The 60948-nt window shown below is 37.8% G+C and overlaps 1 protein-coding gene across 7 annotated transcripts; it reads left to right on the top strand.

The window, feature by feature from the left end:
• The first annotated feature begins 316 nt into the window (after positions 1-316).
• Positions 317-59153, top strand: UBE2U (ubiquitin conjugating enzyme E2 U). Of its 7 annotated transcripts, none has more exons than XR_007154831.1 (10): positions 317-765; positions 2474-2555; positions 3567-3659; positions 7818-7915; positions 13144-13264; positions 16847-16895; positions 26209-26302; positions 34002-34083; positions 45014-45108; positions 58298-58342. XR_007154831.1 is itself a non-coding variant. In XM_047871301.1 (10 exons), exons 1-10 carry the CDS (start codon positions 700-702, stop codon positions 58483-58485), a joined length of 960 nt encoding a protein of 319 aa, XP_047727257.1. In that variant the 5' UTR covers positions 317-699; the 3' UTR covers positions 58486-59153. The 7 variants fall into 7 exon arrangements, 5 of the variants coding, with proteins under 5 accessions (XP_047727257.1, XP_047727256.1, XP_047727258.1 ...); XM_047871301.1 differs by having other exon boundaries at positions 7821-7915; positions 26209-26297; positions 58298-59153; XM_047871300.1 differs by having other exon boundaries at positions 26209-26297; positions 58298-59153.
• Positions 59154-60948: the final 1795 nt, after the last annotated feature.

Raw genomic sequence — 60948 nt, 5'->3', positions numbered from 1 at the left:
GAAAGCATTTCAGAGAAGGACTGTGAGTGAAGGCTTCTGAAAGATCCTGGGACTTTACCCCACCCTCTACACTAATTGGGTACAGTCCACTTTGGTGGACTGAGTTGGCGTGGGGGGCGGGGGTTGTTGTCTTGACAACAGATCTCATTGGCCTGTCAAAGTGAAACTGTTGGACGAGTGGCTGCGAAGCTTTCCAGAGGCTTGCCCCGGTCGCTGATTGGATAAGGGGCAGCCAAACTCCCCCACTCCTTTCCCGCAGGGTTCTGTTGCTTGGCAACCGATTTGCGACCTCCTGCGAAGCGGGCACCCAGTTACACCTGTGAAACGTAAACTACCCGACTAACGAGGGCCCCACGCTGCCCTGCGCTTACACTTCTCCCGCTCGCCGCCCGCACGGACGACACGGGTTGTGCCAGGTGCTCATCCAAGTTTGCCTTGAGACCAGGCTGTGGGCTGGCACGGCGGTCACACACCGCAGTTGAGCACGTGCCCGGTTTCCTTCTTGAAGTCAGAGGAGAAAAAAAAGTCACTGTTCTATGTCCAGTTTAGAGCCACTTCTGTTGGGAGGACACAGCGTTCTGGGGCTCTAGAAAACAAGATTTATGTCGGAGTGGGACAGTGACCCGTAATCTCAGACATCTGTCTCAGAGTGCACCCTAGGAGTGTGGGGACAAGTGCCAGGCCCTTTGCTGCCTTATCATGCACCGCAGGGCTTACTTCTTGCTGGAAAGAGACTTCCAAGAGTTGAAGGAGAACAATTTTAAGGTAAGTACCGGGAACCTGGAGGGATGGGTTTCGTTGGGGTACAAATTTTTAAAAATCATTTTGATCCGTGTTTATTCTAGAAGGCATAATTTAGTTAAACCTAATTTGCCACTACAGCATTGTTATTTAATGAGTTGATTGCACTGTAACACTATAATAATAACAATTATTATTACTTCATAATAACAGTTCACAATATTGAGCATATTATGCTAAGTAATTTATGCATATTTAAGCCCTGAATAGCAAGTAGTAATTAGTAGGTGCAGGGCTGTGGCTTATTAATTACAATATCATAAAATAAGTAGTGTTGGGGTGCCTGGGTGGCTCAGTTGGTTAAGTGTCTGAGTCTTGATTTTGGCTCAGGTCATGATCTCACTGTTCCGTGGGTTCCAGCGCCATATCTAGCTCTGCTCTGGCGGTGTGGAGCCTGCTTGAGATTCTCTCTTTCTCTGCCCCGCCCCTTCTAAGATAAATAAGTAAACTTTTCAAGTAGTGTTTTGTTTTACCTACATTAAGTAGAAACCTAAGTCTTAGAAAGGTTCAGTAAATATTTGGCCCTAGGATTCTATCATAGGGTTTTCTGATTCCAAACCCCCTTGCTCTTAAGTCTTAAGTTCTACTAATCAATGTCTAGTGCACTTTTCACCAACTGCTATCATAATGCACGAGTGCCTTTCCTTTATAATTTTAACACAGAGGAAGGCTTTGCCCTGAGTGCCACCACAGTGAGGTCCATAGGTGCCACAGGCTGATGTATCACTTATGGTATGGAGAATTAAAAATGAAAGGGGGGGAGGGGGTACTTAAGAGAAAGAATGGCAAGAAAGCCACCTTAGAGGGAATGCACAGAGGGCTACCAACAGTTGCTCCAGGTGTAGTTCAGTGGTTTTTTTTCTGTTTCGACCCCTGCTATAGAAGTGTTGTCTTTGCTTGCAGATGTTAGAACAATTATTGAGTCCAACAACAAACATCCCGGATGCACAAACCTAACATTTGATGTTGTTTCTGCTCTACCTGAACTTTGTAGTTCTCTGGTAAAAGAGAATTTGATGAAGGGAGAAGTGATATGTAAATATAGATAATGGAGAAAATGGAAATATTATAATGTTTATCCAGACTAGCATTTAACATACTTAATAACGATGTGGTTGCTCAGAAATGTTTGTCAACTATATTTAAGTATTCCTCAGCATAAGTGATAAAGTTTTCCATGAAATACATTCTTGTCCATCCATTGGGACAGTACCTCAAGTATATGAAAATTTTATTTTTATATACAAGCATAATTTTGGAATTGTGTTTTTCTTAATGAAAATTTTTTACTTCATTCCTTCAATAGAGCATCCATATAGTTTTTTAAAGCTCTGAAGAAATTCCTGCTTTCCAACTCTTTCCTTCTTTTCTATTTGAAATCTTAAATTAGCTATTGATTTATATAAGCCACACATCTCAGTCTTGACTTTGTAGTCCCGCTTGCAATTTCCATGCTTATGATTTATTTTAAATTAACTATTGTGTGTATTTCTTGGAATCTACCTTAACTTCTGTGTAATAAGACAATATCTAGCATCTCCCCAAATCAACAAATAAATAAATTTATCAGGAAAAGAAAATGTGGAGTTTTTGGAATTCATTGTAATTTGACATCTGATCTTCAAAGCTGTGATATTTAATCTTCCACTTTGCTTTGTTTTTTAAATTAAAGGGTATTACTGCCTTTCCTGTAAGTGAAGATCTGATGGAATGGGGAGCTAGTATTCAAGGTCTACAGAATACAGTTTGGCAAGGTTTGTGTTTTCAAAACTAATTTGCTTTTTAAAAGTCTTTATGCCATTATCAGCCTATTTTCTTTCATGTATATAATAAGGTTATAATATATAAATTCTAAAATTTTAAAAGTATTCACGTGTTATTTTTTCATTATGTGCCTTAATTTCTTGCCATTTGTCAACATAGATGGAAATTTTAGATTTGAATTTTTCTTTATGCCAAATGTTAATGTTCTTACACTTTTAAGAAGCAGACACAGTAAAGTATATCAATTGGGAATATCATGTAAGCCTTCCATGAAATCAGAGAATAGCTATCAAAATTCCTACTTGCACAGAAATCCCACAATTATCTCTCACTTCTTTCCTCTGTGATTTTCCCCCCAAATTTTCACAAATCAAATTTTTAAGAAGACTGGGCCACTATAAACGTTAATGACCATGCACTTTTTCTTTGTGGTTTAACAAGATAGATTTGTCGAGTGAAGCAGGGGAGAGAAACATAAGTGGATAATTGTAAAAAAAATATATAATACGTGATAGTAATGGATTTTGAATGGAATGCTGAGGAGGCAGTGATTAGTTAATTTCACCTTGGAGAGTCAGGAGTGGCTTCTCAGGGAAGTGACACTTGAGTTGAATCCTTAAGAGCGGGTAAAAGTTTGTCAGGTTTAGAAGGAGAGGAAGGAAATTCAGTCTGAGTGAACAGCATGGCAAAAGCTTATCAACAAGAAATGGTTCTGGAACAGTGAGTTCAGTAAATATGAGCAATACAGTGCAGGAGGCAGGTGTTAAGGGATGGAGTCAGTGGGCAAAAAGAGTTGATGGGAAGCAGGCTGAAAACACAGTGGGATTAGATTGTGCGGAGTGTGTTATACTGTGTAGGGGAGTCTACATACCCTGTGATCCAATTTACTTATAAATAAAAATCCAGGGACCTTGAGGAGGCTAACGTGTAGAGAAACTTCAGGTTTCAGGTATTCAGTGCCACATGACACTTCTGTAAAAATGTTTGTGTCTTTATCATAGGATTATTCTTCCAACTGACAATAAATTTTACATCGGAGTACAATTTGGTGCCTCCAGTTGTGAAATTCTTAACAATTCCTTTTCATCCAAATGGTAAGGACCAAATGAGATTTCTTCATTGGGGCTCTGTCCCTATTGTCCTTGTTTCTTTTTAACAACTTTGTTATGATTATATTAGTAAGCATGCTTATTGGGTAAAATATGCAAAGGCACGATAAAATTATCAACTTGAATCCTAACTCAGAGAGCTATTGCTCTCAACACTTAAATTTATTTTCTTTTTACTATGTATGTATTTTTCTACATAGTTGAAATATTACATATGAAGTTTTTAAAATGACATGTTTATTTCTGCATTATTAAACGTTCTTCAAAGGTCATTTTTGATGACCAAATGATAAACTTAACTATTCTCGTATTGTTCAATATTCTCGTTGGGTCTAATTTTTTTATCATAAAAAATGATGCACTAACAAATTAACATTTTAGAAAGAAATTAGTTAGAATGCTGTTCAAGTTATATACAAAGTGCATTCCTGATATATCAAAAATCTAAAAGTTTTACATACTAAAAAGAAGAAAATCTAATAGAAATTTTTATCAGCTTGATGAGGAAGGCCTTTTCAAATATGATAAAACCTAGAATCCATGAAAAAAGCATGGTACATTAAACTATATAAACTTTTTAAAACTTCTCTATGTCCAACAATATTATAAACAGAGACAAAACACATGACTTTTGCAAACCAAGGGAAAATATTTGCAATGAGAACAGAATATCTACAACATATAAAGAGCACTTAAGAATCAACAAGAAAAATTAAAGCAATAGAAAAATGGGCAAAAGTTATAAACAAACACTTTATAGAAGAAACATAACAAAAATAAACACAAAAAGATGTTCAGCCACACTAGTAAGAAAGTAAATGCATATTAAAACAAAAATTATGATTCATTGCTTATGTTGACAAAATGTTAAAAATCTACACAATTTTAGTAGGGGTAGGCAAACATGGGCTCTCTGACATAATGATGACCTTAGTGTGACCTATGTGGGAAGCAGTTTGACAGTTTCTAATCAGCAATAAAGGGCAAACAGCCCTAAATCGATGTAATACCATATTTATAAATGATTCCATAGAAATAGTAGCACAAGTGTGGAAGAGTATGTTTAATATTTAAAGATGTTTGTTCCCAATAACAATGTTGGAAACAGTAAAAAGGGAGATAAACACCAGTGTCCATTGATATTGGAATTTTTAAATAAAATATCTTACAGCTATATACATAACAAGGAAGATATATAAAAGCAAGACTTTTTGGTCATTGCTATATTCCAAGAATATTCACTACTTGGCATATATCTGGTGTTCAAATATTTTTAAATAAATATGTCCAGTGACACCTGGATGGGTCAGTCGGTTAAGCATCCGACTCTTGATTTTGGCTCAAGTTATGATCTTGCACTTGTGAGATCGAACCTCACATCAGTCTCTGTGCTGACGGTGCGGAGCCTGCTTGGAAATCTGTCTCTCTCTGCCCCTCTCCTGCTCTCACCTGCAAGAGCTCTCTAAACAAACAAACATCAAATAAATAAATAAATAAATAAATAAGTCCAGAAATATGTTGATGATTCACTGTTAAATGGAAAAAAAAACACACTTCAAAGAATAACATGTAAGATATAATTCCATTTAATGAAAAAACAAAAACCATACACACACTCACATGCACACATGTGTGTGTATATTTGTATAGACCAACTAGTAATAATTCTAAAGAGTGGCATTAGTAGGCAAGGGAGTTTTCATATTTTACTTTATATACTTTCATATAATTCTTTCCAAGTACATTATTACTTTGTAATTTTAAAAAATCCCTATTTTTAAGGGATAAAATTAAATTTATGGTACAAAATTCATTGTGTATGTTTTCTATTATTTGCTTAAAATAAACACAAATGAAGTTACTGGTTAAATATGGGGGGGGCAGGTGGTCTTCTTAACTCATAGTTACAAACCTTCCATTTCCACAAAGTACAAAGAGCTTCTGTCTCAAGGAGAGAAAGTATAGAACATCTGTGATTGCTGGTCTTTCCCTCCGTCACTACTTGAGTGACTTATCTGTTGGGGAAATAGGAGGAAAAATTGAACACGTGTGCCTCAGCACTTTTTCAACACTTTATTTCCAACCAGCCTTCCCAGAGAATGGGCGCCGTCTCACTTTCTCCAGGCAAGAAACGGGAGGCCTTCAGTTTGGGTGTTAAGTCCAAATCAGGGGGGCTTTTTGTGGAGCTTGATTAAAGCCATTGATCATGCATTCTCCATATCGATCTAACCTACAGTAAAGTTGATGTTTCACAGTTAGGCCTGTTTCATTATGTATGAACTCAGGAGGAGCAGAGTATTATTTATTAGCCCCCAAACTCCAAAAGATGGCTGTATATAGTTCTAAGTGTTTAGATACATAAAGCCAAGTTGCCTTTCTGGATGCTATTTACACTTCCACCAGTAACTGTGTACAAAGTTCTCATTTTATCACTCTCCAATTCTGGGCATGGAAACTTCAGAGACTTTTTTTTTTTTTGCCAATTTTATAAAAATCTCACTTTTTTATTTTAATAAGCACTTCTTTGAATATTTGTGAGTTAAACATTTTTCATGTCTGTTGATGGTATTTCTTATTTTGCAAATTGTCAGACTTGGCAATGTTTATTACATTGTCTTAGATGTGGCAAATATTTCCCTCTGTCACTAATTTTTAAATTTTGCTTATGCTGGCTCTTTTATATCTGGGATTTAAAATTTTTTATGTAATCATATCTATTAGTCTTGTCCTTTGAGATTTTTGTAATTATCTTTAAACTTTGATGACCCTTTCCCCAAACACAATCAAATCATCATTTTAATATTCTTTTAGTTGTTCTGTAGTCTTATTTGTCATATTTAACTCTATTCTTTCTTTAAAATACCGATTTAGTTAACTGAGGTGCCTGAGTGGCTCAGTTGGTTAAGCATCTGACTTTGGCTCAGGTCATAATCTCATGGTTCACAAGTTTGAGCCCCACGTGGGGCCTGTGCTGACAGCTAGGAGCCTGGAGCCTGCTTTGGATTGTGTCTCCCTCTCTCTCTGCTTCTCTCCCCCCCCCGCCACCCCGCCTCTCTCAAAAACAAGCATTACAAAAAATTTTTTAACAAAATAAAATAAAATACTGATTTAGTTAATTAACAGTGTCAGGGGATATGCTAAGCTCTATGTATCTTTCCAATCTGTATATAACAGAACAAAGCTGGCAGAGAGGTTTTGCTGTCCTCATCATGCAGTATCATTTCTGGATGTAAGGCATTTACTCTGTGACCAGTGGGAAGGGGGGGAACCACAGAGGGCAAAACAGCTTCCTTCAGGAAATATGATGTAGAAGTTGCACACTTTCCTTCTGCTGATACCCCGCGATTACATCTTAGTTACATGGTCACATCTCGCTGGAGGAAGGCTGGGGAAAATGCGGGCAACCATGTATTTATCTAAAATCACAGAGAGGGATGGAGATGGGGGCAGGCATAGAGCTTCTTATCACAGAAGAAATGGAAGAAAGGAAGAGTAGATACCAGAGGACAATGAGTAGTCTGCACACTTGTTGATTATCTTTTCTTTTGCCGCTGACTCATAATTGCACTTTTAACATACAACAATTGTAACCCATAGTAGGATTTGTTTCTAAAGGCTCTTATCACATTGTTTAATCTCACATCCCACTCCAGGGTTATAATTATTATAGTTTTACAACACAATGTCAAATCCAACAGCTCTCTTTTCACCTTTTCACAATTTTCTTTTCACTTCTTAGCTTTTTATGGCAAGGTTTTTCTATTAGGGTACAAATGTTTCTCTTATTATTTACAAGAGTTTTTAATGTGCTAATAAAACGTATTGTACTTTATCTTTTAATTCTTTTCAGTGAAGATAGTTTCTTTCATTGTATCCCCCTTTCACACATTAGGAAAGTGAGACCTAGAGAGGTAAAGTTAAATTGCTCAAGGTCACAGAGCTGACAAAGCAGGGGAGTCAATGTTCAGATCTATGTGTATGCTTTTAACAGCTACACTATATCAACTGCCAGTCACATTCACTGAAAATACTTTTCTGCTTTCTCATTTGCTTTCTGATTTTGCCTGTGATATTTTGATGTTCATAAACTGTAAATAATAATTTTATTATATGTGTCAATATTAATGTATTATTTCAATACAGTAGACCAAAATACTGGTCGGGCCTGTATAGATTTTTTGGACGACCCTGCTAAGTGGAATACAAGCTATACATTGAGCAGCATTCTATTTACCCTCCAGGTAAGAACAGAGTAATACAGTGTTCTCTTTAAATTTGTTTACAAGTTTATTTATTTATTTTGAGAAGTGGGGAGGGTCAGAGAGAGAGAGAATCCCAAGCAGGCTTCACACTGTCAGCTCAGAGCCCAATGTGGGGTTCGATCTCATGACCATGACCACTCTCAAAATCAAGAGTCAAATGCTTAACCGACCGAGCCTCCCAGGCACCCCTAATGCTCTCTTTAATACTTTGAACTCTCCCAGTTATTCAAAATATAAGGAATAAGATGTACAATGCATATTTAAATGTTTGAAGGATTTGAGTAAGCTTATGTAAATCAATAATATTTTTACACCAAGGTTATAAAGTGGGACTTACAAAGATTATTATTTTAAAGTGAAATTGATAGGTCTCTTTACAATGAGAGAATGCATATTTTATTTAAAAAAAGAACTGGATGGTTTCAATTCTAGAAATACAGTCTTAAGTTTTCTTTTGGCTTCTAACTTCACTTCATAATATTGGATGTGATCCTTCTTCATTCATGAATCTTGCCTTGCTCAGAGAGGTGAATCAAATGGCTAGAACTTAAAATGTTCAGCTTTATCAGCTTGGCTTCTGACAGTGCTAGTGACTTGCTCTTTTATAACTTTCATATCAAACCCAGGGAACAATTAAACCAGGGATTCCCCCCCCCCCCCCGACTGATGCCTGTCTCTGGAATGCCCCCTTGCCTCTTGGATGCATCGTCCTAAGAAGCATGCCTCAGTGTTGTGTTATTTCTGTCCCTCAATGAGCCTCCTTTCTCCTCTGGTGCTAAAATAAATTATTTCAGTGGCACTTGCTTTGACCACTTATAATCCAGCTCAGCGATGTCTTTTCCATGGACCTACTTATATCATTAATAATATCTGAAGATAAACTATTAAATGTTGATTATCTGGAATACTTAAAGAATAAAGTATTCTGGCTTAATTGAATTCTCTCCATCACACAGAATTATAAGAGAAATTCTGTTTCTTATTTTTGAAAAAAAAATGTTCTGTGTAGTCATCTTAGTATATACTGAGAAAAATAATCTTTTTGAAGATTAAATGCTCAAGCTTATTCATTCATTCATTCATTCTACAAATATGTACTGAGCATCTACCTGTGTTAGGCCATGTTTGGGAAGAGATATTTGAGCAAACACTGGAAAGAAGTAAGGGAGTGTGATACGCAGGTCTCTGGGATTGATCTTCTGGATTCCTTCAGAGTGAGTCACATTCCAATCTCTTCTACCCAAATTAGGATCTGCCTGAAGAATAGTAAAACCAAATGTTCCCAAAATGTAATGAGTGAGGGCAATCCAGAATGAAATGATAGAGAATTTGAATTGCAGACTAATTTAATAAAAGGAAGATTTAGGGCTCTGAGTTCAGGGTGCTTCGTCCTGCCACTTCACACCTTTGTACCACTGGACAAATTTCTTCACTTCTAAATACCTGAAATTCTCCATCAGTAAAATGGGGCTGTTAGTAACTCCCTTGTATAACTTGTGAAGATTAAATAAATTAACACATGAACTTAGAATCGTGAGTGGTCCAAGAAAAGAACTCAATAAAAGCTAGTTAATATTATGATTGTTCTTACCTTTAACAAAGTGACAGCAAAGTACAGCCAAATATATCATGGAAAGCCAGTAGATGACACAGTTGTTTGTCTTTTTATTTTTCAGATAGATTTATAAAACAAACATGCTCACGTTACAGATCTGTAAGATAGTAGAAAGGAAAAGAAAATCACTGATAGTCATAAAGAAAACCCCTAATCCTGCTGTTATTAACATATCCCTGTAATGTTTTCTCCTCTGTTTTTTTTTTGTTTGTTTGAAATCTTTCAGTTCCACATTCACTACAGTGTCAAGCTCAGTTCTGTTGCCTGACAAACAACCCCCTTGTCCTCACACCTGGGCTTCATTCTCTCCCTGACGTACCATGCAGCCCCCTCGTATTATATCTTCATGCTTTTCTTCACTCACAGTGCGTGGTTCAGTTCAGGTTAAAAAGCATTTATAGAGCTCTCAGTTCTAAAGTTACAAACTCAAGCAAGTCTTGGACCTTGAGAAGTGCCCAGTCTGGTTTCTGCCTGACAACCCAGTCTCTCCTTTCCTCTTGCTCGGTCTGTCTGGCAAGCGGCTGCTCCCATCAGCAGAGTCAGGGCAAATGAGTCCTCCTTTGGGATACCTTTCCTGACTTTCTTTCATAGGTAGAACTGATGGGTTTGGTGTTTGAGGAATTTCTTGTGTCCCCCACCCAGTAAGTAGTACTCTAAACAGATTTCTATCAGGGCACTGTAATACTGTAAAGCACATACTGTTTTCTTATCTGTCTTCTCCTGTTGGACTAGAAGCTCCTCGAGGTCAGGGAACAGGTCCAATTCATCTCTGATTCCCCAGTACCTACCCAGGACAATGCTGACGGTAGGTACTAAGTAACACAAATGGAAGAACGAACCTGAATTGTTGCATTGTTTCATTTATGGTTTATATCTATAAATTACTGGACCTGTTTATTTTTCACTTAATATTTTATCTCAAGTAATTTTCATATTGCTGCAGTTAATATTTTAATAGCTATTTAATGGTCCTTTTGAGGTCAGCACTGCCCAGTAGAACTTTCTGCACTGACAGAAATGTCCAGTATCTGCACTGTCTTAATACGGTGGGCACTAGTCACATGGCTACTGAGAACTTGAAACATGGCTGGTGTAACTGAGGAGGACTCAGTTTTTCACTTATTTTATTTAATTTAAATTTCAATAGCCACATATGGCTAGTGCCTACTGTAATGGACAGTACATGGATAGGCCATCATTTCTGAATACTTCCCTTTAAATAACAGATGAGACCTACGTATAATTATCACATTGTTTTTCAAGGGAGTAGCATTTGAAATGTGTTTAAAATATTTTAAAGTCTAACTATACTAATCATTTCCTCCTAAAATTTTTATAATCTCATAAAATATTTTAAGAACACTTGTACTTCAATATATAGTGCAAAGGTAAATGCCAACACCTATCCATAAAAGGAATTCCAAATTCATGGGCTTTAACTAATTGAAAATTATAAATTGTACCTACTGTTACAGTTGTTTACCAATGCTTCAGGTTTGTTTTGTACTTATCCTCTGGAAATATGCTTTATGTTCTTTCATACGATCACATGGCTAATTTAAAAGTTGGACCTTTATTTTTTTTTACTATTTTAACAAGGTGTCTCATTGATACATTTGAGTATATTCCAGTTCTTAAAAATCATTAAGTACATGTAGTAGCTTGTGTACACATTATACGGAAAGGTCTTGGGCACAGTGTCAACGTGAAGACTATTGAATAAACTTTACCAGATGTGCCTCTGAGTAAGATTGCCTCTCCAGCCAAAGACCAAAAGCTTGCTCTTGAAGATAAGTTTGATCTGCTTCCTGCCCACTTTGAGAGGTATAGTGCAACCCACATTGAATCCTTATTCAAGCAAGTTACAATATTCTTGGAAACATAGCTCAAATGTGTTTTCCAAACAGAAAAACTCAAATAACAGCAGTAAGTTCTTAATGCTTTTGAGATATCAGATGTCAGATTATTGCTTTCATTGGTCATGACTGCCATCATTTCCATGACACATAAGCCACAATTATCCACTTGGATCTACATGTAGGTATTCTGGTAATTATTATTTTGGCTGTATTTTATTATCTAATTTGAATGTTGTAATAGTCACAATACTGAATTATTGAATAAATACTTGAAATTTGGGAAAATAATTAAAAATTTGAGGTGATGGATAGACAAGATTATGGTTTAGCGGAACTATCAAGTTTTGGTTACTACTGGTCACCCTATTTTGCCCAGATGCACATATACTATAGCAGGCAGAATTTTCAAGATATCCTAAGACTCCCATCCTCTGGTTATTCAGTATAATATACATACTGCTGTAAAAGGACTTTGCAGATGGAATTATGGTTACGAATCATCTGACCTTAAAATATGAAGGTAATCTTGAATTATACAGGGGGACCCAAAGTAATTATATGGCCTGTTACCAACAGAAGAGGAAGACAGAAGAGTCACTCAGAGAAATACAGTAGAAGAAGAAGAATGATTGTGGCAGGAGGGGACATCAGAGCAATTCCAAGAATGAGAAGGGTTTTTTTTATACCTTAATTTCTCTGAGATGTCCAAATGTAACCTGCAAGAGACCTCTTGTAGCTAAGGATGGCCCCCAGCTTACAGCCAGCAAAGAAACAGGGACTTCAGTCCTACAAATTCAAGGGTCTGAATTCAGCTAACAAACAACCGGAATGAGCTTGGAAACAGATTCTTTCAGAACCTCTCATAAGGGCCCCGACACTTTGATTTTAGTCTTGTTAAATCTGGAAAAGAGAAACCAGCCTAATCACCCCAGACTTCCCACCTACAGAAGTATGAGATAATAAGTTTGTATTGTTTAAGCTGCTAAAGTTGTGCTAATTTGTTACAGCAGCAGTAGAAAACTACAGATAAAAAATTAATCATTCAGGGATCTGGAGGAATATTGAAGTATACACAGCCTTAACACATATGTTTGCTTATCCATATCTAAGTATGGTCTTATGTTAAAATGTAAACCTTTGGGGTGCCTGGGTAGCTCAGTCAGTTAAGCATTCAACTCTGGATTTTGGCTCAGGTCGTGATCTTGCAGTACGTGAGCTGGAGCCCCACATCAGGCTCTGCACTGGCAGCGTAGAGCCTGCTTGGGATTCTCTCGCACCCTCTCTCTCTGCCCCTGCCCTGTGCTCAGTAGTTCTCTCTCTCTCTCTCTCTCTCTCTCTCTCTCTCTCTCTCTCTCTCTCAAAATAAATAAATAAACATTTAAAAAATAAAATGTAAACTTTTATTTTTTAATGGGAATGTCTCAGTGTTTCCTAATGTTGAGTTTAATTTATACATAAATTGAACTTAAATTCATGTGGTAGAAAGGAATAGGTCATAGGAAGGAACTTATAACTTCTTTGTTTGGCTCATGAATGTACAGTATAAAACTAAGGTAGATCAAGAGTTTCTTGAGAGTAGGGACCATGTGTCATTTGTCTTCATATCTGTCTCCAGATGGAGGCATAGTAGACATTTAATAAATGCTGTTATTCTTGTATGTGTTTGCTTGTCTTTTTGCTCTAACAAAAAAGTTTACTTTAAAAACTCTAATTTTTCTGTTTTTTTCCTGTAGGTTATGCTTTCGAATCCAGTGCTAGAAAATCCAGTGAATTTGGAAGCAGCCCAAATGCTGATTAAAGATGAATCTCTGTACAAACAAATAGTTCTAAGATTTTTCAACCAACCATCACAATGTAAGAAGTGCCTACTGTTTTTGCCAATTATTAATTATACATTTATGCAAATGAATGACCTAGCAAATAACTGTTACATGAGGGAATGTTTTTTGTGTCCATTTTCAGTAATGAAATCATACTAAGATCTCTCCTACTGTACTGCTTTGTCAAGCTACTCAGTCATCAAAAGGCCAGTCAAAAGTTGTTCTTTAAAGGTTATCAGCAATCATAAGCTTAGTATTTTTAAATGTTATGGTCATAAGGATGGATGGTACTGACTGAAAATTATTTACCCATCACAAAGACATGACATCTGATTTTAACTCTTTGATCTATAATGGATATTTCCCAGATTTCATCTGCAATACCCCAGATCTTACCGATCTGGAACTCCTTTCCTCTTGATTAGCCAGCAATATGTTTAGCTTTTTGTTCTGAAGAGTTCTTCCTCAACATATTCCTTCTAAGAGTCCATGTGGAAATGACACCTGAAGCTCTTGAATCTTTCTGCTCTATTGACCAGTGATGTGTGACCTCTTCATGACTTACCCCCATCGTCTTCACTGTTTCTGTGTTAGCAGAGTAATGCTGTTGGCTTCTTATGACCAGGGAGGTTTGCCACAAATGAGGGTTAGGCCCCTAGGGACAGTTCTTTCCTCTACGTCCTGCCCCTTCCCCTTCTAGCGGCACACGGCAGCCATGTGTCATAGCTGGTATTACCTCCCCAACAGCAAGCCTTGCTGTTCAGACTCACTCTCTCAAACTGAGCTCTCTGTACTTTTTTGTTCAGATGTCCCCTGCTTCTTTTTCCCTTCCCTTTGTAGGGCTTGCCAGTCCATTAGCTAGGTCTGTACAATTGTGACCAAGTTCAAGTGCTCCTCCATAGGACTTCTGGGTCTGGTGCAAATCAAGCAGTGATGACAGGCATCTTTTTCAGTATCTTCAAACACGTCATGATAGTCATGGAGTCTCTCAACCAATCCCTGACAGTTCTGAAACTGGTTTGTACACAGAGGAGTCTGATCGCTTCACTCTGGCCACATTTCTGGCCCACTGGAATACTATAGCCTCCACAACTGTATCCTCTACACTCAGTTACTATTTGTGGAATGAATGAATAAACAATTTATATCACTTAACCGTTCATTGAGCCCTACAGTACCATCATTATAGACAAAGATTCTATAACAAAGCTATGTCCACAGTCTAGTAAATGGAAATTTAAAAACTGGTTTTAAAGGATTTTCTATAGCAAATGATTCTGTGCAATAGATTTTGGGTTTACCCTGCAAAAAGGAAGGATGAGAAAAAAAAAACTTTAGAGTCCTTCCTTTTGTCCTTCTGTCTAGTAGATGCCATCCTTCACTCCTTTTGGTTCTCCAGCTGTGCCATAAAGTCAGACAGAAAAGCTGCCCCAGTTGCTAAATCTCCCTGCACAGGAGCAACAGAGCAAATAGAACTTTGGCAGGTTTTCACCATATTCTTTAGTTATGTTGGTGAAATATGTGGAAATCCAAGACAGTAAATAGTTGTCAGCTTGCTTGCCACCTCAGCCAGACTATGAGTGGTGGCCTAGGGTTCCATAAAGAGACTGACTTCCTGCAGCTTCCAAGGGCAAGAGTGTCCATGATACAGCAGAGACAGCTGCTAAGGGGGTGGGAGGCAGGGGAGAAGTAGCAGAAAACTTGTTCTAAATTAGAGAGTATCAAACTATGGATTTCTGTGAAAAACTTCATCCAGTGAGAATAAATTACTTGTAACACTTTAGAAAAAAAATTTTTAATGTTTATTTATTTTTGAGAGAGAGGGAGAGACAGAGCCTGATACAGGGCTCATACTCATGAGCCATGAGACCATGACCTGAGCCGAAGTCAGACACTCAACGGACTGAGCCACCCAGGTGCCACTACTTGTAACAACTTGAAAAAAATGTCTCACTAGAATACTTCAAGAGTCATCTTTCATATAGTTCAAAAGATTAATAAGGAGAGCTAGAAAATGCTTAAAAGGAATTACCATAGTTTTAGATAACCCAAAACTAGAACAGATAGTTAATTGTATAAAAGAGAAACTCAAGAGGCAGCAAATTGTATCCTCTCTGGAGGCATTGATTATAGGCTAGAACTACACCCTCAGTACCCAGTGTACTGTCTGTTGGTAGGTATTGAATAAAAACTTGTAGAATGAATGAATGAAAAACTGCATGTAAACTTAGATCCTGATTTTACTTCATAGTTTACAAAATGCTTTCACACACATTTATTCATCTGATGCTCAGCCTCTTCCTCAGTGAGGAAGCTGAGGGTCATTGGTGAAGTGGTTGGCCCTAGGCCACAGAAAGCAAGCTGCAGAGGTCAGACCTTCAACCGAGGCGTTCCCCTTCCCTTGTGCCTCCAAATTTAATAGGATGAGCATAAAGTCATTCATTTGGGATCAGAGCATTAAAACTCCCCAGGAAAGAATAAGAGAGAGCTGACTTGGCAGCAGAACTCCCTGAAAAACTTCTTGGGGAATTTATTTGATCACAAACTTAAGATATAGAAAGTGCCTTTCCATCAGGTACCTGTTGTATGAAAATCCTACCCTACTCTGGTGTGCAGGGCCACCAGAGATGACATCTGGAGTTACCAGCATGCTCAATCTGAAGCATCACATTCCCTGAGCTGAAGAAACTGTGTATGTTTAGCTAATGGAAGAAATGATAAAAGGCAGCTGTAAAAGCTGTTTTCAAATATTTGAAGGGCTTTCATAGAGAAAAGGGCAATTTCCTCTCTGTTGTTCCAAAAAACCGAAGTAGCTGCAATCAGTTCTGCCTTCCACAGGCCTACTAGGTTGTAGCCACTATGGTCCAGAATCTGAAGGCTTGGCCCTGCCTCGTGCTGGTACATACCTTAAATACATGGGGACTTCTCCCTCATAATCAGTGGTCTGGAATTAATTTCATTAGCCTAAGCCTAAGCCTAAGCCTAAGCCTGGTATTTGGTATGCAGACATGCAAATGCCTCTCATTCCCCAAACTTTCCATAACGTGATGTTTGTCTAGCCTGAACAGCTAGGTCTCAGGTCTCTGACTTGGCGTATTGACAAGAACACACTAAGCTGTGAGCTCAAACCCAGATGATGGAGGTCCCAATGACCTTGCCAAATCCTGCCATCTTCTTTGGGACTGGACCCTGTCTCTCTTACTGGTAACGAGGGTGTTCGTGTACACCAGACTGCCTGGGACAGTCCTGCTATAATTATTTCTAACACCCCCCTTTACTCTATGCTCTGGTTTGCGCAACAAATTACATAGTCAGAGGCATCTGGCATCTCCAATTCCTAAATTGTTTCCCAGGTTCTGAAGTGTAAATTCACATGCTTTTTATTGGTGTCCCCTCATCATGTCATTTGATTTCAATTTTTTGGCTAAGACAGTTACCACTTAACATCTTTCACCTTGATGATTTTCTGCCTGTTTTTCTGTTGCTCTCCTTGAGGTTTTATACTTTAGTTTTATTCTTTTATTACTATTTTATTGAGGGTTTGGAAAGAGTGTACATAAAACCATTTATTCCTTCTTCTAAGTCAACCAGATTCCTTTCATATTTTTCTTTACAGTGAGAGATGACAGGCCTGAGTCACTTAAAGATCCAGATAAATTTATCAGGTAAGTTTTTCTTTTTTAAAAAAAAAATGTTTATTTATTTTGAGAGAGCACACACGCACGTGTAAGTGGGGGGGGGGGCAGAGAGAGAGGGAGAGAGAGAATCCCAAGCAGGCTGTCAGTGCAGAGCCTGATATGGGGCTCAAACTCATGACTCTGAGATTGTGACTTGAGCCTAAATCAAGAGTTGGATGCTTAACCTACTGAACCACATATGTGCCCCAGGTAAGTTTTTCTTTATATATTCTATGTCAATTCCTTCCTTTTTTCCTTCCTTCCTTCTTTCATTATTTCCTCTCTCTTTCTCTTTAATCTCTACACCCGACATGGTGCTCGAACTCATGACCTCAATTTATTTACTAAAAGGACTATTGATTTAAACGGTTTATATTTTTTTTATCATAATTGAATTTTTACTTTATTTATTTATTTATTTATTTACTTACTTACTTACTTACTTACAGTTTATTTATTTTTGAGAGAGAGAGAAAGAGAGCACAAGCAGGGGAGGGGTAGACAGAGAGGGAGAGAGAATCCCAAGCAGGCTCTGTGCTGTCAGACACAGGACTCCATCTCACAAACCATGAGATCATATCCTGAGCTGAAATCGAGAGACAGACACTTAACTGGCTGAGTCATCCAGGTGCTCCAAATTTTCGCTTTTTAACCTAGAAAAGGAAGTAGATCTCTTTTCCTCTTACAATGCTTTTTTCTTAATGTTGTTTTTGGGAAGAATGTGGAAAAGTGATTGAATTTTTTGTAGACTATTGAATTAAAATTTAATGTAATTATATGAACTTGCCTCTTCCTTTAATTTTCATTTTTTATTGCAGATAAAGAAAAAACATGTTATCAATATAATGAGCACAAACCATTTACACATCATAAAAAGCCAAGCAATTAGGGAAATATAAGGTCCCAGAGGAAAATGGTGAGAGTTAGGGATGAATCCATTGTACCTTTTAGGAGATAACATGAAAATGTGGCAACAGTTTAGCCATGAACACCTGAACAAGGTACAGGACGATGTTCTCATTTATAGTTCTGCAGTATTTAGTTTCTTGAGCATTTCCATCAGCCTTAATTTTGTAGTCAGTCAGATATAGAAGACAGTTAACTAGTGTTGAAATGACTTGCTTCAGCTTATGCTTTCTTGACTGGCCCTATATAAAAGATGAGCAAGTTAGGTAATTCAGGTGGCTTCGGTTGGTGAAAGTCTTGGAAAGTTTCAAGAAGGCAAGTACAATCTAATAAATAGTGCACCCTGTTGGCATTCAGTAAAGGACATCACTGCCCCTTAAACTTATCAAATGGAAAGAAGCAACTTACCTTCTTGGCACAAAATGGACCTGTGGTAAATAGTTGTTGAATGTGCCAACACTGTTTTATCTCCTCTAAAACATGAATGTCCCTGGTATTTTACAAAGCTCTTTCTATTTGTGGTATAATCATTTGCAGTGCATAAAAGTACGGTGCCAGCATTTACTAATAAGGCAGCGAAATGGAGGCCAGAAGAACTTCTGTGGTCTCAGCATTGGCTGGTCCTCTGAATGAAACCCAGAATAAATGAAGCCAGAATCAGGTCTTATCTGTGGTGTTCCCATAGTGCTAGCCTGCAATCTCTAGAGAAATCTCTAGGACTCAATTGAAGCAATATAATCTATATTTCAATGATACTCTACACTCCTAGTATATAAGAGGCTGCAACTTATTATATATCTGTGGCTCCAAATGTTTACCCCTGGTACATTTGTTATGGGACAAAGCTCAGTTATGTCTAGCTTTTAATTTTTAAAATGTTTTAAATGTTTGTTTGTTTGTTTGTTTGTTTGTTTGTTTGTTTTTGAGAGAGAGAGCATGAGCATGGGAGGGACAGAGAGAGAGGGAGACACAGAATCTGAAGCAGGCTCGAGGCTCTGAGCTATCAGTGCAGAGCTCGATGCGGGGCTCAAACTCGTGAACCACGAGATCATGACCTGAGCCGATGTCGGATGCTCAACTGACTGAGCCACCCAGGTGCCCCTTGTTTTTAGTTTTTATGTAGACTTGTACAATGAGGTCTCACAGAAGTTATTCCAAAAGAGATGCTGCTCTTAGCATTGTCTGTCTAGCACCATATGCTAGGACTTTACTTTATGAGCTAAAAGTATTAAACTGACTACAGAAATGAATTCCAGAGGTCTAGCCAGACAGTTAAGACACTGTTTCCAAAAGATAAAGCAAAACATAGGTAAAGTCTAGTCAGTTGAGTAGAATATAGTCAGGAGAATCCAGTTGATGTTCCGTAATTAAAAATGGTTTAGGCTTGTGCTTATCACCTGGGAAGTTTGCACATGGGCTGTAGGATGCCACTTAACAAGATATAGGGCGGCTTCTGGGAGAACAGCTACTTACTCTTTATTTAAAATATATTCACTGAGCATTTGCTCTGTAATAGACACTGTGCTCCCATACTGGGGACACACATCTGAATAATATATAATCTTTGGTCTCACATGATTTATAGTCTAGGATTGGAAGTTCTCCTCTGAAGAGAAGATAGTGCGGGGAGTGTGCCTGACTGTCCATCCTATAGGACCATATAGGGAGCAACTTCTACCAAAAGATGTAGTTGGAAGGCCACAGGACTAATACCAGGATTGCGGCTGGGGGGAATGCTGAAGTCAGAGGGAATCATATTTAAAATGAGTCATATTGAGTAGAAAATTCTTCTCCTGTAGCTTTTTTTTAAAGCCCTCCTTTAGAGGCTTATATTTTTTTCACCAAGTCACCTCTCACTGGTGCTACCTCTGTTAAATGCAATCTAACATTCCATTGGGCCATACCTATTAATTGTTTTATTACATTAATACTTACAATATAGTAAGTCCTATTACAGAGATGAGATCTAGATGTTGGAGGAGCATAGAGGAAGAAATATCTTCCTAAAGCTTGGACTGCCAGAGTGGGAGGAGGGGCATATAAAGACCAGCTTCCAGGAGAAGATGATGCCTGAGGTGATTTCTAAAGGGAGAATAGGAATTCACCTACAGACAAGAGGAGAAGGACATTCAGGCAGAGGGAATAACGCATTCAGAAGCATGGAAGTGTGAGAGAGCATATTTCTCCACCACCCGACCCAAGGGAAAGTAATTTGACATCCAGAATAAAAAGTAAAAATGAATCCAGATGCCAGGGGCAACCAAAGTGTATCAGGACGTGAGGTACAAAACTAGAAGTTGTGAGGGAGAAGGGGATTGGTTGCTAGATATCAAGAAAATAGAAGTGTCTTTTTGGACATGATTCTGCAGACTTTTACTTACTAACATTAAAAGGATGCAAAGGATGGGTTATGAACTATCACATATGTTAGTATCTGAGCTAAACCTTCTGGAGAACTTGCTGCAGTGTGTACATCAGCACTTGCAGCTTCACCTTGCTTCTTTATGTTACAGAGACAGCTTCGTTCCTTAAACCCCTGAACCAGCCTCTGCCAACTTCAGACTTGTCTTTGGCAGCTTCTTCACCTCTCTCAGCCCTCGCGGAATGAAGAGAGTTAGCGCCGTGCTCTGGACTGGTCTTTGTCTTAAGGGAATGTTGTGGTCGGGGAGATCTTCTATCCAGACCATGCAGATTTTCTCCATATCCACATTAAGGCTGTTTTGCTTTCTATCATTCCTGTGTTCAGTGGAGTAACACTTTTAATTTCCTTCAAGAGCTTCTCCTTTGCCTTCACGACTTGGCTGTTTGGTTCAAGAAGCCTAGTTTTCAGCCTGTCTCAGCTTTCGATACGCCTTCTCCCTAAGCTTAGTCATGTCTAGCTTCTGCTTCTCTTCCTTACACTTGAACGCTGAGACCATCGTAGGGTTATTAGTTGGACTAATTCCAATATTGTTCTGTCACAGAATAGGGAGACTGGAGGAGAGGGAGAGAGAGGGGAACGACCAGTGGGTAGAGCAGCCAGAACACTCACATCTACTAATTAGGTTTGCCATACTGCACACGTGTGGTTCATGGCACCCCAAAATAATTACCATGGTAATATCAAAGATCACTGGCCACAGATCATCATAACTAATATAATAATGGAAAAGTTTGAAATATTGTGAGAATTACCAAAATGTGACAAAGAGACAGGAAGTGAAAAAAAGCTGTTGGAAAACTGGCACAGATTTGCTTGACACAACGTTAACACAAACCTTCCATTTGCAAAAACTGCAGTATCTGAAAAGCACAATATAACGAGGTATGCCTGTATTTCAAAATTAAAAAAAAAAGTTTTTGAAGAAAAGTATTCAATTTTTTTTTTTGCTGAATAGAGAAAATGGGTATAGCTCCAAACTTCCAAAGTCTGATTCTAAAATCCGAGATTATTACACGAAAGAAAAATTATAGGCCATGACCTCTCATAAACACAGAAGCATAAAGCCTAATCAAAATATTAGCAAATTGAATCCACTGATACATAAAAAGGGGTAATACATCATGACTAAGAGGGCTTCATTTCAGGAAAGCCAGGTTGGGTTAAAATTTTTAAATCAGCGTAACTCACGAAGTTAACCAAATAAAGGAAAAAAAACATAAAATAATCTCAATGAATCAGGAAAAAGTATTTGCTAAAATTTATCACCCATTCATGATAAAAATTCTCACCAAAGTAGGAATAGAGAAGAAATTCCTTATTCCAGTAAAGAAAATCTATAAAAATCCAATGGCAAACCTCATACTCAGATGTGAAATGTTGAATGATTTCCTCCTGAGTTTAATGAGACAAGTATGTCCATTATCACCACTTCTATTCAGCACTGTGCTAGAAATCCTAGCCAGTGCAATGAAGCCAGGAAGAAAAGTTCTAAAGTTTGGAAAGGAGGAAGTAAACCATCTTTATTCACAGATAATGGGATTATATAATAGTAAAATCCAAATGAATATACAAAGCTCGAAAATTAATAAGTGAATTTAGCTAGGCCCCTGGATAGAAGATGAACATTTAAAAAAGCAACTATATTTTTATATACTAGCAATCAATACATAGAAATGGAAGTGTTAGAAATACCATTACAATAGCATCAAAACATAACAAAAGACATCTATGCCAATACCCACAAAATGTATCTGGGAGAAATTTTAAAAGACCTAAAGAAATAGATATACAAAGTTTGTGAGTTGGGAGAGACTGAATATTATTGCAATGTCAGTTCTTTCCAAATTAGTCTATAGATTCAATTCAATCTCAGTCAAAATCTCAGCAGTTTTTTTCGCCTGGAAATTAACAGGATGGTTTTAAAGTATATCTAAAAATGCGAACGATTTAGGATAACAAGACAATCTTGAAGAAGAACAAAGAGGATTGACACTGCCAGTTATCAGAATTCACTGGAAAGTGAGAATAAATTTCAGTCTGACTGGATCTTTCTAGGTCGTGTTCCTGTCCCTAAACAGTTCCCATTGTCAGAAAGCCTTAAACCCATCAGGCCCTGACTTAGAGTCAGGGTGGAGGTCAGTCCTGTCAGGCTGAATGGCATGTACGTGAGGGGGAGGAATGGAATAGTTACTGTTGGAGAGGCGACCACAATGTCCACTGTGACAACCTTCATATACATGCTATTTTTATTGGACTGGAACCTTGGTAAGTAAGAGTTGGACAGGCACAGGAGACAAACGAGTCTTTAGATAGGACTGCTTGCACACATACAGAAATGTAATATGTGGCAAACTCAGGATCAGCAGGAAGTTCCATATGACGGAGCCTCTGTACGTGCAGATGATGGTGGAAGAAACGGTTGGAAATAGCCAGATGCTAACACACCTCGAGTTCTATTTGAAAGTGTTTAGACTTTATACTGTAGAATTAAGTCACCAAACATGGTTTGCAAGCAGATGCATGATAATCTGGAATAGGGAGAGACAGAAAAACAATTAGGAAGCTGTTTAGAGTTTGCAGAAGAGAAATGATGAGGTACTTATTCAGAGCAATGGAGAGAAGCAGCTGTAGCTGACACTGAGGGTTAAGGGATGCTAAACTCCCTGCCTGGCTGTTCCCATGGAAGACTTCACTGAATGCTCACCACAACCACTGGAGAAAGTTCTAAGTTAATTTTATACATGAAGAAACAGGAGTGAAATTATTGTCTGCCTGGAGTCACACAGCTAACAAGTAGCAGTACCTGAGTGTTTTAACACACGCCAGATGATTCCAGAGCCTGTACTCTTAATCATGATGCTACATAACTAAATATCCAGAGATTTGTAGGGCTTTAGTCAGTAGGCTTAGGTTATGGGTGGGTTATTGCTTCCATGAAGTAACACTACCTTGACTCTCTTCTTCCCTTTATGATCCTTTTTGTTTCCTTCACTGGCTCCTCTTACCTCTGATTTGGCTTCTGATCTTTCTTTTCTAAACACTTACTTACTCTTTCTATGTTTGTTTTCCCTAATGGCATCATTTATCAACCTTTATGTTGATTTGACCCTAATCTTTTATTTCCAGTCTCAATTTCTCAGTCACACTCCTAAGGGTCATCACCTAAAACCCATGTTTAAGTTTAAACTCATATTTTACTTCAGACTCTGTAGATGCCTTCTGTTAATAGCAAAACTAAATGGTCTTCCGGCCTTTAGAAGAATATTTGACCCCCAGATTCCTTCACCTTTCACACACCCTATCAGAAAACCAGTCCAGTCATTTCATTTATTGTGTCAGAGGTTCGTCTCCTCCCTTTCGCAGTCTCTGCTCCCACCCTCTATTGGCTCTGCGTTTCTTGCCTGAATTTCTGCATCTGTTTCCTAGCTTGTCTGCCTGCATTTGGTCTCTTATATGCTCCACCCTGCATACTAAAGCCAGAAAAAACTTACACACTCGTTCCATAATTTATTTGCCTTATTCAAGAACTTCTGATTGCTATCACCCAATAAATCAGAATACTGAATCAACTCTAACCCATTCTCTGCCTAAATCTGAAGACCCTGCATTGCCCACTTTCAACTATTTTGTCCAATTCCAATTGCTCTGAAATTGGAACTCTCCACTACGGTCGGTTCTCTTGTCATTATTGTCTCTTCCCTCAACGTGGTCTGTACACATGTGCACGTGCACACACTGTGGTCCTTCCCTTCCAAGCTATTGCTAATACTTGTCTCCTGGCCTAAAATGCTTCCATCTCTTCCAGGTTCATATCCCAGGTGACTCCTTCCCTAAAGCCTCCGAGACAAAGTCACACCTCCCTCTTCCGACCTTTTTAGCTTGCTGCCACTGCCAAAGAACTATCTGTCATTGTCATCTCCAAATGTCTCTGTTAAATGATGTAACACTTTATGTGTTAAACATAGAGCTATTCTATTTGCCAATTTGGGTATATATCTTGTTTTCCCAATAGGCTAATAGGCTCTAATGTTCAGTTTAAAATTATATCTCCTGCTTTTTCATATTCATAATGCCAATGATAATACTCAGTAAATTCCTGTCCATGTTTCAAATTATAAACACGTGTAGTTTGTATAATTCCCTGTAAACTTAGTCGCTTATCTGAATTACCATAAAAATAGTTACTGTTCTCTTATTTTAAGGGGCTGTTTCTTTTACAGACTTGGAAATGCAAATTTTCTCAAATGTTTAAGACATTCTGCTTTGTGTATTCAAACTATACTGAAGTTACACCTTTTTTTGAGGAATATTTTAAATTATTCTGGGGAAGAAAAGAAAGCCCCTGAAGGCTAACAGTTTGAAATTGAACAGGACACCACTGGGAAGGGAGAGGGTCATGGGTCATCGTCAAACAGACAAAAAAACAATGGAGACGATTGTGTCTAAAGATGGTGTATTTTTTTTTCACGAGACAGTGTGTTGACAGTTTCCTTCCTCTTGGGTCATTGTTGTCTGCTAAATGATCTGTGACAGCAAATTGATCACCAGCTTCTTCATGCAGGAGATATAATGCAGCCTTTCATTTTGTTACCTCTCTTGCCAAATGCTGAAACATTTCGTTGGCAAAATTAATGTTAGTTTAATATGTCATTTACTGGTGTAAAGCTCCGCATGCAGCTCTAGGAGCCATAATAGCGGTGATTAATTTATCTTCACCCAGTTTCAGATTTCTACTCACGTGTGATTGCAAAAGCAATAACGCATTTGAAAAATGTTACTCTTAAAATGATGTGTCTGTAATTATCACTTAAATAAATGAACGCATTAAACAATTTAGCTATTGTACCATCCATTTCAAAATTGAGTCCGATATTTACTTCAAGGTAGCTACAATTCACCTAGGAAAATTAATGCTGGTGTACTTGTTCTAACTGAAAAGTCACTTCTTCCGAAGAGCTAAGAACTTCAAAGAAAACAGACATAAGGTCTTTTATATCTGATGCAGCATCTATGTAAGCTAGTTAATTGGTGATTTCACACATCTGAAAATATCCCAAAGTCATGTTTTGTTTGTAGAGTGTTGAGGATCTCTGCAGTCAAAATGTTGGTATAAAAAAAGGTTGGAAATGTAGTCATTTAAGTGACTGCTTCACGGTTCCTGTTCAGTATTTTCTAACAATCTTTGCTCTACCATTAGGATAAAGTAATGTTAGCACAGGGAAGGAAAAGTGCAGGCAAGATTACTAGAAAAGAGTTGGGTTTTCCCCCCCTCTATGAAAATGGCCAGATTTTGTGTGAAAATTAAACTGATCTCAATTCTGGTGTTTTATTTTTCCTCATTATAAAAGGGAAATAAAGGTGATTTTTCTAAAATTTGGCGTAGATATTTAAGAAAACCGTTTATTGAAGAAAGAGAAAACATGCAAATCTGATGCTTTTCTTAAAATTCTTTTTTTGGGGCACCTGGGTGGCGCGGTCGGTTGGGGGTCCGACTTCAGCCAGGTCATGATCTCGCGGTCCGTGAGTTCGAGCCCCGCGTCAGGCTCTGGGCTGATGGCCCAGAGTCTGGAGCCTGTTTCCGATTCTGTGTCTCCCTCTTTCTCTGCCCCTCCCCCGTTCATGCTCTGTCTCTCTCTGTCCCAAAAATAAATAAATGTTGAAAAAAAATTTTTTTAATTCTTTTTTTGATGTTAGTCATGAAAGGCAGATATCTTAAACCTATATTTTCCTCTTTATAATATGCACATGGATGCACATTTTACATTTATCTTTGAAATATGTTTGGCAAGATTTTCTTTTTGTGATTTTTATGTGTTAGTGCAGAAATTAATGTTAGATCACTTATTAGAAACTGCAAATGAGTTTACTGTCTTATGGCAAGATATTGTTATCTGAAACTGTCCAATCTGATAAAATAATTTTAAAAAGCAAACTTGCAAATACTCATTGCCTGATTTTTATGTATATTTTCAGATCAACTAAGGCAGTCTCATTTAATGATTACTACAAGACATGGTCTGGAATAGCCACATCCAAAGCCACAGAGTATTATAGAAGTCCATGTAAGGTGATCTAGCCTTATCTTATGTCCTTTTGGTATATATTAATCTCTTAATTATTCTCAACTTGTCTTGCTTTCAAAGACTAATTGACATATATTTGTAATCTGAAGGTGATAAACTTCTCTGTTGCCTCTATATATGAATCATTCAACATCTATTAATTTGGTTCCTCTTTTGTACAGAGCCCTGGACTGCAGTCTTCTTAAAAGCCAGAAGGAAAGATAGACATTTGGAGGAATAAAAGATGAAGTCCTCAGTCTCATGAGGCTTACTTTACTCCCTTCACCCCAAAAAGAAGCCTTCATAGCAAGAGGAGCCTTTTTGATTCTAAACACAATTATCCTCAAAGCCAGAGAGAGTATTAAGTAGAAAGACAACAAGAAAACATATGAGCCTAGGGCTTTCAGTGATCAACCTAGGGACGAATCACCTGTTGCCATCATACATTAGGAGCCAAAAAGGCAAAAGGGGAGAGCCAGACAGCTTACTGGTCTTATTTAATTGAATCTTTTGTGTGCTGTTTAATGATTTGGATCCAAGTAGGTTATCCAGTCTGTCCTGCTGAAATGATGCATTCTGAAGTTACCCATGACATCCTAACTCCCAGGTTCAGTGATAACCTTCTTTTTTAATTTTAAGTGGGCTCCTCGCCCAGTGTGGTGCTCAAACTCACAACCCTGAGATCAAGAGTCGCAACAACCGAGCCAGCCAGGCGCCCCAACCTTTTAGTCTTTATCTTTACTTGTACTCTCATTTGCTATGCCCTCCTTGAGTTAGATGACACCATCATCCATGGTTTGTCTCCTCCCCTCCTCAGTGCTCCCCTGCCTCTTTCTTTAGCAAAAACTTTTTTTTATTAGAGAGAGAGAGAGAGAGAGAGAGAGAGAGAGACAAAGCACGTGCGAGTGGGGGAGGGGCAGAGAGGGAACAAAAGAGAAAGAGAATCCCAAGCAGGCTTTACACTCAGCTTGGAGCCCGACATGGGGCCCAATGCGGGTATGATCTCACGACCATGGGATCATGACCCAATGGGAAGTTAAGAGTCAGACACTCAACTGACTGAGCCACCCAGGCACCTCTAGCAAAATCTTCTTCATTCAGTTCTCTCTGCCCACTCTCTTTGAGAGACCTCAGCTATCACCATGGTTTTCATTAGCCTACCTGCCAATAATTCTCAAAGCCTCATTTCTAGCCAACACCTCTTCTGAATTCTGCATGCATATTTATAACTGCGCATTGGACATACCACCTACATGTGTTACAGGCATCTCCTACTTAAGATATCCCAAAGCGAATTCATTATCTTGCCCCAAAACTTAGCCTCCCTCTGGGTTAGGGGTAGATCACCATTATTGCATTTACTTGCCTAAACCAGAATCAAAGACATTTCCTAGAACTCTCTGTCTCCCAGATTAAGCCTTGTTTACTTTATCTCCTACAACATTAAGAAAGTTCCTCCTTCAGGGCACCTGGGTGGCTCAGTCGGTTGAATGACTGACTGTTGATTTCCGCTTGGGTCATGATCCCAGGATTGTGGGATCAAACCCCATGTAGGGCTCCTGCTTAAGATACTCTCTCTCTCTCCCTCTACCCTCTTCCCCCGCTCTAAAGAAAAAAAAATGTTTCCCTTTCCACTCCATCCTGATGACCACTGCCTTAATTGTGGTCTCATCGACTTGCATCTCACCATTGTGATAGGCTCATATTTGGTTTCAATAGAACAAAATATCACCAAAAAAAAAGTGTGTAGTTTTAAGACACAAATTAGAGAACAAAACAATACTAAGCTTAACAAATATTAAAAAGATAAATTAGATCAATAACTTCTAAGAAATTACATGTTCTTTCACGATGTTAGTTATTATTTTGTGATCACATATTACCTTCCTCACTTATCCTAGATTTGTGGTTAAGAAAAATGATTAAAGGTGCTTTTTTTTTTTTTTTTTTTTTTAAATTTTTTTTTTTTTTTTCAACGTTTATTTATTTTTGGGACAGAGAGAGACAGAGCATGAACGGGGGAGGGGCAGAGAGAGAGGGAGACACAGAATCAGAAACAGGCTCCAGGCTCTGAGCCATCAGCCCAGAGCCCGACGCGGGGCTCGAACTCCCGGACCGCGAGATCGTGACCTGGCTGAAGTCGGACGCTTAACCGACTGCGCCACCCAGGCGCCCCTAAAGGTGCTTTAAGAAACACAATCTTTAGCAACTCTAGCACTATAAAGAATTTTATTACTTTTGATACCAGAGTACATGAATATTTACTTCATTTCAAAGATATGTGTTTGGGTCCTGCTTAGTCAACTCGGCAAACACATCTTGAGTACCTCCTATGTGGAGGCCCCGAGGAACTCAGATAGGTTCCAGGAGGCAGGAACCCTTAACAAACAAGGGGTAGAGAGGCAATTGGCACATTCTAGGGAACAACTCAACATCCAACTCCTTCAACCATAAAACAAACGAACTGATTTAGAATGGTGCTTTATGGAAGAGGCACCTGGGTGGCCCAGTTTGCTGAGCAACTGACTCTTGGTTTCAGCTCAGGTAATGATCCCAGGTTCTTCACTGAGTGTGGAACGTGCTTAAGATTCTCTTTCTCTCTGCCCCTTTCCCCCACTCACATGCTCTCTTTTTCTCTAAAAAAAAAAAAAAAAAAAAAAAAAAAAAAAAAAAGGAGGAGGAGGAGAAGAAGAAGAAGAAGAAGAATGGTGCTTTTTGGAATAACATGTAAATATACAGAAACATTTGGAAACTCCAAACTGCTAAGAAAAAAAAAAAAATAGGGGCACCTGGGTGGCTCAGTCGGTTGAGTGTCTGACTCTTGATCTTGGCTCAGGTCATGATCTCACATGATTGTGGGTTTGAGCCCCACCTTGGGTTCTTCACTGGGCATGAAGCCTACTACTACTACTAATAATAATAGTGGCACATGCCAGAACTTAAAGAAATTTGGAAATAATTGTGTTGCAATAAACAACAACTAAAAATGAAAGAAATTAATTAAGCACCACTGACTACAGTTTCTTCTTTAAAAGACTTGCCACCAAAATGTTTAACTTGGTTCTCCTTTCTACATCTATCACTAACTTAGTATGTAAATCAACCCTTTTTGTGAGCTTTAGTGGCTACCTCTAGCTCAGAAGAATTTCAGAGACTTTGATTCTAACTTTTGGAACAAGATTTCACAATCACCCTACCTATTCTTCTTCTAGGGATTTGTTATAAGAATGTTTCAGGAGGTTTCCTTCAGTAATAATAAGCATTTTATTTTTACAAATTAAACTTAGGGGTGCCTGGGTGGCTCAGTCGGTCAAGCATCCAACTCTTGATTTTGGCTCAGGTCATGATCTCATGATTGGTAAGATCGAGCCCGGTGTAAGTATCAAGCTCTGTACTTACAGTGCAGAGCCTGCTTGGGATAGTCTCTCTCCCTGTCTGTTTTCCCCTCCCCCTGCTTGCATGCTTACACACTCTCTCTCAAAATAAATAAACATTTTTTTTAATTGAATTTAAATTTAAACCTTACATATGCTGCTGGCCATTTTGTCTTTGGATAATTCAGCTAGATGAGATCCAATACTCTTTTTTAATGGCCTAATTTTGTGTGTAATAAAGATTAAGCTTTCATATAGAATGCTTCTTCAAGCACTGAGAAATCAAAGGGAAACTTCTAATAACTTCAGCTTCTACAGTTACATCCTTATCACTGGAAAGATTATGAAATTCTTGTGCATATTTTTGAAAACTTTTTTATGAATATTGATGAGTGGTTGTATTTTGATTTGGGGTATTAACTCTTTTCCATATCTTTGTGCAACAAATCTACCCATAGTTATGTGTGCCAAAATAATGGTAAGTGTATACATGCACAATACACTTTACAAAGTATACTCTCCATTATTTTTTGATCATCCCAATCTTATTCTTTTATTCATTTGTCAACCAATATATGTCATGTATAGTAGTATGTCAACACTATGAACCAGGAATTATTACTGTCATCACTCTGTTTTACAGATGAAAAAACCAAGACCAAGAGCAGCTAAAAAATTTACCTAAGGTCACACAGGTAAGAGGGAATATTATACATTGATAAAGAGTGTAAATTCTGGAACCAAATTGCTGATATTTAATCCTGGTTCTTCCATTTAGTAGCTGTGTGACCTTGGGTAAGTTTCTTATCCTCTCTGTCAGTTCCCTCGTCTGTAAAATGAGAATAATTATAGCACGTACCTCATAGCACTGAAGTACTTACAACAGTGCCTAGCACATAGTGAGTGCTCAGTAAGTGTGCTTATTATTAGTACAAGTAGGTTCTGACTCTTGAACCAATTCCTCTGACTCTACATTTATTGCTCTTTTTCACATACTAAAACTGCCTCCATAATATTATATAAAAATGCTATCTCTCTATAGCCTGAGATGTAAATTCAAACTCTGCAGTATATGCAGTACATTTTTCAATAATTATGATTATTAGTTTATAATCATAGGCAATCATATGGGGAAATGCACTGATGATCCTCTGTTCTCTATCCATCAGTATAGAATGGCAAATAAAAGTTTGGCAGAGAACAAACGAATACATATGGTTGTGGGTAACAGCACCTTTAATGACAGAATATGATTCCCATAAGGAAATGTTTATGTTAAAGGAAAAAAATCCCTTCAGACCAGTGTACCCTGTAATACTGAGTGGAGGCTTCCTGGTGTTTGTTTGCTGTCATCAGACAGACCAGACACCCTGAAGCATCATGGGGATGTTTGCTTTCACCCTAGAAGACTTCCATTCTTTGAGTCTTTGAGCCAGCAATCAGGGCAAGTGTCTCCAGAAGGCATTTAGATGCAAGAGGCAGCATTATCTAATTCTAATGCAGTGCTTCTCAGTCTTGACTACTCATTAGAACCACCAGAGGAACTTGTAAAAATTCCCATGTAAAAGGCACACCCCCAGACTAATTACATCAGGATCTCCGGGAGCAGGACCTGGCAGTAGTAGTTTTTAAAGCTCCCCAGGTGATTACAATGTGCAACCAAGGTTGGAAAGGCTGCAGTGGGAAGAGTATGATGTTGGAAGTTGCCCTGTACTAGTTCTGCCACTTACAGTTAAGTGAATTTAGGTTAGTCACTTAAATCTTTGTACCTCATTTTTAAATTTCTATTCATTGAAAGAAACATTCCAATCTATTTTAAGTTGTTCTATGGTAGTATGAGATAATACATGTGAAAACAAAGCATGCTAAGGCAAATTGATGCTACTACATTTCTTTGGATGTGACAGTCCCAGCAGTGGAAAAAAATGTAGATCAACCTATACAGATGCTGCATAAGAAATGTGTCATGGCAAAAACAAAGTAAAGGTGACGCCCAGTTATCCTAGAAGGAAGGGAAGAAAGAAGTTTATCATGGAGTCAATAGATGATTTTCTACCAGAGACTACAGAACTGCCACAAAGACAAGATATGGTCATGATGGGGAATTTTAGCTTCAAGAACTGGTGAAATTTCACTGGTCCTTTCCTCCTGCTCGCTCACATCCCCCCGCCCCTTAATTATTTCCCTCCTATCAATATCACTCATTTAGCATCTTCTATGTCTAGATACATACATATTATGATAGGCTTTTTGAGAAGTTTATGATCAGATGGTACAAGAACAGGTGAATGAGAAAATTATGGGGATAAAATAGGAAGCATTAAAATAAAAGTCTGTACAAATACTGTGGCAATCTTCAGCTCTCAGTAGAGAAAGCAATGAAGAAAATGAGTCAGTGATATAAAATTAATGGAAATATTCCAGGAAGGATTACCATGCCATTTGGGGTTTCATAATATATAAGGAAGAGACTGATGTACATATTCAAATAGAAAATGTAGGAAGGGCAATTTCAAAAAAAATAAGGCAACATGAATTATCCTTGAATAGAACCCTGAAATTTAAATTTCATCTAAGTGGTAGTGAATAGTCCCAATGAGAAGACATTACTCAAATTTTCTGTTTGTTCATCTGTAAAGTGTATATTGCAATGGTAACCACTATGTAGCTTCTTTACAGATGCCCAATGTGCAGTAAGTACTATTAACTCTGTTAATAGTAGTTATTACAATCATCTAAAGGAAATAGTGAGACCTCACTAAGAACCTTAAGGAGCTCATATTTGCTTCCTTAATATAAAGGAAGGGAGAAGTATAAATCCAAATAGTAGAAGTAGGAGTATGAAGTATAAAGCCTATAAGAGCATGTATGTATGCGGGGCGCCGGGGTGGCTCAGTCGGTTAAGCATCCGACTTCGGCTCAGGTCACGATCTCGTGGTCCGTGAGTTCGAGCCCCGTGTCGGGCTCTGTGCTGACTGCTCAGAGCCTGGAGCCTGTTTCAGATTCTGTGTCTCCCTCTCTCTGTCTGACCCTCCCCCGTTCATGCTCTGTCTCTCTCTGTCTCAAAAATAAATAAACGTTAAAAAAAAATTTTAAAAAGAGCATGTATGTATGTGTACTTGTGTGTGTTTGAAGGAGGAAAAGAAATCAAAGAATAGACAGGAACATTGCTGGCTAAAATAATATTAATAGAAGAAAATGAGAGCTATTCAATTTAAATGTTTCTATCAATGACATAATTCACCAAACTAGCAACAGTCAATCAATCAATCATTGTTTAGAAGGAAGCTCCAGATAAGACTGGAGGAGAGCATCTAGTTGGTTAAATAGTTCAAGACTATAAACCCAGGACAATTACAAGAAACAGGGAGATGATAGGTAGATAGATAGATAGATATGTTTGTGTGTATGATCTGACTTTCAGTAAATTTTTTGTTAATTTTATTGAAGGCATAGGCTTATAATTAACCACAAACATATGAGGCAATTGTGTACTTTGATTTTCAGAAAATATTAATGCAGATCTGAGCTGAAGTGATAGAAGCATAGCACACAGATCAAGAGAGGTAGTAACCCACTTAAATCTTTGCTATTCAAAAGAAATCAAGATCCGGAGCCAGTTCTGGACGTAAACTTTTTTAATAGGAACGTTAGCCAAGTTCACCACCAGGATGGTGAGGATGATTAGGTCCCTAGAAAACCATATCTTAAGATAAAGTTGAGGGAACTGAGGCTCTGATAGGTGTCTTCAAATTTTAGAAGGACTCTCTCACATGGGGAAGGGATGAACCTGGTCAGTATTACTGCAGAGATCTGAACTAGGACCAGTAAAGACTCAGCACTCAGGTTAAGGAAAGGCATTGTGACCTTACTGTCTGACAATGGAAAAGGCAGTTTCCCAACAACAGAGAGGAGAATTTTCTGTCGTTGGCAAGGGATTCATTCAGAGGCTGGAATGGATGATCATCCATTGTAGATTCTTGCTTTGTGAAAGATCAAGACCTATAATGTCACTTTTATATTTTTACTTCTGGTGCTGAGTTTGAATTTTGTTAAACTGTGGTGTCTGTAGTTTCTATTTGAGTTATTTTAACACCTTCTTCAGTACTATAAATGATATATAAACAAATGTCATTATAATGGAAATTTTGAAGAAAAATCTACTTATTTCAAATATCTAATAATACAAAGTTCAAGTAAAAGGAAGAAATTTGGAAAGTGAGCATTGTAATTTGGCTTGAACTATATAGTGTACATCATTGCCACATATCAACTTAATGAAAAGTGAATTATTTTAAACTTTGAACCTTTTTCAAAACTCTAATTTCAGTGCCTGAAGATCCACAGTTTATTGGAGAGTATCATAAATGGAAGAAACTTAAATTAAAACATCCTAGAGAATGGAATCTAAAGTAAGTAATTTGATTATCTTCTTAACTCAAAACATCTATCATTCTACTTTCTACTGTCTAGCTGAACCATCAAAAGAAGTCTTTGGAAGTAATAACGGATGCCCTTTTCTAAACATAAGAACGAGAATAAGAAGCATCTTTTTCCCTTTCCTATGAACCTAGGTGGGAGATATCTTTGCTACTGTTAACCTTTAAAATTTATTTGACCAGCAAAAATGGGTTTATTCGGGAATAGCAGAGAATTGCAATCTAGGACTTGAAATCCAGGTCAAAACCACAGGGCTAGTCCAACAAACAAAGGAAGAGGAACATCATTTTATAGAGAAGGAATAAGTTGAGAGTTGTTTCGAAAGCACGTGTTCAGGATGATGACAGTTTCTCATTGGCTAAGTTGCTGGTGCAGTCAGTTTCTTATAGGAGAGGCAATGTACATCTTTCCCTGTTGGTATCTGTAATTGATGATTCTTTCCTGCTGATGATTCTTCTGTTGGGGTCTATAATGGACAGTTCTTCCTGTAATTGAAATTGGGTAGTAGGGCTCCACCTTCTGGCCCCCCAACTTCACTTTAATGAGGGTTCCCTTTATTAATGTTCACCTATTGACGGCCAAAAATAAAGTTGCACATGTGCCACAGTGAAGGACTCTCATAACACCCTCCGCATTACTTCTCTTACTCCAATTCCCATTATCCTCATTATCATATGACTTAGAAATCAGGAAGAAAAAAAAACAAAAAAACAAAAAGTACATCCTGTTTCTGTGTCACCAGTTAGCTTTTCATCCTTCTCATAGTTCCAAATATCTTTTCATCATCCATGGACTTTTCATTCAAGAACCAAATATATTTCATCTAATGGGGAAGCATCTATAAAATATAAAATTATTATAGTATCTTCAGAAATCATTGACTATTAGACCACCATAGAGAAGAGATCTTAATCTCATCTTTGGTCTCTTGACTCCTAAAGGCAGTTTTGCCTTTTCATCATGCTGGAAAAAGATTGCATCTGAGGTCTGTGGTTTGACTAGGCTATCGTAGTTATTTATTCTGGTGTGCTTATTTCAAAGGACTTGGTGAATGTGCTACACAACACTAAGGGAGTTAAACACTAGGGGAGTTTTGTTTTGTATTTTTTGCATTTACCTCATTTACCTCAGGTTTGGCTTGTTATCAATGTGATTGTTTATTTCTAGAAAGATATACAGGATTAATAAAAATAATGTAAAGTGTTTTGAATTTCAGTAGAAATTGAAGTTCTTAGGTGCGCTTAGGTGGTTCAGTCAGTTAAGAGTCCAACTTCAGCTCAGGTCATGATCTTGTGGTTCATGATTTCGAGCCTTGCTTCAGGCTCTGTGCTGACAGCTCAGAGACTGGAGCCTGCTTCGAACTCTGTGTCTCCCTCTCTCTCTGTCCTTATTTCTCAATCTCTCTCTCTCTTTCTCTCTCTCTCTCTCTCAAAAATAAACATTTAAAAAATTTTTAAAAAGAAATTGAGGTTCTTAAAACATATATATTTTCCTTTTTAACATCATAGTTCAGATTGGGTTTTTCACCTGGATATTCTTTTTTTCAGTTGACTTCTGTGACAGCTTCCCTTCAAGCCAGAATGGAGAAAAGCTGTTGCATTTGATACTTTTCTACCTTCAGAATAAATTATAGGCCATAGAAAAAGTTTTTTTACAGCAGAAATTGAAGCATACAAGCATGGTTTTTTCATGAAGGCATGTTTCAAGTTTCATTTAGAGTTAAAGAAAGCTATTTAGAACATAAGGTTAATTTTGTTTTGACATGACTTCCTTTTTTATTTCCTGTAACAGAACTGCTTTGTTTTATTTGTTTGATCATTGATTCATTATGTAATGCCAGCGTCCCACAGAACCCAAAATTTAGAAGAAGTAGGACTATGTCATTTTCAACTTATCCATCCACTTCTACATATGGCTGAAATAATTGTGAGCTGTTTGAGTGCTAGAACATTTTTCCAAATACATATTTTGAAGTTGTAGTTGAAATTATCATGTGTGTGGTTGACCCTGTCAGAATAAAACTCTCACACCTTATGCCATCTGGTGGTTGATGAGAATATATTTAGATCAAATGATAATTGCTTCTTTTAAATTTTGGAGTTGATTAGTTTAAAAACAACAAAGTTTTTAAAAGATATTACATTTAGCTGAATAATTTTATTGTGGCATAAATATGCCACAAGAGGTTACAAAAACCTAAAGTATGTTGCACCAACTTCTTTTCAAATAATTATTAGAAGTCTCATGTTTAATCAAAATACAATATAATAAAGTGGTCAATTCATAGAGTCTCAAGTAGAAAATGGTTGAGCATCTTTGCAAGTAAGTAATTGGTCTATACATGCATGTAATATAATGTCATTATGCATTTGTCTGCTTTAATATTGAAAATGCTTTCCTTGGCTTGAAATTTCCTATTTTAAAAAAACCAGAAAATGCAAATTAACAACCTTTCATCTGCATAGTATTAAGGAGAAAGACCTATCTTTCCTGCTTCATATCCCTCCTCCTACTGTCCTCCCAACTCCTCATCAATCAAGACTTGATTCTTAAGCCACACCAAGTTCTTTTTTCTCACTATTATTTCGGGACATAAGACCTCTTCACCACTTTGTGCCTTCTGCCTGGGATATGTTTCCCAGCAGGGTCTTTGCTGGTGGTCTAGAGTTAGGCTCTGGTCTGAGTGAAAAGGTGGAATGTGGAATCCTTAAGCACAGGGACCAGGGAGCCAGACTTTCTGCACTTCAATCTTGGCTCTGCCAATTACCATCTCTTTGACTAACTCAGGGCAAGTTATCTGACTTCTTTGTGCCTCAGTTTCCTTATCTGTTAAATGGCAGTAATAACTATACCTACCCCTCAAGGAGATTGTGAGGATTAATACATTAATGCATGCAAGTCTCTTCAAACAGTATCTGGTATGCAGTAAGTACTCGAAAGATTCACTATGATTCAGGCTTTCTCCACTGTGGCCCTAGTTCCAGTTTCAAATGGAACATCTTTCTTTGGAGGTAGCATGGGGGAAAGCATGGGCTTTAGGGTCACACAGATCTTAGAGAAATTCTTACCCACTCTCAGCTTGTTTCCTTAGCTGTTAAATAGAGATAGCATTAGTTACCTTGCAAAGTAGTTTTGCATTTGATCTCTTGAGTGAGATTGTTTATAAATATAATCATATAGTGTTGACACTCAATAAATATTAGTTCCTGAGGAGAGGGGGAGACAAAAACCCACGCCCCTCCCCAACTTTTCACACAATGAAAATAGTCTCTGTCATAAGCAGGTAAAAATGGTAACATTTTCCCAGGTTAGGAAACAGGCAGCGCCACCTATCGTGACCACATTTATTTTAGTTCCATTATACACATGGTTCTTTTCTCTTCTCCACTCTATAATCATCTCTCCTGCCTGACAAAGTCCATCACAAGGATGGCGTGAAGATCCAGCCCAACATCTATTTGTGAAAGGGTCCCTGACTCAGGCTTCCACATCCTCCCACTCTCTCCTTCCATAGCACTCTTCGGGCTGTTTCAGCAACTGCGGTGTAGACATTCATCTGTTTATGGAGAATGACCAGGGCAAGGCCATTATTGTAGCTTTGTTTTCCCTGACCTTAGTACGGGACCTGGCATCTTGCAGGCACTCAGTCGTGTTTGTTGAATGATGCATACTTACCCTTTTTCCCTACTTAATAGTTGAATTAAATGTGAAGGCAGTTAATTTTTAGAAAAATTAAATGTAGATGCTGACTTCTTTTAAGGCTAATTCTAATAGATAATGGTTCTGTTTGGGGAATTCTGAGGGCGTGATGGCAGAAGAGTGATTGAAAATTGGAAATATAAATGAACTGTTATGAACATTTTTTGCAAATTCTTAAGTTTTACACATGTTTTTAGTATTACTAGGAACCCATTGTCGTTATAAGCAGCTCATGAATATTCATGAATTGATCATTTGGTTTGGTCATCCCATCATTTCTAAGGCCTTTTTCTCTCCCCCATTGCCTTGCCTGTCTCTTGACTATTCAAGCAAATGCTTTATTTCTACGAAGACATGGCAAAGAATATGAATCTAGAGGCTAATCAGTAGTTTGTGTTTATTTTCTTTGGAGAAATAGTGAAAGATACAAAATCAGAAAGCAGTGCAAGCTGTTCTTTTGAATATTCTTCCTTACAAAACTGTTTATGTCACACTCTATGGCTGGTGATCACTTATGTGGTAGTGGAAATATCTGTGCCAATAATCTAAGCTTTGTCAGACGGCAAGTTATCTAAACAAAAGTTATCCTTTCTGGAGTCTTGCATTCTTTGTAGCTTTCAAAAAGAATATTGCTCCTGTCTACACATGGGGGGTACAGAGGTAATGGGAACTAAATGGCAAAGCATCTACTGTGTGCCAGGCATTCTTTCTTCTCCTAATGTAATACTGGCCATGCTGTACAGTTGACAGCTGTACCGCTAAGTGTAACTCCACAGTGGTGCCCATCAGCCTCCTTCAAAGCCATAGCAAATCGGGGGCGCCTGGGTGGCTCAGTGGGTTAAGCGTCCGACTTCAGCTCAGGTCATGATCTCACGGTCCGTAGGTTTGAGCCCTGCGTCGGGCTCTGTGCTGATGGCTCAGAGCCTGGAGCCTGCTTCAGATTCTGTGTCTCCCTCTCTCTCTGACCCTCCCCCATTCATGCTCTGTCTCTCTCTGTCTCAAAAATAAATAAACATTAAAAAAAAAGCCATAGCAAATCAACTTGCACTCCAGGGGAAGCCACTTCCTTGTTATATGGACACAGCTTCAAGACAAAATTCCTAGCCTCCCTTTTCACCTGGATTGTCACCCCTAACTTTCTCTACAGAAATTCTGGGAAAGTAGAGGTAGATATTATCTGCAGTTTACTAATCATTGAGAGAAACATGCCCATTAACCAACTGGCCCAAAGTTACTGATAAACATGTATTGTATTTGAAAACTAAATTATTTCTACTTGCCCATTGATATAGGCTTATTAAAAGCTTAAAATTTTCAGGTAATGTGGAAATATTGTCTACCCAATTGCAAGCACAAATCAAGTCTACGTTTTGTGGAAAAAGTTTTTTGGGGTCAATCTCAAATTCTTATTAAACAATATGTGCTCCTTTCTCCTTTGTAAAACTTTCTTATATTTATAAAATATACTATGGATCTAGTTGTACTGTATTTTATTTTATTTTTTATTATTTATTTGTTTATTTTGAGAGAGAGTGTGAGAAAGGGAGGGGCAGAGGGAAAGAGAGAGAGAAAAAGATAGAGAATCTCAAGCAGGCTCCATACCCAACGCAGAGCCTGATGCAGGGCTCAATGTCACTATTTATTGTGAGATCATCATCTGAGCTGAAATCAAGAGTCATATGCCCAACTGACTGAGCCACCCAGACATTACTGTACTGTATTTGAAATTAATGAGTTAATATATATTATTTCTAAGTTCCTGTATCTGAGTCTGTGAGTGTTCTAACTCACAAAAATATGGGATTTTTCTTTAGCATACCATGATTCCCTTTTCTCTAGTTATATAGAAAATATTTATGCAGAATACATTAATTTAATGTACGTTTGTACTATCCTTTCAGGCTTATTGAAGTTAAACATTGTTTTTATAGATTACATAATTCTATATTTAATGCATTTTTAAGGCAGAATGCTGGCTTTGACTCCTCAAAGATTGAACCTTGAGTGCCATCTTGTGGTTAAAGAGAGAATTAGCATTAGAATGGACATTGGAAATGTTCCCTTTAAAAATAAAGACTTGGAAAAAAATATACACAAAGGGAAAAAAAAAACTTTAAAACATTTCTGCCAAGCAACTACTTAGTCTCTGTTTGGATGGTTTTAGAGACAGGGAGCTCAGTACTTCAAGGAGCATTAAAATAGCTTGAATCTCCCTTATTTCTAGCTTAAATCTAACACCTTATGACATTCAACTATTACAGATTTCTTTCATTCATTTAACGGATTTTTATTGAATACTTACTATATGTTTTTACATTTGCCTGCAAAACCATTCGGAAATGAGAAATTATCTCCATTTTAAAAGAGGGGTTAGAGAAAAAGTTTTGTTTGTTTGTTTGTTTTTTAAAGTTCCCTAAGGTTATACACTCTGTAAGTGACAGAGCTAAAATTCCAATCTAGGCCTGCCAGATGCTACAACCTGGGCTTTTATCTATGAGACCGAGCAGCAGCTCAGACCCTGAGAACCCAGGGATGGCTTTGGGTTTGGGTGGAAGGCCCGGTCAAGGGATGATGTTATGGCAGAAATCAAAGTGTCTCCACTTGTCCTTGGAAGCAACACAAATAAGGCCCTTCTTTTTTGTGGAATTATCCTTTGAGTCTCAGAAAATAGCTCTTGTGCCTTTTTCCTACTTCCCCTTAAGTATTCTCTTTTTCAGAGTAAACATACCCAGTCCTTTCAACTGTTTTTTTTAATGAATTTTACATATTTTTATTATTCAGTTTTTTATGGGTTTAATTCATTTAATTAACTTCTGTCTCAGAATGTGCCCCAAAACTTTACCATGATTTCTAGTGGTAGCACAGAATCTAGTGGGGCTTTCTATGTTATAAATACTATGACTTAAAGCTGCTTCCCCCTTCATCTCTCCAAAAAAGGGGGTTTTGATATGAGTCAGAAACACATATTAGGCTTTAAAACAAAGAGAGAGAGAGAGAGAGAGAGAATTGTTCCTTTGGCTCTGCTCCCACGTAGAACAGAGAGGGGTCTCTCTGTGTCCCTCTCCCTCTTTGCCCTCCCCATCAGCATCCTTCCCACCCATCCCCCAACTGTGGCCACAGAAATAAGGTATGTAGATTAGCTTAGGTCTTGGTCTGAGCAGGGGTGAAATTGAGGAGGGCTGTGGTTTCCCAGAGGTATATTAGATTGTGTTCTGTCTGGAAGGAGGAAAAGGAAGGAAGCCAAGAAGTTCCCTTAGAACATGTTACAAAAAATCAGATCCCCAGATGGAAAGATTTATCACTCTTGTCATGTACATAAAGCTACTTTCCAAGAACATGTAGCTGTATTAGTTCCCCCATAAAAGCTGTTCTAGACCCATCAGAAATCTTAAACACAAGCCTTGAATATACAAATTGATTTGTAAGTTACTGAGCTGCATGCTGAAACAACCATATTTAAAGGAATATATAAAATTCATTGCCCAACAAAGTAAATTTTACAACATCCAGAATCCCATACAAAATGACCAGTCAGGAAAATAAGCAGGAAAATATAACCCATAACCAAAATAAAAATCTATCAGTATAAAAGATCCATAAACTATAGAGATGATCGAATTAGTAGGTATGGATTTTAAAGCAGCTGTTATACATCAAGGATCTAAAAAATACCATGATTATAATGAGGAGAAATGGAAGATATACAAAAGGCCAATGGAATATCCACAGATAAAGTAAATTAAAAATGTAAGTATATACTGTTGGGAAAGAACAACAAATTAGATATTGTAGAAGAAATTACCCATGGAGCAACGTAAACTCTTGAAAATAAACATAGAGAAAAAAAGACCGGGAAAAAAAAAAGCCACCTCATTGAGCTGTGTGGCAATATCAAGTGGTATAAGTTACACGTAATTGGTGTCCCAGACAAGAACTGACAGAAAAAAATATGTGAAGAAATAATTATGCCTGAAAATTGTCCAAATCTGATGAAAGCGGTAAGCTTAGCGACCAAGAAACTCAATGAATCCCAAGAAACAGAAATATAAAGAAACCATACCAAGGTACAGTACATCATAATCAAATTGCTGAAGTGATAAAGAGAAAAATCTTCAAAGCAAAGGATAAACACACACACACACACACACACACACACACACACACTGCATGCAGAGGAACCAAAGATAAGAACAAACAATAACTTTATGGCAGAAACTTTACCACTAAAAGATAATTGATGACAATTTTAGAGTTCTTGAAAGAAATTATTGACCTAGAATTTTATACACCTTGAAAATATCTCTCTAAAATGAAGGTAAAATACATTTTTAGACCAACAAATCCAACTACATAGATGAAGTGAAAGACAGGCTCTCTTAAAAAGAAGTGGATAACCTGAATAATTTTGTGTCTAATACAGAAATTGAACTGATAGTTAAAAGCCTTCATACAAAGACAACTCCAAGCCCAATGGCTTCACTGACGAATTTTCCAGACGTTAAAAGAAAACCTAGTATCAATGTGTAAAAAATACAAAATTTTCCTTTTTTAGAAAATATAAAAGAGAACACTTCCCAATACATGTTATAAAGTCAGCATTACCTCTTGACGCAATCCTTATCAAGATACCAGTAGCATTTTTCACAGAACCAGAACAGATAATCCTAAAATTTGTATGGGACCACAAACGACACCAAATAGCCAAAGCAATCTTGAAAAAGAACAAAACTGGAGGTATCTCAATCCCAGATTTCAAGATACACTACTACAAAGCTGTAGTAATCAAAACAGTATGGTATCTGCCCAAAAATTGACATATAGATCAATGGAACAGAATAAAGAGCACAGAAATAAACCCATGATTATATGGCCAATTAATTTACAGCAAAAGAGGCAAGAATATACAATGGGAAAAAGTCTCTCCAACAAATGGTGTTGAGAAAGCTGGACAGCTATGTGCAAAAGAATGAAACTGGACCATTTTCTCACACCATACACAAAAATGAACTCAAAATGGATTAAAGATCTAAATGTGAGACCTGAAACCATAAAAATCCTAGAAGAGAGCACAGACAGTAATTTCTCTGACACTGGTCATAGCAGCATTTTTCTAGGTATGTCTTCTGAGGAAAGGGAAATTAAAAAAAAGAACTATTGGGACTACATCAAAATTAAAAACTTCTGCACAGCAAAGGAAACAATCAACAAAACTAAAAGATAACCTACTGAATAGGAGAAGATATTTGCAAATGATAAATCCGATAAAGGGTTAGTATTCAAAATATACAAAAAATTTATACAGCTCAACACCAAAAAAAAAATCAATTCAAAAATGGACAGAAAACATGAACAGACATTTCTGCAAAGAAGACATCCAAATGACCAACAGACACATGAAAAGATACCCAACATCACTCATCATCAGGGAAATGCAAATCAAAACCACAATGAGAAATCACCTCACACCTGTCAGAATGGCTAAAATAAAAAACACAAGAAACAGCAAGTGTTGGCAAGGATAGGGAGAAAAAGGAACCCTCATGCACTGTTGGTGGGAATGCAAAGTAGTGCAGCCACTGTGGAGGACAGTATAGAAGTTCTTCAAAAAATTAAAAATAGGGGCGCCTGGGTGACTCAGTCAGTTGAGCGTCCAACTTTGGCTCAGGTCACCATCTCCGGTTCTAGCTGCAAGTCTTGCGTCAGGCTCTGTGCTGACAGCTCAGAGCCTGAGGCTGCTTCAGATTCTGTGTCTCCCTCTCTCTCTGCTCCTCCTCTGCTTGTGCTCTGTCTCTTTCTCTCTCAAAAATTAAACATTAAAAAAATTAAAAATAGAAATACCATTATGATCCAGTAATTCCACTACTGGGTATTTTACCCAAAGAATAGGAAAATAGTAATTCAAAAAGATATATACATCCCTGTGTTTATAGCAGCTTTATTTACAGTAGCCAAACTATGAAAACAGCCCAACTGTCTGTCAATTGATGAATGGACAAAGAAGATGTGGTGTGTATGTATGTATATATGTATATGTGTGTGCATGTGTGTATATATATATATGTATATGTATATGTATATATATGTATATGTATATATATGTATATGTATAGTAGAATATTACTCAGCCATAAAAAAGAGTGAAGCCTTGCCATTTCAAATAACATGGATGGATCCAGAGAGTACAGTGGTAAGCAAAAAATGTCAGTCAGAGAAAGACAAATACCATATGATTCTATATGTGGAATTTAAGAAACAAAACAAATAAAATTTTAAAAGGAGACAAACCAAAAAAAAAAAAAAAAACAAAAAAAAAACCAGACTCCTAACTATAGAGAATAACCTGGTGGTTCCCAGAGGGGACGTGGATCAGGGGATGGGTGAAATAGGTGAAGGAGATTAAGAGTACACTTATGATAAGCACTGAATAATGTATAGTATCATTGAATCACTATATTGTATGCCTGAAACTAGTATAACACTATATATTAATTATATTGGAATTTTTGAAAACTTAAGTAAAAAAAACAAACAAAATAGATAGTGTTTATATTACCTCAATAACAAAACCAAAGACACTACCAGGAAGAAAAGAAAAACTCATTACACATAAATACACCTCATGTACATAGATGCAAAAGTTTTAGCTAATCAAATCCCATATATATAATTATAATAATTATAACATAAATGTAATAATATAATAAATAATTATGATAATTATACATGACCACATGGGGTTTATGTCAGAAATGTAACCTTGGATTAATATTTGAAAAATTTGAACAACGTAAAATAGAATAAGAAAGAATCAGATGATCATCTCAATAGGGGAAGAATATTTCAACATCGATTCCTGATTACAAAAATAAAAAAAAAATCAGCCTCCAGAACTATATGAAAATAAATTAGTTATGGAGGCCCTGGGAAACAAATGCACCTTGCCTTACCAGTTGATGCTTTTACTACTTTTACAGTATTAATATTACACCATATTTGTCTGCTTTTCTGCTGTTAGGAAATATACTAGAATAATTTCCGTTCACTAATATAGTAGTGAATGCTCAGAAGGGCACCAGAATCAAACCTCATTGCTCTGCTGGTCTGTCAGATTTGATATGTTTGGCCCTATCTTTCTCAATAGTAACGTACACTACCCGGAATTCATTTGGAAACTTAGATAACTTCTTCTTTTTCTTATTCCAGGTATGCTGCTGCTATGGCTCGGCTTGCCAGAGAAAGCAGAAGGCCTCACAAAGCCAATTATCCAACAAAAAGTGTTCATCTCTGCCCAACTCCAAGTAAACTGATTTCAGCCTATTTGTTTTGCTTTGTTTTTTTTTGTTTGTTTTTTTAAATTTTTTTTTCAACGTTTATTTATTTTGGGGACAGAGACAGAGCATGAACGGGGGAGGGGCAGAGAGAGAGGGAGACACAGAATCGGAAACAGGCTCCAGGCTCCGAGCCATCAGCCCAGAGCCTGACGCGGGGCTCGAACTCACGGACCGCGAGATCGTGACCTGGCTGAAGTCGGACGCTTAACCGACTGCGCCACCCAGGCGCCCCAATTTTTAGAACTAAAATATTAGTCATTACCCCAATACATTTAAATTTTTGTTCAATTCAGATAAGTTTAAATCTGTGAGGCCTAATCTCGTGTTCTCCTTTTAAGGTTATTTAACTCTAAGAAAATAAATTCAGTAAATTACTTACATAAGAATCGGAGCTTTGAAAAAAGCCTGAATTACTTACACTTTTAAGTTTGCCACCCTTTAATAGGTTAATACACTCTTTGAAAATCTAAGGCTAAGTTTCAAAATGTGTAAAAGGACTCGAAACAAGAAAAACACTAAATAAATTGATCTCTGAAGATCATTGTAGATTCAGAGATACATGCAATATGGCTGAAGGGAAAGGAACAATGTTAGTTGAGTTTGGTGATCTTTTTAAAATTAATGCTTTTTAAAGAAACATTTGGGGTAAGTTGAGGATGGGTCTTGAGCAGGAAGAGAGCTGGTAATTTATAATAGAAATCCACTAGTATGGAGGGGAAAGCAAGACATTCGGGGTCAGAGAACTTGGGTTTAGATACCAGGTCTGTGCAATTATGAGAAAGTCACTTAAACTCTGCATTTCAGTTTCTTCATCCTCAGCCAGTACTGAGTCCATAGAAGGTGTTCAGTAAATACTTGTTTCTAATATTCTGCCCTAACACATAGCATTCTTATGACTAAATGACTCCAGGTATGCCAACGTTCTTTGTGAACAGGAAAGTACTAAAAGTATTAGTTATCGCATTTCCCTGATACCTGTCCTTCAAACATAATGACACAGACATTCCAGGGACAGGCAGTACCCTTCAGCTAGTGGTTTTTCAAGAGCCCCGCTTTCCTATCTCGTGACTTTCTTTTCCCTGGGTTGGATTCTACTTCTCCTCCGTCTTGTATCTGTGCACCACTCAGATTTCCTTGTCTAACTCACCAGCCTCAGTCTTCTCTATCCCACTCTGCCTTCTTCCACATTTCAGGGTACCTGCGAGCATTGGTAAGAAACATTGCCTTTTCTATTTTTACTCTGCTTCCCTCATGAACTCCCTGCTCTCTGAAATCTCTATCCTCCCCACATCTCCACATCTGCACCAGTGGAAGAGATCTTTTGGTTCAGTTGATGATTATAGCAGTTCCTGTCCATGCTTTGTCAGACTTCTTTCCACAGTTCACATCTGCTTATGTTTTTTGATTCTAAAATATTTTGTTCCCCACTTCATTCAGGATAAAACTTATACTCTTTGGCATGGCAAAGTCCTTACTTAATGTTCTAATATCTGTCTGCCTTTCCAGTGGCATCTCTTCCCACTCTCCCACTCTTACCCTAAACCCCACACTGACCTAGTGGCTCATGACTATTTTCTACCTCATTTCAAAAAAATTGAGAAGTGTGCTGTGTTTTCTCATATTGCCACTCCAAATACTTTTCTTCCTTTCTAGTACCTACCCGTGCTTTGAGATTCAGCTCAGGTATTACCTTCTCTACGAAACTTTCCCTGTGGGCTATCGCAGCACTTCTGCCATGCCATATCATTCCCCATAACTTTTCTTTCTTTCTTTCTTTCTTTCTTTCTTTCTTTCTTTCTTTAATACAAATTAAAATTGGATTTTAATTAAAGACAATCTAACTTATTACACTAACATATAACATAATAATGGTTCCCGAGTAGAATTTAGTGATTCATCACTTACATATAAAACACTGAGTGCTCATCCCAACAAGTGTCTTCCTTAATGCCTATCACCCATTTAGCCCATCCTCCCCCACCCAATACCCCTTCAGCAATCCTCGGTTTGTTCTCTGTGTTTAAGAGTCTCTTACAGTTGCCTCCCTCTATGTTTTTGTCTTATTTTTCCTTCCCTTCTCCTATGTTCATCAGTTTTGTTTCTTAAATTCTACATATGAGTAAAATCATATATTTGTCTTTCTCCTACTGATTTCACTTAGCACAGTACATTCTAGTTCCATCCACTTTGTTGCAAATGGCAAGATTTCATTCTTTTTGATCACCAAATAGTATTCCATTGTATACACATACCACTTCTTTATCCATTCATCAGTCAATGGACATTTGGGCTCTTTCCATACTATGGCTATTTTTGATAGCACTGCTGTAAACATTAGGTGCATATGCCCCCTTAAAAATCAGCATTTTTGTATCCTTTAGATAAATACCTAGTAGTACAATTGCTAGGTCATAGGGTAGCTCTGTTTTTAATTTTTTGAGGAACCTCCATACTTTTTTCCAGAGTAGCTGCACCAGTTAGCATTTCCACCAGCAGTGCAAAAGCATTCCCCTTTCTCCACATTCTCACCAACATCTGTTGTTGCCTAGTTGTTAATTTTAACAATTCGGACAGGTGTGAGGTGGTATCTCATTGTGATTATGATTTGTATTTCCCTGATGATGAGTGATATTTTGCATCTTTTCATGTGTCTGTTAGCCATCTGGATATCTTCTTTAGAAAAGTATCTGTTCATGTCCTTTGCTCATTTCTTCACCAGATTATTTGTTTTCAGGGTGTTGAGTTTGATAAGTTCTCTATACATTTTGGATACTAACCCTTTATCAGATATGTCACTTGCACATATCTTCTTCCATTCCGTTGGTTGCCTCTTAGTTTTGCTGATTGTTTTCTTCACTGTGCAGAAGCTTTTTATCTTGATGAGGTCTCAATAGTTCATTTTTGTTTTTGTTTCCCTTGCCAACAGAGACATGTCTAGTAAGAAGTTTGACCTCTGTGGCTGAGGTCAAAGAGGTTGTTGCCTGTTTTATCCTCTAGGATTTTAATGGTTTTCTGTCTTAGATTTAGGCCTTTCATCCATTTTGAGTTTATTTTTGTGTATGGTATAAGAAAGTGGTCCAATTTCATTCTTCTGTATGTCACAGTCTAGTTTTCTCAGCACCATTTGCTGAAAACATTCTTTTTTCATTAGATATTCTTTTCTGCTTTGTCAAAGATTTGTTGGTCATGTATTTGTGGGGTCCATTTCTGGGTTCTCTATTCTGTTCCATTGATCTGAGTGTCTGTTTTTGTGCCAGTACCATACAGTCTTGATGATTATAGCTTTGTAATATACCTTGAAGTCAGAATTGTGATGCCTCCAGTTTTGATTTTCTTTTTCAACATTATTTTGGCCATTCGGGGTATTTTCTGGGTCTATACAAATTTTTGGATTCTTTGTACTAGCTCTGTGAAAAATGCTGGTGCTATTTTGGTAGGGATTGCATTGAATGTGTAGATTGCTTTGGGTAGTATAGATATTTTAACAATATATGTTCTTCAAATCCATGACCATGGAAGGTTTTTCCATTTCTCTGTCTTCTTCAATTTCTTTCATAAGCTTTCTATAGTTTTAAGCACACAGATCTTTTACCTCTTAGGTTAGCTTTATTACTAGGTATTTTATGGTTTTCAGTGCAATTGTAAATGGGATTGTTTCCTTGATTTCTCTTTCTGCTGCTTTATTATTGGTGTATAGAAATGCAGTTGATTTCTGTACATTGATTTTATATCCTGCGACTTTGCTGAATTTATGTATCAGTTCTAGCAGTTTTTCGGTGGAGTCTTTCTGATTTTCCACCTAGAGTGTCATGTTGTCCGGTAAGAGTGAAAGTTTGACTTTCTCCGTGTTGATTTGGATGCCTTTTATTTATTTTTTGTTGTCTGATTGCTGAGGCTAGGACTTCCAACAGTATGTTTGTTAAACAACAGCATTAAGAGTGGGCATCCCTGTCTTGTTCCTTGCCTTAGGGGGAAAGCTCTCAGTTTTTCCCCATTGAGGATGATATTCCCTGTGAGTCTTTCATAATGGCCTTTACGATGTTGAGGTATGTTTCTTCTATCTCTACTTTCTTAAGTGTTTTTATCAAGAAAAGATGCTGTATTTTGTCAAATTCTTTTTCTGCATCTATTGAGAAGATCATGTGGTTCTTATCCTTTCTTTTATTAATGTGATGTGTCATGTTGATTGATTTGTGGAATTTGAACCAGCCCTGAATCCCAAAAATAAATCCCTGTTGATTGTGGTGAATGTATTGTTTTGATCAATGTATTGATCGTGGTGAATGTATTTTTAATGTATTGTTGGATTTGATTTGGTGCTATCTTGTTGAGAATTTTTGCATCCATGTTCCTCAGGGAAATTGGTCTATAATTCTCCTTTTTTTAAAAAAATATTTTAATGTTAATTTATTTTTGAGAGAGATAGAGACAGAGTGTGAGTGGGGAAAGGGCAGAGAGAGAGGGAGACAGAAACTGAAGCAGGCTCCAGGCTCTGAGCTGTCAGCACAGAGCCCAACACAGGACTTGAACTCACAAACTATGAGATCATGACCTGAGCTGAGTTGGACACTTAACCAACTGAGCCACCCAGGCTCCCCTGTAATTATCCTTTTTAGTGGAGTCTTTGTCTGGTTTTGGAATCAGTATAATGTTGGCCTCGTAGAATGGATTTGGAAGTTTTCCTTCCATTTATATTTTTTGGAACAGCTTCAAAAGAATAAGTATTAACTCTTCTTTAAATGTTTGGTAAAATTTCCCTGGGAAGCCATCCAGCCCTGGACTCTTGTTTGTTGGGAGATTTTTTATTACTGATTCAATTTTTACTGGTGATGATTTGTTCAAATTTTCTACTTCTTCCTGTTTCAGTTTTGGTAGTTTATATGTTTCTAGGAATTTATCCATTTCCTCTAGATTGCCCAATTTGCTGGCAAATAATTGCTCATAGTATTCTCTTATTGTCGTTTGTATTTCTGGGGTGTTGGTTGTGATCTCTCCTCTTTCATTAATGATTTTATTTGTTTGAGTCCTTTACTTTGAGTCCTTTCCTTTTTCTTTTTGATCAATCTGGCTAGGGGATTATCAATTTTGTTAATTCTTTTAAAGAACCAGAGCTTAGTTTCATTGATGTGTTCTACTGTTTCATTTTTTTAATTTCAATATCATTGATTTCTGCTCTAATCTTTATTGTTGCCCTTCTTTGGCTGATTTGGGGCTTTATTTGCTGTTCTTTTCTTGACTCCTTTAGGTGTAGGGTTAGGTTTTGTATTTGAGATATTTCTTCCTTCTTTAAGAAGGCCTGTATTGCTATATACTTCCTTCTTATGACTACCTTTGCTGCATCCCAAAAGTTTTGGATTGTCGTGTTTTTATTTTCATTGGCTTCCGTGTATTTTTTAATTTCCTCTTTAATTTCTTGATTAACCCATTAATAGGTTGTTCTTTAATCTCCAAGTATTTATTGTCTTTCCAAATTTTTTCCTGTGGTTCATTTTGAGTTTCATAACATTGTGGTCTGAAAATATGCATGGTATGATATCAATCTTTTTGAACTTGTTGAAGGCTGATTTATGTCCCAGTATGTGATCTATTCTGGAGAATGTTCTATGTATATTTGAGAAGAATGTGTATTCTCCTGCTTTAGGATGAAATGTTCTGAATATATCTGCTAAGTCCATCTGGTCCAGTGTGTCATTCAAAAACATTATTTCCTTACTGATTTTCTGCTTAGGTGATCTGTCCATTGCTGTAAGTAGGGTGTTAAAGTCCCCTACTATTATGGTATTATAATCAATGAATTTCTTTATGTTTGTGATTACTTGATTATATATTTGGGTGTTTCAAGTTGGGGGCATAAATATTTACAATTATTAGATCTTGGTGGATAGATCCCTTAATTATGATATAATGCCCTTCTTCATCTCTTGTTACAGTCTTTGTTTTAAAATCTAGTTTGTCTAATATAAGTATGGCTATTCTGTCTTTCTTGATGTCCATTAGTATGATAGATGGTTCTCCATCCCCTTACTTTCAATCTGCAGGTGTCTTTAGGTCTAAAATGGGTCTCTTGTATACAGCATATAGATAGGTCTTTTTTTTTTTCCATTCCGATACCCTGTGTCTTTTGATTGGAGCATTTAGTCCATTTACATTCAGAGTGATTAATGAAAGATATGAATTTAGTGCCATTGTGCTACCTGTAAAGTTGGTGTTTCTGGTGATGTTCTCTGGTCCTTTCTAGTCTTTGTTGCTTTTGGTCTTTTTAGTTTTGTTTTGTCTTTTTTCTCCATTTAGTGGTCACAAACTCCTTTAGTTTTTGTTTGTCTGGGAAACTCTTATCTCTCCTTTTATTCTGAATGACAGCCTAGATGGATAAAGAATTCTTGGCTGCCTATTTTTCCAATTCAGCACATTGAATATATCCTGCCACTCCATTCTGGCCTGCCAAGTTTCTGTGGACAAATCTGCTGCAAACCTGATTTGTCATCCCATGTAGTTTAAGGACTATTTTTCCTTTCCTGCTTTCATGATTCTTTCCTTGTCTGTGTGTTTTGAGAATTTGACTGTGATATGCCTCGGTGATGGTCAGTTTTTATTGAATCTAATGGGAGTTCTCTGTGCTTCTTGGATTTTGATGTCTATGTCCTTTTCCAGATTCGGACACTTTACAACTATTATTTGCTCACATAAACTTTCTGCCCCTTTTCTCTCTCTTCCTCTTGTGGGACAGCTATGGTATGAATGCTATTCCTCTTTAATAAGTTGCTGAGTTCTCTAAGTCCTGTATTGTGATCTTTTGCCTGTGTTTCCCTCTTTTTTTTCTGCTTCATTATTTTCCATTTTATCTTTTATTTCATTGATTTACTGCTCTGCTTTGTCCATCCTTGCTGTCACAGCATCCATTCAAGATTGCATCTCAGTTATAGCATATTTAATTTCAGCATAAGTAGATTTTAGTTCTTTATTCTCAGCAGAAAGGGATTCTCTGGTGTCTTCTATGCTTTTTTCAACTTCAGCTAGTTTTCTTATAATAGTGGCTTTAAATTCTAGTTAGACATCTTATTTATATCTGTGTTGATTAAATCCCTGGATGTCATTTCTTCCTGTTCTTTATTTTGTGGTGAATTCCTCTGTCTTGTCATTTTGGAGGAAGAGAAAACATTAATAAAATAAAAATTAAAATAAAAATTAAAAACACAACAATAAATATTGAATAAAGGAAGATAGATCCTAGGTGTGTTTCAGTCTGCTTGTTGAGAGAAGCTTGATAGAAAAGAGAAAAAAGAGAAAGGAAGAAAAAAAAGTTTAAAATGTTTAAAAATTAAAAAAATTAAATAATAAAATAGAATAAAATAAAATAGAGTAATTTTTTAATTTCCTCTTTCTGTATCCGAGAAAGAGAAAGAAAAAAAGAAAACAACATAAGCAAAAGCCGAAGAAAAGAAAATGAACAAACGAGCAAACAGAATGAAACCCAAATGAAGTTACATCCAATTTCCCCTAGAACTGAAACTTTGCAATGCACTATAGTCTACAGACTAAACAGGTAGAAGAGACTGCCTTCTGGAATATGTCTCTGGAAGGCGCAGGTGGGCAGGACTTGGTGTAACAGCTCTGTTCTCTTGGTGGTGGTGCTTAGCTCACTGGGGTCAATCTATGTATGTGTACTACAGGTGAAAATGGCTTCACCCAGCTCTCTAGTCTCTGGCTCAGGAATTTTGTGCCCTCACAGACCTATGATCAAGCATCCCTCCTTTGTCTCAGGCTTCTGTCCACTCCCCACCCTTACCCTGCTTGTGTCCAAGCTGTCTGCCTGCCAAGTGGTACCTCCCTCTAGAGTTTTATCTCAGATGGGGCTGTGTTTCAAAACCCCACATTTCAGAGACCCCCATGGCTTGGACCCACACTGATTCTCTAGGGGAGGGTCTCGCCAAGTAATGCCCGGGAGCTGGCTTGTCCTAGAAAATGTTTGCACAATCACACAGTGGCAGAGGCTTAGAGTTTATGGTAAATTATAACACACAGCTGGCGCCAGGTTTTGCTGCATTCTGGTGTCTTTGTTCTAGTATCAGTAAACATGGCAGTTCTCCAGGTCCACCAGGACTTTGGGCTCTGGGGAAGCCATATGGCCTCTACCAACTGCACTCCAAGCAGAAGAACCACTTCTCCCTTTGTAGCCCTTGGACCCCTCCGACCACCCTGTCTGCTCCTGGGAATTCGTCCTGCTTCCTCATTGGAGCACCACCAAGCACTGAGCTTTAAAACTTCAGACTTTGCACTCCACTGTTTATAGAATCCTTGTGGTATTGAAACCCTTTCCTTTCTCCCCATCAATGGTTTTGGGGAACAGATTTCTCATCCAGTCCCCTGCATTTTCACTCTTTCTTTCACTCTTTCTCTAGCTACTTGTGGGAGGAGTGCTTTTCTTGCATGATCCAAATGCACTGCACTCTCCTCCTTTCTCTTTTTTTCTTTGTCCTCTCTTCATGACTCTCCCTACTCTTTGCAGTTTCGCAGCCTTTAACTTCCCCAATTCACCTCTCCATACCATGTACCTGCCACATTATCTGGCTTAAATTATGCATATTGTTGCGTTCATCCTCAGATCAATTTCCTGGGTGTTCCAAATGATTTGATGCTGATGAGCTGCATTTCAGGGATGAGACAAGCTTAGGGTCTACTCCGCCATCTTAACTCCCCCTTCCTATTACTTTTTTATTGCTAGGCAACAAATCACCACACACTAAATGGCTTAAAATAGCACATATCTATTGTTTCACAGTTTCTGTGTGTCCAGAGTCCAGGCATGGTATAGCTGGATCCTCTGCTTGGAATCTCATAGCTGTGATCAAGGTGTGAGCTGGACTGCAGAGTCATCTGGAGGCTTGCATGAAGAAGGGCTACTTGCAAGCAAACTAAGATTGTTAATAGAATGCACTTCCTTCTATCCTTATGACTAAGGCCCCAGCTTCTTTCTGGCTGTGTGCTGAAGACCACTTCTAACTCCTAGAGGCTGCCTGCAGTTTATTGCCATGTGGTCTTTTCCAACCTAGCCTACTACCTCACCTCACTAGCCAGCAAGGAGAGTCTTTAGACCAAGTCTGATAGCAAAATGGAGTCTTATGTAATGTAACATAATCAGAGAGTGAGATTCCATCACTTTGTCATATTTTTTTGGTTAGAAGTAATACGTCCCACCCATACTTAAAATTTATGAGTTGACATAAAAATGTGAACACTGGAGTGAGGGGATCATGATAAGACACGTTACAGTTTGTCCTCCACACATGCTATGTCATATAAGTCTCTTTACTGCCAATATCCTTAGAAAATGACCCCCTTTGGAAAGGGGCTGCTTACCCGTCAATCTGCCACAGCACAGCACCTCATCTAGTAGCCATTCAGTGCTCATAAATGAATGAGTGAATGAATACTGCAATGAAGTAGAGTGGTTATGCTTGTAGCAGCTCTGATCCTGGAAGAAAGTAAATAAACCCATGATGAGTGAGAATAGTAAGAAAGGTAAGCTGGAAGAAAAAACACTTTAAGGAATATCTAGAAACTAATTAGATCTCCAGTGCTGGACCTGTCCTCTTTGGAAATGAGGTAGACTGTCTTTTGTGTCTAATCTTACTGCTAAGAAGAGACACTGTATATAAAAGGTTATGGTAAATTAGATTATTGTTCAGAAATACTCTCTATCCTATTCTACCTCCATGGACAAAGTGTACTCCCTTGACCCTTGACTTTAAATTTTGCCATGTGACTTGTTTTGATCACTGGAATATTGGTGAGTGTGGTATGGCCAGTGTTTGGAAAATGTTTGTGCTATTTGGCTCGCTCTTTTTCACTTCTGCCACCATCACAAGAACATGTCTGACTAGCCTTCTGATTACAGAGAAAGATGAAAACCATAGAGCCAAGCTTCCCCAGCCAACCTTCCCAGCTGTCCCCAGCCCAGATAAGCCAGTCTCCAGCTGACCTGCAGATGTGTGATCTAAACAAATGCTTGCTGTTATAGGTCACTGAGATTTTATGGTTGTTTACTATGTAGCAACAGTGAACTTATACAGCATATGAAAGGGAAGCATGACTTGGTTGAAATAAATAATGAACTCTATGATCCTCTTTTGTAGAGGGGGTTAGCATATCATAGTTGGCTAATGAAAAAAATTCATCAGAGATTTAGGAGGTGGGAGGAAAGAAGAGGCCATTTTTCCTGAGAAATCGTCAGTTTCCTCAGACAGCAATTTCATGCAACTTTTTACAAACTCTCACGTTACAAGTATGATGGCTTCACAAATATCTGTGTGAACTCACAATTTTTGTTCCACTTTGGGTGGCTAGATTCATGAAGTCCCTTGTACTTCCCCATGAACTCCTGGTTTTCCCACATCAGGCTAAGGTAGATAGTGACTGTTTTTCCAGTTCTCCAGCTGTTGCCTTCCAGACCTCCCTTCCCACTATGTCTCCCCACACCTGTGTAATCCCTATTTTCTACATGAAACTCCTCATTCTTGTATTATCTATATTGCCTCTGTTTTCCTAACTGAAGCCTAACACCGAAGTAAATGGAGATAAACCGTTTGGCAATAATCAGAGCTTTCCAATCAGAACAAATTTTAATATCTTTACCAACTAAATTATTTTCAGATGTAAAAAATTTATATAAGAAGCAGAGTTTCCAGGATCCATCCCCAGAAATGCATACAAAATATATGGCAATTAGCATTTGTGCTTTAAAAAAAATTTTTTTTAATCTTTACTTACTTTTGAGAGAGATACAGAGACAGCGTGAGCAGGGGAGGGGCAGAGAGACAGGAAGACACAGAATCTGAAGCAGCCCAGACTCTGAGCTGTCAAGTCAGAATCCGACATGGGGCTCGAACTCATGGACCGCGAACTAACAGACCACAAGACATGACCTGAGCCAAAGTTGGATGCTTAACCAACTGAGCCACCCAGGCGCGCCTAGTGTTTGTGCCTTCTTAAGTTATTTTGTTAACATAGTAACAGAGTTTCTACCTTTGTTATTAATTCCAACCAGTAAGTCCAAGTTTTCTTGAAGGGATTTATAATACTTAAGATTTTTTGGAGGAAGGAAGTTGAAAATAATATTTTTTTTCTGTCTCATAAGGAAACATTTTTTATATTTGTTTTACATTATGCTCTGCTATTCTAGCCAGGATTTCTTTTATGCTTCCTAGTAGGCTTTGCTTTTGTTTGTTTGTTTGTTTGGCTGGTTTGTTTGTTTTGGTTTGGGTTTTTGGTGGAGGGTTGGTTTTTAGCTTTTGTTTTTAACATGGCAGGAACTAGGAGGCAAATGGTCAAAGTGATTGGCTCTCAACATTCATTCCTGGCCAACAACTGGTGTCAGTCAATCATGGTAATCCCATTTCCCTTACCAGGGACTAGCTTAGGAGCAGTGTGTGACACAATTCTGCCTGAGAAGATGTATACTGAGGGTTTCAAGAGATGGTTTTCCTACTCTTGAAACTGAGACTCTGGAGAGAAAGACCTCCTTTTATCTCCAAATGTTGCCATGTCTGATGTGAGTACTAGAATGGCTATAGCTCTCTTGCTGTGACTCTGAAGATGAAAACAACACCAAAGATGGGAAAGCAGAGCAGTGGAAAGAACTGGTCCTTAATGATATTGTTGAGTCCCTGGATCATTGAACCCTGCCTGACGTCTGACTTTCTTCTTCTGTGAGATAAGACATTTGCTTATCATTTAAACTGGTTTGAACGGGGCTCTGAATTTTTCGTACCCAAAAACATGCAAATTCAGAATAGCCCAAATATAGGTTAGGAAGAACTAGAGTTAGTCCATCAATAATGTGTTCTTAGAAAATAAAGTAGAAAGTTTTCTCAGGGGAAAGACAGAATTTACATTTAAGTTAATGAAAGCTAGAGATTAATATTAAAACACAAAACTAAAAACTCAATCATTGGAGACCTCAGGATTCTCCCAGAGTAATGGCAGTCGTCTAAATTCATAGCTCCCTACAAATCTTTCTATAAAGCAAAAGACCAAGAGAACAATTTGCTTATAACCTTTGTCCATAGCATAACTAGAATACAATGAATATTACAAGGTTTATTTGATATGTTATTAGGGAAATGAACAGGAGACCAACAGAATTTGTCCTAGATCCCTTACTAGGCATTGAATTTGGTGGCGGCTATGCAGATGGGAGGGAAATGCAATGAGTTTGTAGAGGTAAGCAAAATATAAATAGCACCAACTAGGATTAAACATTCCTAGAAAACAAGTTCCCCATGCTGAGTGGAAATACTGAGAAATATTGATACTATGTCTATATTCTTCCTTTAAAGTGTAATCAGTTTATTTCCCTGTTTACAAGACCTTTACAAAAAAGATGAATCTTCTTTGCTTGATGACATAGGAGGCTTTCCTGGTCTGGCCTCAGCCTAACTTGCCAGCTCCACTGAACTCTCCATGGACTGTAACACAGGAATTTGGGATCTGACAGACCTGGGATCAATTCTCATTAGCTGGGTGTCCTTGAACAAGCTTACTATAGGTCACTCAGTCTCAATTTCCTCATCTGTGAAATAAGGATAGTAATACCTACCTGTCACGAGGGTTGTATCTAAGTTAAATAATATTAGACCTATAGACTTCTTAGCACAGCAGCTGGCACGGTATGAATGCTTATGTGTCGATTCTGATTACTTCCAAACCTGTCAAGTCCTCCTATACTTCTGTGCCTTAGTATGTGCTGTGTCCTCAGTCTAGAGTACTCATACCTTCCTTCTCTGCCCTTCTTTTTTCAGCAAATTGCCTCTCCTCTGTCAAAATCCAAAACTGTTTTCACTTAGCCACAGATTTCACCTCAGCCACACTTAGCTGCTGACGCAGTTATGGACACTGTTTCCCCTACATGTCTACTGGCACTTAGCAGGACTCAGTAAATACATGTTAAATGAATGAACTAACAGAGCATTAAAAGACTGACAAGAATGGAAAGAATGATTTATGACAAATTAATTGAAAAATGTGAAATTTAGAGTTTTAAAAGGTTGCTAACATTCACTCACATGATCTTAGGTGCTATGCTACAAATGCAGGAACGCATTTCTTTTTATTGTGTTCCCTGCCATGTCTCTTAATTTTTTTATATTTCCTCTTATAGTTCAAAATTTTCCTGATGCACAACCTGAAATTGATATCATCATGAAGACCGATAGAACAAAGGAGAGGTGGAAGAGTGTAATTTTACCAGATGATGTTAACACGAATGAGTCATGGGAAGAAGAAGTGGAAGACCTGGTCACCTGGACCAACACTCTTGATATAAATGTTTTAGATGATTCAGCCTGAAGCTCCAGGATTTAAAAAATGAATAGCCTCAACCACAGATCAACTTCATGAAGCAACTTTGGAACATGGATTCCATTTTTTTTCAAGTTGGACTCATGCTCTCACTTCAAGTACAAATTAGAAATATAACTACAAATCAGTGAATATGTTGCTTTGAATTTTTTGAGCTCTACTTCATTGTTTGAACCTAAGTTAACCAAATTAGGGATGTTCATTGTGGCATTTCAATCAATGGTATTATGCCCTCAATTGTTAGGCTTCTGGATGCAAGTTTTTGCAGGCAAGGTATGAATCAGGGAGAGGCTGGGTTAGGAGGAGAGCACAGGAGCTTCAGAAGCGGGATATTAACCAAATAGAGGGATCTTTACAGTTGTCCACATCTGCCTGGTTTAGTGTCTTGTTTCCTCCATATTCAAAGTATGAGATGTCATCCATCCACCAATGTTCCTCTTATGTTTTCTCCCAGAAAACATGCTTTGTTTACTCTTTGACCTTAATCAATCATCCCCTCATATTCTCGTATCTTTTTTTTTCTCCTTATCTTTTTGCTGCATTGCCTCAACCTGCAAATGTGCTCAGATCTCTCCTGTTTTTTTGTTTACCTTTGACCCTGTGTTTCTACTTCCCTCGACACTATTTTATTCAGGGATACCTGACTGGCTCAATTGGTGGAGCATGTAACTCTTGACCCTGGGGCTGTCAGTTTGAGCCTCACACTGGGTGTAGAGATTAAAAATAAAATCTTTAAAAAGAAAACAAAAGCAAACATTGTATTATTCATATTTTCTCAGGTTTATTGATTATAGTCTATCATTTGCCATCTTTATTGCTTTGGTTCACTTCACATTGGCATCTCACTGCACAGTAAAATCTGCTTCTGCTACATTACTTGATGAAAATTCACTAGGATCACCAAAGACTTCCATATTTCTAAAATTCAATAGCTACTGTATCTTACTGGACCTCTAGGCTATATTCTATATTATTGATCACTTCTGTCTCTCTCTTTTTTTAATGTTTATTGCCTCACCTTTGAAGAGGCTTGTTTTGAGGCCTATCCACCTACACACACATCTCTTCCCATAAACACCATAACTCAGTATACATATAAATGTGTATATCTATATCTACATATAGATATAGATAGGTAGATAGATAGATAGATAGATGCCTGACCTTGGGTCTAGTTGTTAATAGGTCTCTCCTTCATTTCTAAAGAAACTGATTTTACTTCCTGTGAAAAAATTAAAATGCTATTATATATACTCTAGTGCCTGGGCACATCCCTGGCTAGCTAGATGTTTTCAAGTCTGCCTGTGATGGTTCAGACTATAAGACCCCAAGTGATTGTAGTGCCTACCACTTTTATTATCCTCCCCAACAGGAACCACAAAATTCTAGCAGCTATCCTAGATTTTCCCCTCCTTTTGTCAACGCCAAAGTACACCCAAGAGCCAATTTAATGATTCCCACCCAACTTGATAACAATTAGAGTTATTTTTACACCCAATGAAAGGTGCCATTATAGATGGACCATCCTATACCTCAGTGAAATTATAGAATGTAGTTGAAAGATGCATTCTGCTGATGGTCACAATGATGGAGGCTGGGCCTCTGACTCTTCTCTGGTGGTTTTCTAGGAGGACAAACATGTAGATTGTCAACAGGTATACAGTAATCACCAAGAAATTAAACTCAAAAGAACCATGGTAGTCAACCAAAAATATTTCCTTGATATCAGCTGTCATATATTGTATTTTATACTTTCTATTTAATCTCTTTCTTTCAGGACAAAGAAGTTACACTTGCTTGTTGCTTTCTTTTCCTGCTACCAGAAAACGTGGGGGTAAAAGTGGGTAATAGGGAAAGGAAGGGTAGGGAACACATCTTTGGAACAGAGACATTAGTTAGTAGAACAGGATAGTTTTTTTTTTAAGTTTATTTATTTATTTTTAGAGAGAAAGTGCAAGTATGCATGAGCAGGGGAAGTGGCACAGAGAGAGAGAATCCCACGCAGGCCCCACGCCATCAGTGCAGAGCCCAACACAGGGCTCGATCCCATGAACTGTGAGATCATGATCTGTGCCAAAACCAAGGGTCAGATGCTCAACTGACTGAGCCACCCAGGCACCCCCAGGATAGTATATTTAATTACCTTCACTATATCTCTGGCCATTCTTTCTGACTCTTCAGTAGGAATCTCCCTTCCATCTCTGGCCCTTGGTAAAAGGTTCCTTTGGGTTCCAGCCCAATGCTCTCCTCTATGCATTTTTCTTGGAAAATGTTGTCACTGTCAAGAGTTTTACCTCCCATGCACATTGTCATTCTCTGAACTTTTTTCTTCCTGCTTAAAAGACATCTTCACTTCAACGTCCCCCATGCATCGGAACCTCAACATGCCCAATTTAAACTCATTTCTCCCCCTCCACCAGACCTCCTTCTGCCTCTTGGTTTCTTTTTCAG

The sequence above is a fragment of the Prionailurus viverrinus genome, chromosome C1 (assembly GCF_022837055.1).
Source record: "Prionailurus viverrinus isolate Anna chromosome C1, UM_Priviv_1.0, whole genome shotgun sequence".
NCBI lineage: Eukaryota > Metazoa > Chordata > Mammalia > Carnivora > Felidae > Prionailurus > Prionailurus viverrinus.
The sequence above is the reverse complement of the archived record's forward strand: the minus strand, read 5'-3'. Positions and strand labels throughout refer to the sequence as shown.

What these genes read in the sequence shown, in the direction of transcription:
- UBE2U (XM_047871300.1), top strand. Translation starts at nt 700, where the DNA reads ATGCACCGCAGGGCTTACTTCTTGCTGGAAAGAGACTTCCAAGAGTTG. An exon ending in AATTCCTTTTCATCCAAATG is followed by an intron (nt 3,660 to 7,817) that starts GTAAGGACCAAA and finishes ATTTCAATACAG; the next exon opens with TAGACCAAAATACTGGTCGG. An exon ending in TCATCTCTGCCCAACTCCAA is followed by an intron (nt 45,109 to 58,297) that starts GTAAACTGATTT and finishes TTCCTCTTATAG; the next exon opens with TTCAAAATTTTCCTGATGCA.